At 40.8% G+C, this 71,631-nt stretch overlaps 5 protein-coding genes across 9 annotated transcripts in view; 3 read left to right on the top strand and 2 right to left on the bottom strand.

Moving 5' to 3' along the window:
- bnc1 (basonuclin zinc finger protein 1) overlaps positions 1 to 3,619 on the top strand; it is a 20,624-nt gene extending 17,005 nt beyond the window's left edge. For both annotated transcript variants that reach the window (XM_061026955.1, XM_061027604.1), the window contains exon 5: positions 1,278 to 3,619. In XM_061026955.1, coding sequence (XP_060882938.1) covers positions 1,278 to 2,082 — 805 coding nt within the window. In that variant the 3' untranslated portion in view covers positions 2,083 to 3,619. The remainder of the gene's footprint in view (positions 1 to 1,277) is intronic.
- A 10,888-nt stretch (positions 3,620 to 14,507) lies between these two features.
- sh3gl3a (SH3-domain GRB2-like 3a) lies at positions 14,508 to 48,043 on the top strand. Of its 2 annotated transcripts, XM_061035026.1 has the most exons (11): positions 14,508 to 14,707; positions 37,976 to 38,044; positions 38,457 to 38,529; positions 38,618 to 38,761; positions 39,014 to 39,147; positions 39,510 to 39,668; positions 40,080 to 40,183; positions 40,781 to 40,905; positions 41,000 to 41,032; positions 42,063 to 42,128; positions 43,211 to 48,043. In XM_061035026.1, exons 1-11 carry the CDS (start codon positions 14,663 to 14,665, stop codon positions 43,411 to 43,413), a joined length of 1,155 nt encoding a protein of 384 aa, XP_060891009.1. In that variant the 5' UTR covers positions 14,508 to 14,662; the 3' UTR covers positions 43,414 to 48,043. The 2 variants fall into 2 exon arrangements, with proteins under 2 accessions (XP_060891009.1, XP_060891077.1); XM_061035094.1 differs by lacking the exon at positions 42,063 to 42,128.
- A 2,367-nt stretch (positions 48,044 to 50,410) lies between these two features.
- LOC132980161 (gap junction delta-2 protein-like) lies at positions 50,411 to 51,945 on the bottom strand. The gene has a single exon (XM_061046116.1). It carries the CDS (start codon positions 51,643 to 51,645, stop codon positions 50,440 to 50,442), a length of 1,206 nt encoding a protein of 401 aa, XP_060902099.1. The 5' UTR covers positions 51,646 to 51,945; the 3' UTR covers positions 50,411 to 50,439.
- Positions 51,946 to 57,061: 5,116 nt separating this feature from the next.
- Positions 57,062 to 67,451, top strand: zgc:158785 (uncharacterized protein LOC791214 homolog). The gene is made up of 5 exons (XM_061046104.1): positions 57,062 to 57,195; positions 60,174 to 60,374; positions 61,858 to 62,053; positions 65,586 to 65,792; positions 67,199 to 67,451. Exons 2-5 carry the CDS (start codon positions 60,193 to 60,195, stop codon positions 67,355 to 67,357), a joined length of 744 nt encoding a protein of 247 aa, XP_060902087.1. The 5' UTR covers positions 57,062 to 57,195; positions 60,174 to 60,192; the 3' UTR covers positions 67,358 to 67,451.
- Positions 67,452 to 68,520: 1,069 nt separating this feature from the next.
- lmnl3 (lamin L3) overlaps positions 68,521 to 71,631 on the bottom strand; it is a 12,896-nt gene continuing 9,785 nt past the window's right edge. The window contains exons 10-12 of one of the 3 annotated variants that reach the window (XM_061065569.1): positions 71,184 to 71,294; positions 70,795 to 70,858; positions 68,521 to 68,730 (exon numbers count right to left, since the gene is read on the bottom strand). In XM_061065569.1, the coding sequence (XP_060921552.1) occupies positions 70,823 to 70,858; positions 71,184 to 71,294 (147 nt within the window). In that variant the 3' untranslated portion in view covers positions 68,521 to 68,730; positions 70,795 to 70,822. The remainder of the gene's footprint in view (positions 68,731 to 70,794; positions 70,859 to 71,183; positions 71,295 to 71,631) is intronic. The other 2 variants (XM_061065170.1, XM_061064429.1) reach the window with 2 other exon arrangements.

Genomic DNA, 71,631 nt, shown 5'->3' with positions numbered 1-71,631 from the left:
AGTTTTAAATTCACACTTGTGACTTGTTGATCTATTCTTTTCTTTTAGCTGGTTGTGTTAACGATAAATAATGTGGAAAAGGTGTGATGCAGTTTTTAGAGATGGAAAAAAAATCAATTTCTTTCAAAAAAAAGAGATGAATTTAAAATTACATTTGCTGAGCGGAGGCCTGACTGTGTATCCACATAGTCTGTTCCTTTTGTGAAGATGAATTCAATACCCCTGATTTTGTTTTTAGAACATTTACCAAACGACCGTTGTTTTGTACTCTTCAATCTTTCAGCCGAAGATTTTCCATGAAATCACTGCAAGCTAAAAACAAAATTGTCTGTATAGAATTATAAATTATAGGGGCGCCGTATAGCCTACTGGTTATGATGTGCGCCCCATGTGTAGAGGCAATAGTCCTCGTCGCAGCCTCCGTGGGTTCAAATCCAGCCTCGGCCCTTTGTTGCATGTCATCCCAACTCTGTCTCCACCTAACATTTCCTGACTCTCTTCAGCTGTTATTTTCAATAAAGGCAAAAATTACCCAAAAATATATATATATAAAAAAAACATGCTCACTATTATGCAGATTTTGTTCTGTGGTAGAGGAAGACCAGATGCCTTTGTTTTTCTACCGTCCATATGTTGCAAGTTTGAGGGCTAATATCCTAAATTGGCTAAAGCCGCTTAATATTTATCTTTTTCCTTTTAACATTTTCTGAGTTGTTTGGTCGAGAACGTTGCTTGAACACTAAATACAGTCATTCTGCTGCTGAAGTATTTATTTTTAAAGCACCAACAAAAACTAAATGCAACTTTAAAATAATAGTTTGCAAAGTCATATCCTTAAATTAAAATGGAAAGAAAAGGCTATGGTAAACAGTGAGATCATAAACAACCATAGTTTTACTTTACTTATTATATAGTTTACTTTTTAGAACATTTTACTAAAAAAACTGACGATCCTTTGAATCGTATTATTATTCATTTATTTTGTTTTTTATGTCTTGTACCCATCCTTGTCTATTTAAAATATATTCACTGCATCAGTTCAACTGTTTTCTGATTATTGTATTGTCATCTTACTTTTAGTCTTGTTGGGTTATTTGTTGTCTGTGCTTCATTGAGAAATGCTCAAACATTATAAGTATGACTTAAAGGAGACAATTATGCATTTGGCTATGTCATTTATCTCCTTAAAATCCTTTAACGGTTTGTCTGACTAGAGACTTTCACGTTGTTAAGGTTTAACTGATTACTGATGCAGATTTTCTTTTTTCTTTCAACAGACACAGTGCAAATTTGAATCTGCACCACAAACTGCTCACCAAAGATTCCTTCAGTCCAACAAACACGCTTTACTCACCCTCATCCCAGTGTCGAGATAGAGACTCTGTGGGCCTGGACTACTGCCAAGACCAGCAGGACAGAGATCTGACCCATCGAGACCCTACCAGCCAGACCTCTGTCATCTTCCGGGGCCACAACCGCATGGGCCTGGTCTTCCCTATGAGCAAAATGTCTACAGCAACATACAGCGCCGAGGCATCTCCTTTACGTGAGATGGAGGGATTAGGAGAAGGTGGTGGAAGTGGGGAGGATGGGGCGGTCCTGGATCTGAGTACCTCCTCCTCCGCTCCACCTCGTGGGAGCGGCAGCGCCCGCTCTTCCTGGGACTCTGACGGGGCCGGCAGCGAAGAAGGGGACGGGATAGAAGAGGACGAGGAGGTCCTCGCGAAAGAGGACAGCGATGAAAGCTACGATGGGATTAGTGTGGGGAGGCCTGGGGGGGAGGAGTTGGCACTCGGGGGAGAAAGGACCCTGGGCACCATGGGGGGAGGACAAGGTGGGCTTCACGGAGGTGGTGGTGGAGGATCCCCGATAACCTGCCATGTGTGTAAAAAGGTGTACAGCAACAAGGGCACGTTCAGAGCCCATTACAAGACTGTCCACCTCCGACTGCTCCACAAGTGTAAAGTCCCCGGCTGTGATACGTCCTTCTCCTCTGTGCGGAGCAGAAACAGGCACAGCCAGAACCCGAACCTTCATCGAAACCTGACTGTTAGCTCAGGTGCAGCAATGGACCAGGAGTAGAAACTGGAACTCCAATGCCAATATTTCCTTTGTTACAATGTTCATTTTATTGTTTTCGGGGACCTTAAGGCTCACCAATCAGCACTTTTTGAATACATACTGTACCATAGTCCATCCATTTTTTATGGAATATGAAAAGAAGATAAAAGTGTCTGTGTTCTGAGAAAGCAACTTTCTTTAGGAACATGAGGCAAAATTCATAAAAAGCATAACATATGCATCATTAAATAGAAAACACTCCAAACACTCAAAGTTTTCAGTGGATTATTTTTTCCAACATTGAGAAATGCAAGCTTAACACATCTCAATCTTTCGTTGTTATCCCGTTCTGATTTCTTCTTATTGGTTTGCCTGCCAGCCCCGTTTAAATCAAAAGAAATAATTATGTGTGAACTGATTTTTTTTCCACGTTTTGTCCTAGTGAGAGTTGAGCCATGAAACAGTATCATGTGAGAGATTTTCCAAGTGTTTTTTGTCGTCGGATGTCTTCATCTTTCCTATGAAGCTGTGCATATTGTCTTGATCAAAAAGCAGTAGTGAAGTAAAACCATACTTGTGTCATTTCATTCATTTGGACAACGGTGTTCAAAAAGCGTCTTTGTTGAAAAAGCTATCGTGTCGTGAACTTGAACAATAAGTTACTGTATGGTGTTTTATGACTTGTCTCTACTGTTATGGTTGTTGCATACTGCTAAAGTTGACCAAAGATTTTTTTCCAGTCCACAGAAACCCCTTCGTGCTGTATGTGGGGTATGCAGTATTAAAAAGGGCCCGCCCAGTCTAATCTACTTTGTGTGTATGAGCAGTATTCAGCCGGGGGCTCTTGTAAAATATGATCAAGTCACTGAACAAAATAAAAAAAATACTTCCGGCTGATCGGGGGTGAAAAGAAATATTTTTGGATTTTGGTGGTGCTTCTGTAAAGAAATCTGCTCATGGGATGAGACTTGATGAACGCATTGCTCCTGTATTGTTTGTGTGGTTGCTTGCAGGATCGGAACGACTAGACCAACAGCTTAAAATATGCTGTGTCTGGAGGCTGGAAGCATGTACTGTGAATGAGTCAAACACTGAGAAAAATAACTTTGAAAATGTAATTTACGACAATGGCCCCCACACATGAGCACATCCTAAAACAGAACTGGTAAACACAATGATTACTGAACTGTATATTCTGTGAATAGTGTTATTTGTTATCTTAAAGAAACCAAAAAATATACTGTACAACAAATTTAACCACTAACATGTTACATGTTTTTCTTTTTTTTTTTTCCAAAATAAATGAACAAGAAAATTGTGTTGTACACGTCTGATAATTTCACCATTGTTCGCTTTTTTCCGTTTTGCTCTGTATTTTGCATATTGTTTTCCGTCTATATTTAAATACAATGGACCAGATCCCACATTGTTTGTTGTTTGGATTTGTTTACAAAAAAAAGAAACAAAAACGAACATATGTTGATAGTTGATCATGTTTCCTTTGATTTGTTGTCACAATATCCATTCAAATTAAATAAAAAGCCATATGTTTACAAGACTCGGCCCATTCGATTTCATACCCAATGACACAGGACACACACACACACACACACACACACCCACACACACACACACACACAGGTGCATGTACAGTATGTATGCATAAATATCACATCAGTTGGAAGAGTTGATTGTCTCTTTAGTGGGTTCGATCCCCAGCTCCTGCAGTCACATATCCGATGTGTCCTTGGGCAAGACACTTAACCCCAGAGGCGCTGCTTCTTAACAGGCAAGGCAGCTAACTGCTTTGGGCCCCAGGCCACATAGGGGCTCCCAGGGGTAGGAAACCTCCCTAATGGGGCCCCATCTGACAGCACTCACTCTCATTGAAACTGATTAGCATCTCATCTCTCATTACTACAGTGAAAACCAAAGTGGTGTCAATGAAACTCACCGAAGGAAAATGAAGAGGAGTGAAAAAAGAAAGAGGAAGAGCGTCAGGACGCTGGTAGATGTGATAGTGGGCAGGGGGCCCTCAATAGATTTTCACCTATAGGGCCCCAACCAAACTTTAGAAACGTCAACCCCATGTTGCTCCCACTGCTTTGTTGGTGGTGTATGAATGTGTACGAATAGGTTAGACACTTTTGATGGTTACTGTACATAGAATCCTCTACCATCAGTGTGTGAATGTGTAGGTGTGACCTGCGGTGTAAAAGCGCTTTGTGTAGTCAGAAGACAAGAAAAGAACTATACAAGCTCACATCCATTTATATACTGTATAGATATATATCTATAAATAATCACACTGCACACTGCATACTGATTACATACATTTTGTTCCTGTATTCCGCACTATTAAAATGCAATCTTTTATGAAACAACGTTCATAAAGAGGAGGATTTAAGAGTTTGCTTGTTGCCTCTCCGCAGCAGCAGTATCATCTGATCCAGGCAAACCCCCTCTAGGCCTCGTAACGCTCAGCACGAGGAGGAGCAACACTGATAAACCTGTAAACAGACACAAAGCAAAAGACTGTCTTCAACGCAGAGCAGATTCCTCTTCACAAATGTTGTTTCTCCTAATTCACTTCACACATTTATTGCCCAGATATTTGCCTCTAAAATTTCTACAATGGTTTTTATTTATTTTTTATTTATTTATTTTTTGATGTCCTTATTTAGAGACAGGACAGTAAACAGAGCTGGAACTCGGGGGGGGGGGGGGGGGGGGAGTGGGGACAGACATGCACGAAAGGAGCCACAGGTCGGATTCGAACCCGGGCTGCCTGCTTGAATGGGCTTCATCCTCCATACATGGGGCACAAACACCAACCACTAGGCTACCAGCACCCCCGTAATTCATGTTTTAAAAAGAAAAAAACACAACACATATTTTATTTTTCTGGAAACAGCGTCCTGAGTCTCATGACAGGCCTTCTGAGTAAATCATCATTTGAACTCTCTGTGACTAAAAAAACACTGAATCTGAACGCTCAGCTGAAGGGTCGGCGTCGGTAGGTAAGAACTGGTGTTTTTTTGGTTGTTTAGTTAAACTCTTTACAGTTAATGCCGAAATCTATCTAAAGAGTTGGTTAGCGTTAATTAGTTATTTTTGAGAATCGATCAAAGGCCTCCTCTTCAGGTATCACTATGTCAGTAATATGTCATTAAGCCAGACATATGTCATTGTAGTTTGATAAATTGTGTTTTGACTACATCTTCATTTTCTGATCCTTTATTTGGACATGATAAAATGAAAGTACGTCAGATAAGGTAGTGATTACAAACTGCACCCCCCCCCCCCTCTTCTTTATTGAAGAGCTGAATAAATCGCTGTCATACTGCTATGGAAAGTTAAAGGGCAGGGATGGAAATGGACCGGGGACAGTGGAAGTATCGTTGGGCCCACATTGAAAAAAGCGAGGAGGACAAATCTGTTACACAACATGCCAAAGTATTGCACTATTACAGAGGGCTGAAAGCCTTGCATAACTCAACAATTCAACCCACCCATCACATTTACTGTACATTAGCGAGCCTGCAGAGCGGTTCCTCATCACTTAGGAGCTGAAAAACCCAGTTCTGACAAGTGGCCCCCATCCTTTTTCTCTGGCACGTTGCAGAAATCTAGTACCACTCAGAGAGGGCACAATGGGTTATTTCAGTCCCTCCTGTGTGCTGCATGTAGGCGACACATTCAGCAGAGAACCTGGTTGATCTGTAGAGGTGGAGCACTTGCTCAGCTTCCTCCACAGAGCTGTATCTGTTTCTGGAACAACGTGTATCTATTGGGCTATTTTTAAGAAACAGTGAACCACTTTTCAAAAAATGGTTAAGTGGTAAATATGGAACAGATTCGGGAAAAGAAGGAGCCTCTCCTGCAGGAGATTGTTGAAACACACTGATAGCTTTGAGGACACGTTCAATACTGCAAAAAGGAAATGAACAAAATAATTAGATTTCTTTGAAATCTACGGTCACAAACTGTCTCAAAGTCAGAGAAAAAGAGATGAATTTATCGTACCATGAATAAGTTAGAGACATCAAGTATGGAGGAGTGTAGTGATTGACAAATACAATGAAAACCCAGAAGCATAACCAAAGCAGCTGGTGGAGGCCTCGCAGGGAGAAAGGAGAGAGAGCTGTTAAAATGGATGTCACTTAAATAAGCTGAAGCCTGATTAACTCAAGTGTAGACAGTTTCCTGATGTCCCTCAAAAATCTGCCTGCTTGTCCTGATCCGGGAAGATTGGCCCCAATCCCAATGTCCTCCCTAAAGCCTCAGCATTGAACCCTCGCAGACTTTAATGGCACCAGGCGTGCGATGTTTGAGTGCACGAGGGCTTGATATGTCTAAGAGATGTGTGACACTGTTATGGCATCACATGCAACATTAAATAAGGGGAAAAGCCCAGCTTAATTATGTGTTTGCATTTATTTCATTACAGTGTTTATCTATTTAAGAAAACTATCAAAAGTTTAAAAAAAACTGAAAAAAAAAACATATTTTAGTTTCACATCCATACTGGCTATGATTACATTTATGTTTTTTAAGCATATTTAATGGCTACTGCTTCAATTTTCGAGCATTTGTTAATATTTAGTGGGGGGGGCTGGATGATCCAGTCCTACACACTATCACCAAGTATGCAAAGAAATCTGGGCAAGTCCCACAGGAAAGTCTGCGGATATGACTATTCATGGAAAGTGCGTAATTTCTCACTGAAGATTCTGCATCAGAGCCCTGAAGCAGTGGATGATGTTGCCTCAAAGTCCGTGAGTCCATGAGTGTAGAGTTTGAGATTCAGCCAAAAAAAAAAAAAAAAAAAAAACACCCAAACCAAACGCAGGCAGAGAGGGCAGGATGTCACATGCTACCATCATCCCGGAGGTGTGTTCAAAGACAATCTGCAGATATGTGCACTCACAGAAAAGTGAGTAATTTGGCATCCTAAAGTCCTCATCAGAGCGCTCACACACTTGATGATGTGAGAGTGGGACAGCCCTCACACTGACATACTTAAAGGGTACATGCCTCAAAGCGAGTCCATGGCTGTGTACCATTTAAGGGGATGCATCCTTTGGAGGCCGGTAACGGTAAAGGCTGTCCCATTTGGAATGCTCCTTCTATTGCAGCTCACGAATGCATCCTTATTTCCACCAGCCAACATGCATCGTCCATCAAATCCAAAGATTCACTGCGCACCAAGTACAATCAAAGTCTGGCATCACAGTTATGAATTTGACTTCAGAACACAATAAATGACCAAGGATGATTTAATAAAACAAACAAAGCGCAACAAAGTGGATGTAAAGAAAGAGATTAAGTAGAAAGAAAAAAAATAAGGAATAAAAATATGCATGGCTATTTAAAGAATGTGATTGGGCCTACATTACTGTTAGGAGATCAGATGTAAAATAGGTGAAAGACACAAGTGGACATGAATTAGGCTCAGCAGACTTTTGACTTTAATGTGAATAACAACAATTTCAAAAAAAATATTCATAAAGAGAAACCAAAATGAACTGTAAAGTACTACCAACATTATATTAGAAATACATTTTTTTATTTTTTTTATTTAACCAGGAAAAAGTCTCATTGAGATTAAAAATCTATTTTACAAGAGCGTCCTGGCCAAGACAGGCAGCAGCACAGTTACAGGGTTTCAGACATAAAGACACTTAACAACAATGAACATAAATACAGGAATCACAAAAAGAAGCATTCATCAGAATCTGTCATAAGTCATCAGCAACAAAGCGATCCAAAAGGGGCAATACGAGTTAGCTGAAAACATCTACAGTCAGATATTTCTGCCTCCAGGTCATTAAGACGACCTTTAAAAACATTCAAGGAAACCAGCTCCCGAAGACTTAAAGGATCTTGCAACCGATTCCAAGAAGAGGGAGCAGCATAGTTAAACGCCCTTTTTCTTAATTCAGTACCTCACACCTGAGAGTCTGACTTCTGCCACTGCAGAGGTTCAATCAAAAAATATAATCAAGAATCAAAATGCAGGCCGATGGTTTTCTTTTTGGACCTGTTCTTTTCTTTTCTTTTTTTTTGGCAAATTATAGTTCAAAAATCAATTTTGAACAAATGCCTTAAAGCTTCATTTATGATATTTTGTCGCCCTGGCGGTAGTCCAGCAAGATGTCTATCTCATTTATTCTCCAGAACAATAAGTGCAGGAACAGGTTGGTGGTCCGTCATGAGAACGAGTCTTACAGAAGCCTCTTTCATTTCCTTTGTTTAGTCAGGTTCACACAGCAAAAAAAAAATCACATTGTGAAAGGGCTTTTGACTTTCCAGGATACAGCCAAGTTTAGATAAAGCAAAACACATCACAGCACCATCCCTCAGGCACAGAGGGCCGGCATTCCAGACGAGCCCCAGTTGCAACAATTGGACAGCTTCGGACATGCTGAACGTAACGTTTAAACCAACAACTGCATTCTGCTTTACGTGAGATCACATCATCTGATAGTGATCCTGAAAGTGAGTGTTGCTGCGAGCCAGCACCTGGGAAAGTCAGGGATACCCACACTCTGCTGTGAGAAACCCCAAACAGTGAAACTGAGCCCTCCGAACAACACTGCTGCTGATCCCCCACATGTTCCAGAGAGAGGGGTCTTTCTGGGGCACTGACACCGGATCCCACCCCTCTGTCCTGGGACAGGGGATCAGGGTCGGCAGGGGGGTTGTTGGGGGGGTTGGGGGGGGGGAGTGGAACTGGAGGGTAAGGCAGTGCAGGGTGGGGAGAATGGATTGTCCACGGGTTCTTGGGAAGCTGAGGAATATGAGGGGGAATTACCGCCCAGAACAGTGGCCAGATGGACAGCAGATGACTTTTGTGTTCCAAAAACTCTGAAGGAGGATGAGGAGGCGGAGAGGAAGGGGAGAGGAGGAAGGCTGAAAGTGAAAGTTTTAGTTTTTATGAGGCAGTTTTTTTTTTTCCTTCTTGGGATGGCAACATCCCCAAAGTCATTTAAGTGCCATCGACAACAACATACTTTATCCTCTACATAGTTTGACCCTCACCATCGAGCAGCTTAGAAACACGAGTTCCATGTTTAAAGTAAGAATCCCAAAAGCAGTGTAACATCCTTCAACCTTTATCCCACAGTGAAAACAAATTAAAATCTTATGGTGGCCAACTCTCACCACAGCAGGCATGCAAAGACATGAGGGAGAACTGATGCTATGCTGCCCCCTGCTGGTGTTCATCACATCCCTACTCCCTTTTGATTGAAGCTCCTCTACATGCCTGTACTGCCCCCTAGTGCTTTACAAAAGCAGTTACAGACTTTTTCTGAGATTTCCAATTCAATGATCTCTCCATCACACCTCAAAAGAAGCTCTTGGTATATCAGCATATTGAAACATCTAAAAAAAACTGTGCAAATGTCTTCAAACCTTTAGTTACATGCTTTCATTGTTGTCTTAATAAGGAATTTTTTTCACTAAAATCATTTTGTAAAATCCTTTATTTGTGTTTAATCCATATAAAACCAAAGTGTGAAAAGTCATGATTTTATTATGCGTTAAACTTTGTGACTATTTGACTTATACTCTACTTATAGTATGTGTACACACATAAATTAATTTAATTTATTTACACTTTCTATATCCACTGATCAAACCTTCTTTGATGTAATACAACAGAGTGGCATAATACAAATCTTTGAGCTTAATTCTTTGAGAAAAAAAAAAAAGTAGATGAATGTCCAAAGTCACAATTTAAAGTACTTCAAAAATTGCAATCAAACTCCTGCACTAACATGCAAAAATATGTTTATTGAAAATGTGTGAGTACCAACACATTGCTAGTCAGTTCGTGGCAAGAAGGAGTTTGCTTGCCAATTTTCATGGCCTCATTCCTTTCCTTGGTTGTCATATTTAATAAATTTGCCAAGTATTTATCAACAATGTAAGGCAGTAATAGGAGAAAAGAAAATATTCAACCAGGACATGAAAAGAAAACACTTGCAGCATGTTGCAACACAGCTTAAGCCTCACCTCTGACAAGTTAAACAGCCAAATCATAGTTTATGTTTATCGGGTTGGACCTGGGGTGACCAAAGCCACCCCTGTATTTATTTTTCAACTAGCCCCTAAACCCTAAAGTCCAAGTACTCTGTCCTTTTAGTAGATTTTGAAATAAATCAAAACTACGTGGCACACTGAAAATAAAATACTTTCACAATCAAATACAGTAAAGTTATTTTCAGTGTGCCAAGGAGTTTTGATTTATTTTTCATGTTATGTTCCTGTAACCGTGCGCTCCTGAGAACGTGTACGTAGGCTGTGCGCGGGGTAACCTGTTGGCCATTTAGATCATACTCTTTACTTTTACTTGAGTATTTTTATATACCTCATACTCATCATGTAATTTGTTTCTAAAGTGACTGTAGAAACTCTTTGCTCTTTGCTTTGATCAATCATGTTTCTGCTGTCGGAAAAAAGAGATTTGTTGTTTTAATTTTATCATGTCATTCCTTTTGGAAAGCGTCTGATCGGGAACATTATTATTTTTTCAGCATGGCAACAATCCCAGGCGGACTGTTAATGCAGTGAAAACATGTTTGGAGAGAAGCAGCTGATAAGACACTGACAGTCATGGACTAGTCTCCACAAAGTCCAGAACCGACTATTAGAGAGGCCGTGTGGGATCACCTGGACAGTGAAGGAAATACAATACAGCCTTAATGTTTAAGAGGGTCATGTGTGTTTGTAACACGCAAAGCGAGAATCAACATAAAATACAGATGCGCCTCAGTTTGAGGAGTGAAATGATGGAACTGCCTGAGTGATGAGTTTAAATTGTGTAGTTAATGATAATGCTAATTAATTAATGATTACAACATGAAATGATCAATACTTAAAAAATGCTTTAGAGTTGATCTACTTTTTGTTTGTGTTTTATTTTTGTTGGATTGCTTATGTTCTGACTTATATGAAGGATCTTACAGGATGGGCAGATAATAAGCTTTGTGCTTCAGCCTGTTTTTGGTCATTGATTGTTTGAATGTTATTCTGTGAAATGGACAAGTGTAAACATGGGAAGTTTTTTTGTTTCTATTTCTGTAAGTGGACTATTTGCACAAATATTTTTGACTCTTGTTATTCTTTAATGAATGACCAAAATAAAAAAAACATTCATTCATTCATTCAAATGTGATATAGACTTGAGCTTTTACAGAGCTTTTCTGCGCTCAACTACGTTCAGGAACAACCTTTAGCTGTAGAGACCGGCAGGTTTAATGCAATTCCAGAGGAAGACCGAGTTTGTTTGTTGTGTGAGTTAGGAGAAACTGAAAACGAGATTCACTTTTTGTTTTACTGCCCGATGTACGCTGACATCAGGGATGTTCTTTTTAAAAGAATGTCTTCAAATTATGTTGAGTTCTTTTGGCTAGACGACTATGAAAACCTTGAGTTGTGTTTTAAAAAAAGGAACCTTTGTTATAGCAGATTTTGTTTGTAAAGCCTGGGGGAGAAAAAGACAGAACACATTGTTTAAGACTGAACTGTGACAGGAGCTGGCAACTTTGTAATGTTATGATTTTTAAATGTGAACCACTGCAACTGAATTCTTTGGTGTCTTATAAGCCCATGAGGGTTGAGCACTTTGTGTGCATGACACGGAAATAAATAAATCAATCAATCAATCAATCAATCAATCAATCAATCAATCAATCAATCAATCAATCAATCTAGTCCTCTGACAACTCAAAGAGCTTTCCACACCAACAATTCAAACCCCGTCACACACTGATGGTAGACGCTGCTGTGTAAAGGGTGCATCACTATTAACTAATCCATTCATACACTGAACACACATCTGACACACTGATGTAGCAGCAGGAGTGTCTTTCCCAAGGACACATCAACATGTTGCTCGATTGCTGGGGATCGAACCCCTGAACCTTCCAGTGGAGAGACGATCAACTCTACCACCGGACCACAGCCGCTCCAAAGAAGAACACTGGGAAGTGCTTAAAGAAGCCTGGTAAAAAATACTAGAAGAAAACTTTATAAAACTAAGAGACAGTCTCCCTGGAAGAGTTCAAGATGAGTCTACTGAAAACTGACTTTTTACTGTAGAAGTCATTTTGTTCTTAAGTTTGTATTTTATAAAGTAATGAACATATTTCCTGTAGTTTCTGGTTGTATCCTAATAAAGACACTGAGTAATAAATACTGATGATCATGAGTAAGGTTATATTGGCTCATCTGAATCTGTTGACTTGCACATTAATACTGCACCACAAGGGGGCGGAAGAGTAGTGCTGTAAGATCTGCCCCATCCAGCACTGACTCATATTTACTGTTTATGTTTGTTGTTTCATCTTGTGTAATGCATTATAATTATTGATCTCATGTTTGTATGAGCTGCTAATTGTTTATCTGTCGGTCTTGGCCGGGAGAGTCAGAGATGTATAATCTAAAAGAAGTTCAATTATGTTTTGTTGTTTATTATAAATAATTAATAAACCGAATAAATAATGAGCATGTTTAAGCATTGATATCAGCCTCTGAGGTGTTTCCACTGTGATGTTTTGAATTGCATTTGATTCAAATTTTAAGACATAGAAAGTAGCCTAAGCTTTGGTCAACAATGTATCAGACTTTTCTTTTTTTTTTTCTGATTTCCTGGTTAGGTGTCCTTTTCGACAAATTAAGAGTTTACTTAACATTTTGATACATTCACTGTAAAACTTTCTTGAACCTTATTTTTCACTGAAACTTCTGTTTAGTCTGTTAACGACATTTGCAGTAAAACAAACAGAGGTTGGCTTAATCTTTGTTTTTGTTTTTTTCCATTCCTGTTACCGTCAGTCGATTGCAGAGACACTTCCGATCTCTCTTTAGTCATCCTCGCTCTACGTGGTTTCCTTTCGCACGAGCAGCTGTCAGCCAATGAGCTTTCAGAAGTGGCGACATCTCTGCTATTCAGGAAACCCTCTCCTCCTCTGCCATTCACAAGGTAAAGCCGGAATGTGCAACTTCATGTTCCGGTTTTGATTTTCAAAATAAGATATGTAGTTACAAACCAATACACCTGAACTACATTGGACAGCAAAGTAAAAAAAATAAAATAATAATAGTCTGTCAGTATAAGAGACAGTATAAAGGTGTCCCCCTTACACTTTATAAATGAAACAATATAGTCTTTAATAAGATCACAATTAAGATAGGGGGAGATTTAAAGTGTTAGACAGCAAGTGTTAAGAAACTGTTTGAGTTGGGAGTTCTTTAGGATTCATCATCACAGTGTCTCTACATTCAGGATTTCCTTTAGATGTGTCAGAGACAATGAACACAGTGAAAGTCCTGTTTGCCGGTAAGACTTTGCCTAAGCTTTCAATTATAGGATGCTGACCAAGTTTTGTAAATTAAACTTTCTGACAGGCCTAGCATTCAGATTTTTAAAAAAAACAGCCGTGTCACAAAACATAGGCCTATGTGTGAAGCACACACGCCTCCGACTTTGACCAATGACACAACTGTAGCGGTTCTGACTGTAGAGATGATAAGAGACTAAGTTAGCATCTCTTACCTTAAGAAACAATCACTTTATATGACATTGATTGTTCCTTTGAAACGGGATGATGATTCTGTAAGCCTGTTACAGAACTCCATTCACTCTGCAGAGTCCCTCTGCACCTTTAAGAAAAAGCTAAAGACCCAGCTCTTTCATGAATACCTACTAACTTAATGATGATGGTCTCCATATTATTGATGATGATGATGGTAATGACGATGGTTTTTGTTTGATAGCGACGACTTATAAGATGGTTTCTATACTGATTAGAGCTCTCAAGAACTGCCCTCAATGTTGTGCTTTGCCTCTGGTCACTTCCTGTCAGCACCTGTGTGTCCAATCAGACTCAAAGCTGATCGTTTGCTCTTCCTGACATTGTTCCCTTTTTTCTAGATCCTTGCTTGTGTTGTACTTACTCTCTGATGTACGTCGCTTTGGATAAAAGCGTCTGCTAAGTGAATTGTAGAATTGTTAATGTCAGATTTTATTATGTGTAAGCATCAAGCTTATGAACTAAGATATAACCTATATGCTACATCGCTGTGCATCTATAAGACATTAAATGATGCAACATCCACCACTGGATACCATACGATAGGCCTACTTTACAATACATTGTATTGTTGGGAAAAATTTTCTTGGACTCCAGTGCTGCAAAACATTAGCTTTAAGTAGAATGAGTGGATAAATGAATGAATAAAAACATGCCGTCAGACTCGAGGTAGACTATTTGTCAGAACATTCATCCTTCACAAAAACGTTTCATGTTACTTTCCCGTTTAATCATTGATAACAAAACAAGTTTCTAGTGTCTAAATTCAAACTTTTATTTCTAAGAGATAACCCTATTTCCGGTTCTGTCGGGCTGCGCCGTGTGAGCTTGACTCCCCTCAGACCGAGCTACAGTGTTGAACAGTGTTGACTGATGAGTGCAGTGTGGTGGAGTCCGTCAGGCTTTTCTATAACATTCATATATTTGTAACTTTTCTTCTTCGGGGGTTTTTTGTGGAACATATTCACAGGAGAGGAAGCGTGACGCGCGGGGTGAAGATGTCTGTGGCCGGGCTGAAGAAACAGTTCCACAAAGCCAGTCAGGTATGGAGACGCCTGTTATTGCTCCTTCATAACAACAATTGTTTGGATGTGGACCAGGTTTGCAGCTTACGCTTCACAGAACCAGAAAAGGAGGCATGAAAAGTAAACAAATGTGAATTCTTACATCTAACCGGTGGGGGGTCTGTGGAGGCTTGTTGACACTATTTCAGCTTTACGTTTCTTCATCCATAACTTAGTTTGGTACGTTAACAACGTTGCACCAGACACTGTTGAGAAATCAGAAACCAATTGTAATCCTATTGTTGTTTTACCTTATTATTAAAGATTGTTTATGAAACTGTGAAAAAAAAACATGAATGTTCTGGTATTGTTATTATTATATTGTAGTTACTAACCTCACAAAAGACCACTTTAATGTCATTTAAAACGTTAAGATAGACCTAATATTGACCCCCAAGCTATAATCAGGTTAGGTGAAACTGGTTAAAGTTACACAATGAATGGAAACATTGATTTATTTTATTTAAAAAACAAATGTATAGGTCTATCTTCTTAGGGGTTTCTTATTCACACATTGGCATGAATTCAACAGCAGGGATAACTCCAGTTAGAGTCAATCAGTCAATCTTTATTTGTATATTACCAATTCATAACAAATATATGTTTGTTTATATCAGACGCTAAACAGAAAAAGTAGCTCTGGACTAGACTATAGGCATTATGTTAGCCTACTTACACAGACCCAACATTAATCCACCGTGAGTAAAGCACATGGCAACATTTAGAAAAAAGAATAGTGACACGGATAAACTTCTTTTTAAGAGGCAGAACCCTCGAGCAGAACCAGACTCATGTTGATCAGATATCTGCTGCAACTGTGTTAGGCTTGGAATGTGTGATAGAGGGAGAAGGATAGAGACAAACAAACAACAACAACAACAACAACAGCATCAATGAGATCACACAGAGCCATCAGAAACATTCATCCCCCGGGCCTCGGTTTAATAACAGACATACAGTAGACTACAAAGGTACATCTTTTTAAATGTGGACATGCACATCGCTGTAAATGAAGCTTCATGTGGAGGACACGGTATAGTCATACTGTAATCAGCTGACTGTCTGCTGATTGAATCATTGTTTCTAATCACGCACAAACCAATCACAGCCCTTTCTCATTACTAAGCGCTCCGTTCAAATATAACTTCCTTCTTACTGATCCCTGCAACACTTAACTGCTGCTCACAGTGCGCTGCTGCTGGCAAAGCTTTACCTCCACCATCCCAGCCTCCTCCTTTCAGCCTAAAGCTTTGCTGATGTTATGATATGATTGCACTCCCTGGAAAAGCTGTGGCATGTTGCTCAGCTAACCCACAGAGCCTCTTTATAGCAGAGCCATCAGTGCCAAGTTGAACTGTGTTTCCATTTTCCCCAAAAAATTGTCAAATCTATGGCGAGAATCTTCCTGACTGAACTGATAAAATTCCATTTAAGTTTAAGTGTACTGGTTTATTCTCTCAGCCGCTAGCCACCAAAATACAGCATGGTGGGCGGCCGTGAGTAACTGTGAACCTATTCTAAGATTTGGATTGCATGGGATCATGTTGGAACAATGCTCATCTGTTTGTCTAAATGAGATGTGGATGTTTAGTCAGACATGCCGGAGCTTTGTTTAAACCTTTGCTGATAAAGAAAGCACCTGAACTCCAGGGGGAAATGTGCTTGGATGAAGGGAGGCTGGCAGCTCGACGTTTTTTCCAAAAGGCTATTTATCTAACTGTAAGGTGTTCTGTTACAGAATACTGTTACATGCAGTTCCCTGAGAGTCCACTTGAGGCTGGCTGCAAAATCCCCTGAGGTCACATTCCACCGCTTATACCAAAATGATCATTTTGAGAGCAGAAATAAACATGTTTACAGCCTGGTCCAAAAAACTATTTGGGTCTGAATAGATGATTATAAATTCACACACTGTATGGCAGCTGATACAATTAAAACTCCCCTTCACTAACCAATGGGTGACATCACTAAGACTGAGGGCGCGGTCACACTGGCGGAACTTAAGCATTGGCCTGCACGTCCTGCGGTCACACTGCTCCAGGACAAACCGGGCCCGAGCACGATTACCTCTTACTTATATGACTTGATAATACAGCACATGATTGGCTTTATGTAATTATAAAGCGTGCAAAAGGGATGCACAGTCGAGTCTGCGTCTGCACATCGGAGAATAACACAGAGAACATGACAGCTACTTTATGACTTTAATCAGATACAGCCGTAAATAAATGTAAAAAATAAAAGAGACGCGCGGTCGAGATCTCACATCAGAGAACATGACTGCTGCTTTGTGTCTTTACTTTGAGTCATGTTAGATACAGACAGAACACTCCGGGTTTCTTCATAATGAAGTCTGTCAACGTTGTTTACCCGTGTGCTTGTGTTCGTGCCTGAACTGTACCGTGCCGAAGCACACCTCTCCGAAGCGTGCCATGGCCAAGAAGGTGTATCGTGCTTGAGTACGGCACTGAGAGGTCACACTGGTCAAATGAACTGGACTTTAGGGGTGAAGCGTGCTAAGGCACGGTATGGATTGGCAGTGTGACCGCGCCCTGTATCAACTTTTTACACAGTCTATGGGTCATCCAAGCAACAGGCCTCTTAAGCTTCTTGGCTAACAGCTACAATGCACCGGCGTGTCAGTGAGCTGAGCCACTCCCCTGATTATGCATATTCTTTAGTACAATGTGTACTATTAAAGTTATGAGCTATTCCGACCAAATGTGTTTTGAACCAAGCTGTGGAAAAAAGGTCTGCTTTCAAAATATGCACATTAATATGGGTGTTAATGGGATTTCTGAGGCTTTTGCAGCCAGCCCCAGGTGGACATTCGAGGAAGAGTTTGCACTGGCACATTGGCCTCACCCGCTTGGTTAGTGCACAAAGTAACCATTAGAGCTGCTGGAGTTCTTTTAATGTGGAACATCTTTGAAAAAAGTGAGGAGTTTTATTGATGGAAATCTGCAATAAAAGTATCATCATTTTGGAAAATGGACAGATTAGGCCAATTATATCCAGCGACAGGAGAGTATTACCGTTGTGTTGTGAAAGCAGAGAGGATTCTATCAAAATGTGAGTGAATCGTAAGCCCTTTACAGATTGTGAATCCACAACAAATCTCTGCTGCCATTACATCTTTGTACTTTCAAGTTGATGCTGCAGCGGTGTAACATTAGTGTACTAGTCTGTGATTTCACAGTGGGGGCTCCACATACGGGGTGGCTGTGGCTCAGTTGGTAGAGTCGGTTATCTCCCATCCGGAAGGGTGGGGGTTCGATCCTCAGTTCCTGCAGCAACATGTCCGATGTGTCCATGAGCAAGATATTTAACCCCGAATTGCTCCAGCTGCTTCGTCTGCGGCGTATGAATGTCTCTGAAAGGGATTACTCACTTATGATGGACACTTCACATAGCAACGTCTACCATCAGTGTGTGAACGTGTAGGTGTGACCTGCGGTGTAAAAGAGCTTTGAGTAGTCAAAAGACGAGAAAAGTGCCACACAAGCTCAAGTCCATTTACCATTTCCACACACTTCGACGTGCACACACACAAAGCACTCCCAACGCTGCAATGCCTGTTACAATCTCTGATGCCAGATCTCTCTCTGACATTCATATGGACATAAAAAACGATGGTGTTGGAAATAACCATCTGCTGGCTACTCTTTTGTCACCTCAATCTGGGAGTGTGCAGAGCAATATTATTTGTCAAGTTATTTCTCATGAAGATATTCCAGTCTGACCCCACTAAATGTCAACTGTCAACCACTTCCTGTTTGTATGTCTGTGTGATTCCCTCCTGAATTGGAAGTTCAGTTTCTCTTTCACATCCTATTCTTATGAGATAACGGCAGCTGAATTAGTGATGTGATCCACTCACTTCTTTTTTAAGTTGATGCAAACGTGAATGAAGAATCATCGAGGGGTCATTTCACACCTCCATGCAGAGTATTGTTTTTATTCATGGTACCTTTTTGTTCCCACCGTCGACGTTGTTTCTGTGAGTCATGCTCTGGTGAGCAGTCAAAGCAGAGGCTTTAAAAACAAGTCAGAAACTTTTCTAACATTTACATTAGCCTCAGTGGTTTCCTGCTTCTGCAAACACAGTGAGGAAACATCTGAAAAAAACAACCAGGCTGCATCAATCAGACTTATCACCCCTGCAGATAAGCAAACAGAAGATTGTTTTTCAGAGCAATCGGTATGTGTCAAAATGTCAAAAAATATTGTTTGGTATTACATCTGCTTCCTGGAGTGGAAATGGGACACTAACCAGGGACGGGTGCAGTCGATAAATCTCGACCAGCAGCAGGGGAAATATTCTCACTTCCTGTTCATTTCAACCGTATCTGAGTGTTTTCCACTATTATTGGAATAGGGGAAAGTAGTGGAATATTATCTTTTTGCTGTTTGGATAGTGCATAGTAGATTAAATCAATATTGGAGTTTATGAAGCATAAACCTGCTGCACTGTTTTCTGATAGTCGAAGTTTCAGTGAGGGCCGTCACTCACCATCATTTTAACTTGCGAAACACTTAAGTTACAATATATTTTCTAAAGACTGAATTGTCTTCATATTTGTACAGCGGACCTGCATAGCGCAGACACACACTTGTTAAACACTTTATTCTTTTCACTGACACTGCGCAGGGATTTAGAAGCAGTACATCTGTTTTACACCGTGATGATACTTTTCTATACACGGACCACATGAGGACCGAGTCGTGGGGGGGGGGTGATCCGGACTGATCACGGATCAGCTGTGATCTGTTTCTCCACTAGCTGCCACACAAACCATGGCAGGGGACATCTTCTATGGTAGTAGAATAGCCTCTGTAATGATGGCTGCTGCTCTGCGACTTGATGTAGCCTCGTGGTTACTCATGCAGACGACCGGTTTATCAGCTAAGGGCGGAATGTGTCTTTTATCTATCTATGACTTCTTATTGACCGCTCAGTTTACTGTGCAAAGTCCAGAGTCCAGGGGCCGTGGAGCTGTATGACTCCTGATATGTTCTCATACGCACTATTGGGAGGAAATGCCATGAAAACCCATAATGACCTCATGCCTCTGTCTTAGTGAACATTACACTTCACTCTGCATTAGTGATAGGTGTGTTCTTGTGTGTGTGTCTGTTTGTGTGTGTGTCTGTCTGTGTGTGTGTGTGTGTGTCTCTGTGTGTGTGTGTGTCTGTCTGTGTGTGTGTGTCTGTCTGTGTGTGTGTGTGTGTGTGTGTGTTCTTGTGTGTGTGTCTGTTTGTGTGTGTGTCTGTCTGTGTGTGTGTGTGTGTGTGTGTTGTGTGTGTCTGTGCGTCTGTGTGTGTGTTGTGTGTGTGTGTGTGTGTTGTGTGTGTCTCTGTGTTTGTGTGTGTGTGTGTGTGTTTGGTGTGTGTGTGTGTGTGTGTGTGTGTGTGTGTGTGTGTGTGTGTTGTGCCTGTGTGTGTGTGTGTTCTGTGTGTCTGTGTGTGTGTGTGTGTGTGTGTGTGTTGTGTGTGTGTTGTGTTTGTGTGTGTGTGTGTGTGTGTGTGTGTGTCTGCTTGTGTTGTGTTTGTGTGTGTGTTCTGTGTGTCTCTGTTTGTGTGTGTGAGTGTCTCTGTGTGTGTGTTGTGTGTGTGTTGTGTGTGTCTCTGTGCATGTGTGTTTCTGTGTTTGTTTGTGTGTGTGTGTGTGTGTGTGTTGTAGAGCATGTGAGGCGACTAAACAGTTAAACAACGTCACACTCGCTAGTTGGCACAAAAATAAAAAGAAGGTTTAAACTAATCAGTCATGTATATATTTTGATGTTGGCCCACAATGCCAGTCAAATGATGTGCTCAAACTGTAACGCAGTGACCCCACTAGCTGGGACTGTAGACCGGCTGTAGCCCCCTTATTCTCTGGCTCTACTGCCCTGATGTAAACCAGCCGAGTGAACGGATCCCATCTCGCAGGGATAGTTCATCTGGCAGTGTTTAGATCGAAACAACTGGGATGAAAATGTGGCTGAAGCAATGTGTAACCACTTTAAGCACAGGCTTTTGGACTTCAACCATCAAGGAGGACTGAGAGCTGGTGCTGCTAGCACCGCTAACAAACAAATTACATACATACCTTTACAAAATGTTTAATACATTGTGCTCAATGTTGACGGTTTTCTTTGAGTATTATCTTAGCCTACCTTTTGACTAGTCAGTCAGTCTGAATTTTAATGTCTGTTTAACTGCCTATAGGCAATTAGCTGGAACATCCCTATTGGACTAGATCATCATTACACTGTGGCGCAGAAAAGGCACAAATTGGTAATTAATAATAATAACCGTAAATTAACTTCATTTCTTAAACTAGATTAGATTGATTAATGTCTGGCAGCCAGACTCAAACAGTCCTGTACACATTCATTACTGTGGACTGTCAGCAGGCAGTGGAGATTGTTCAAAGATTGCTGCAAAGACCCCGCTAAGAGCTTCCATCATTTTCTATATATTACACCGAAGGGCAACTTGAAATGGACAAACAAACCGTTGCTTTTCACATCCAGTAGGGATATCTGGCTTTCAGTTCAACAGAATTATAAAAACTCAATAAAGGAGAAAGCATGCTGAGGCTTAACTGCAGCATCAATAAACTTGTTTCTGCAGTAGCAACATGTTAACACACAACCTTAACACGTCTGCAGCATTTCGACGGAAACAAGATAGCGACGTGACACCTCTGAAAACAATCATCCATCTTTAATGACGGAGCGATGCAGGGCCTGCGCCACAGACGCCTGTCGGACGGGCTAGCAGCCTTTCAGCTCATTAACATTTCAGAAGCTCATCATCATTTCGGCAGCTTCATTATGAGAAGATCATTCGACAGATGTTGAGGTAAAGTGAGAGCCTTCCGTCTGACCAGCAGCTTTCAGATGATATACTGTTGGAGGGGTCCAAAGTGTGAAATATGATACCAGTAGTTTATCACTGAGGAAACACCTTGAGCCTTTATGTTTTAGGTGTTTTTAACAGTTTCTAAAATTACATTTGAGAATAAAGCACCAACTAGACATTGATAAAGAAACGCATCGTCTGTGTTCAGCTAATGTCAGTGCAGCAGCTAAACCGGGGAGCTGCACATTTAGTCATTATCAGTGCTCATTACCATATCATCAACTGGAGTATGAAAAACATACAGCTTTTGGTCGTCTACATTTGAAGTAATAAATGTTACTGTCAAATGCTGAGATGATCATCCTTAAGTTGAAAAATAGAGAAAGTTAGATCAGTTAGGTTTCCCTTGACGCATCTTATGGAGCACAACACATTTTGGCTTCAACATAGATGAGCAGTGAGCTGTTTGGGGTCTTTTAGCCGTCTTCTCCTCTTCTCTCTTACTATAACATGTACAACTCATCTTCAGCTGTAACTAATGCTGAACAGAAAGCCTGCGCGAAAATGATGAAAGGAGTCCCTGAAGGCCTCTAAAGAATAAAATAATAAAGTCGTTATTTCAGAAGAGCAGCAGCAGCAGCCTGTTCTCAAATGACAAACATGCAGCATCTTGTCCTAAAGGTTTCACTAATAAGGAAATAGGATACTTCCTTGTGTAGTCGGTAAAATACAATTAGTTCAAGAGAAGTTTTCACTACAACTTGCGAGACCTTGTTTATCTGTGAAATGATGAACAGGACACAAACTGGCTCTGCACATGAGACACTTTAACAAGGCAGACCGATAACAGACACAAATAGTTGTGTTGGGGCTTTACTCATGCAGATATGAAACTACACACGCTTTTGATACATCATCATCTTCACATTGTATTTACAATATCTGGACCCTGATAAGAAACTGAAAGAAACTGAAGAAAGAAAAACACTGACTTGGAGGAAGTTGTCTGCAGAGGACAAGACTTTAAGAGTTCTACTTTCATCATTTTCGCGCAGGCTTGTCTCAAACTCGGTAATTTACGACTTTATTCTTTAATCGTTTAATCTCGAAATTTTAAATGTATTTATTTTTTTAACTTGGCCCTAATCCTCCGTCGTAGTATAGCATCAGTATAGCACATACAGTATTTTTTACACGTAAACATTAAATCAATAAATATCCAACTCCATTGATCAAATGTGTGTGTGGTGTGTGTGGAGTTCATAAAGCATCAATTAAAGAAGTATTGCATTATTTTTCAACACATTCTTGGGTGTCATAAATCAAATGTAAAAGCAAATGTTTTTTTTTTCAGTGTGTCCTGTTAACTATTGCTCCGACCATTTAAAATGATCCATTCTGAATCTCTTCCCTCATAGTAAAGACAGATGACTGATCTCTTTTAAATATGAATATTACTGTCATGATTTGGTCTTTTTTTAGTTTTGTTTTTCAGTGTTTGGTGTTTCTTGTTCTGGTGTGTTTTGTTCGTTCTTGAGTTCTGTGTGTGTTTAGTGTTTCATGATTTGGTTTGTAGTTGTTCTCTGCGTTTCTTGTATTCCTGCCTGTGTGATTGCCCTGATTGTCCTCACCTGTGTCTTGTTAGTCTCACCTGTGTTTGATTACCCCTGTGTCTATTTAGTCTCTGTGTTTCTTCCCTCCTGTGTCAGTTCATTGTATGTGGTTTGTCAGTTAGTCGTCAGTTTGCTAGTGTCTCTTGTGCTTCCTCGTGGCTCCTTGTTTTTTGGTGTTTTGGAATTTTGATCTTTATTTTAAATAAATAGTTTTTTGTTAATTCTGCACTTGGGTCCACCTCTACCTGTTTTCCAACCGTTGTGACAATTACTTATTAATAGGTTTTTTTTTTTTTTTTTTATGTTTTCAAGGTATTCCAATGATGGTTGTGTCAAACAGAAGCCCTTACTGCAGAATCTGGACCCTCAATTATATTTACTCTTAAAAAATACCTGAAAGTAAATCAATTAGGCCAATTTGCTCTAAACAGTCGTTTGGATTTTTTTGTATATTTTGACTCATAAAGAAAAAGCAGTGTCACTGTGGACAGTCTTAATATGTGGATGACTACTTATCTGACTTTACAGGATAAAGTTGGGGCATCCACACACAACATTACCTTTGGGGCGGCTGTGACTCAGCTGGTAGAGTCGTTTGTCTCTCATCCGGAAGGTTAGGCGTTCAATCCTCAGCTCCTGCAGCTACATGTCCAATGTGTCCTTGGGCAAGACACTTAACCCTGAAATGTCGTATGAATTGGATTAGTTTCTTCTGATGGACTATTTACATAGCCATCAGTGTGTGAATGTGTAGGTGTGACCTGCAGTGTAAAAGCGCTTTAAGTAGAAAAGTGCTACACAAGCTCAAGTCCATTCACCATTTACCTTTGTCTTATAGGCTTCAGTATATAACCTGTGTTCAACCAGCTGTCAGTACGATTTGTTTTTGCTACTACGTTGTCTGACTGAAAGCTTAATAATTGCATTCCTGTGGTCTGTGTTGGCTAACATCTCTACTAATGATAACAGACGAGCGTGTCACTGCTGTGGACCTCTAATGAGGTAATGGATGCCCTCCTGTTGTGTGTTCTTCTCTGTGACAAGAGCTTCATTTTTTTTGTAAATCTTCTGAATGTTTTTTCTTCCAGTCAGTTACCTTGTTAACACACCAACAGTTTCTCAGAGGATTACGTTTCTAAGCCCTAACCCAGTTCAGAATAAAGTTCAGACCCAACTAACCACTGCAACGACTGATAGTGACGTTGATTCTCTCAATCAGAGCAGTGGTGTTTTGCCTTGTAGGCTGAGGTTTGACACATCTGCATGAATGGTTAAATGGAACAAAAAAACAATAACATGTCTGCCAGACTGTCATCTGCCTCTTCCTGCCCCCACACATTGAAACTTGTATATGAAGAAGGTTCAACCCACAGCTCAACAACCACACACACAGCAGCCTGTTGAAGCTGGTGTTCCATACAAACTCAGTGCAACACACACACACACACACACACACCTACATACTGCAGAAACACACAGTGACAGTGTTGTCAAGTAGATAACTGTGTGTGTGGAGGCTAAGCTCAATGAAAGGCCTTTTCAGTGTTATCTAGCCAAGGACAGCTCAAGCTCTTCAGCTCACATATTACTCAGAAGGACAGACCCCACATGCTTTGTACCAAAGAGACACACAAGATAAAGTTTTTCTTTTGTTTAGGTTATATTGAAAAGTAGGATTGTACTCATATCAGTGGCAGCTGGACGTTAGAGAGCATTAGGGCGCCGCCCACCCACACCCCACTGTGACAGACCTCCACAGAATTAGATTTTTAAACCTTAGTTTTAAATAAAGGCTATACACACATGTATCATTTGAATTGCCCCTTGAGATGAACCATCTCGTTTTCGAGGGGGTCCAAACACAAAAACAAAAAAACACAACAGTACAGTGTGATACAGACAGTCAAGCACAAAATACACACATAAACATAAAGGCTCTCAAACACGCATCCAGCCCACGTATCCCTCCCGCAAAGCCACAGCACCCACACAAAGTCATCAGAGGTAGATGCACATAGCGACATATGCAATCAAGATATTAGAGGGGTGAGAAGACATTACCATTAGAAGCAGCAGCATGGTTTTGTGAGAAAAGGTAGCAGTGATTTCTTAAAAATGTGTAGTGGATTTATTGTTCTGATGTTTATCAGTAGATTGTTCCAGACAGAGGGAGCTTTGTAGTTGAATGCTCGTCTGCCGATTTCTTTATTGGTTTTGGGAACAAGAAAAAAAGGCTGCTGAGTATGTCTTAAAGAATATGAGGAATTGTGTGTAAAGTAAATAGTATGCAGTTATTGAATACGATGTATAGACTGAGGGCGAGGGTTCGATCCCCAGCTCCTGCAGCAACATGTCCGATGTGTCCTTTGGCACTTCTGATGGTCTCAATAGCAACCTCTGCCATCAGTGTGTGAATCTGTGTGATTGGGGAGGTGGGACATGGGGTGTAAGAAAGCGCTTTGAGTAGTCAGAAGACTACTCAACAAGTCTTTTTTTAATCATTTACCATTTAGACCAATCTGCAATAAAAATGTACAAATCTGAAGTTACTGATAAGTGACATGTTTAGCGCTCTGGGCCTCCATTGACTTGCGTCATAAGTTTCACATGCTCAACAGATGGGAGCTTTGTGGGCACTGGAGAATGCGCTCATGAACTCATTACTTACCACCACCAAATATGCAGCCGAGGGAAACGTCCCATGTTCTGAGAAATAAAGAGCAAGTATCACTTTGAAGCGTCGGCTGTTTATAAGAGCAGCGGACCAGACGAGCGTCAGTCAGCAGATATTTAAGTTTGTCTCCACATGCCTGGAAGTACGAGTGCATATGGTGTTTGTTGAGTATGTTAAATAAAGTAGATCGTTTCCCGAAGTTAAAATGATTGTGATGAATATTCTGTTTGTTACTTTGTTACTTAACGAGCCCTCGCGGTTGTGTCTCTGCTATAAATTAAAGTGAATGGAAGTTAATTGGCCAAATAAGTTGACAGTGGGAAGAAGAAGGAGAGTAAAGGGTGGAAACAAAACCTTAAATCAATCAAGTAAACTTCTAATGCCTCTAGGCTTCGTTTGAATCCAGACTACAAAACAGCGCTCTGTCAAAAGGCACCAAATACTTTATAATTGGAATTTATGTAGGCTTATTTATGTGTGCTCGTTTCATTTCTGTGCTTTGCTCTTGTGTAACTACGGAGAGCGAGTTTTCTTTGATACAATCACAGACGCAAGACACAAATCTTCTTTATGGTTTGACACAGCGCCAGGATATGAATTTTGACTCTTTCCTTTTCTTATACCATACTGTATTGGATACTATTAAAGATATTTATCTGAATGTTTACAATACCGAGACAGCTTTCATTCCCCCTGCTGACTTTTTAAATTTTATTTGACAGAAAGTCCCCTCTGTTTCATATGGATTATTTTAGGTTTAAATTATAACCAGGAAGCTAGATCGTCGGTGGGCGAGCTAACGAGAGAGAGAGAGAGAAAGAGAGCGAGAGAGGCGCACTGCACCCTCTGTTAATGAGCATGTCTTAACAGAAAGTTTGTTTGTGCTTTCAGTACAATACAATAGGTGATCAGAGTAGGCTGAAACTTTAAGCACCATCTTCCCCTTTTCAGTGTTTTTGAGGATTTATGAGTCCAATTAGTCACATTTTTTATAGCTGTGAAATCAGACGTGACTCAGCAGAAGCAGCAACAGTCTCTGTGGAGGAGTTCGATGAAGGAAAGACTCTAATTCTTGAAAGGTTGTCTAAAGTTGTGTTCTCTGTCCTCCTGCTTCTGGACAAGGTAACATGACATGCTCGGACGTTCAACAAGCAGGGGTGAATCCAGACTTTGAGGACAGGGGGGGCCCAGCTTGGTCCCCTAAGACTCATCAATTATTTAACTTCATTAACAAATGTGGTTCACAGAAAATAAAAGTAAAAATGTTATTTCTCTTAATCGCTGCTTGTGCTATTTTAAATTTTATTCAGTGAGAAGGGTCTGCAGTATGGGGCATCCCTTCAACACACATACAACACGTACACACTGCAGTGACTGTGTGCTTCTCGGGTGAATGAGGTCAGAAGTAAGGGCCCAATAAAGGAATCGGTATTGTTACAGTTGTTAAAGCAAAAATACAGCAAAGGTTGAGATACTTGAGTAACCACCTCTGCTGTTTGGTGGCAGAGGAGGAGGACTGTCCTGCAGCAGTCTCACTTCAGTTTTTTTTGTGTTGCATTGTCGTTTGATTCATGATGCTCATGTGGTAGCACTATTGGCTGGCAATTATATTTCCTTCAAAATACTTCAAAAGACAATATTGTGCTCCAGTGATTTGATTCACTTGACTCCACTTGAGTTCTAACGTTGCATTGTAGGACCGATGAGACTCGAGCATCTATGAGCTCCAACGTTATTGATTTAAAGGTTTTGAAAAATACCTTTTTGGAGCAGGGTTTTATTAAGTCCTTTGAACAGAGCCTGAGCGGTCCCTGATCCCTGAGCCTATCTTTGACAACACTGTCCTTTGTTTTATTGAGCCGGGTGTACAGACAACAGGCCGCCTATCATGACCTGGATCCAATCAATGACGAGCCGCTGTCTATAATGAAGGATTGTTGCTCTGATTAGATAACAGACAGACAGACACACACACACACACACACACACACACACACACACACACAAACTGGTGAAAACTTAAATTAACTTAAAGTTAATGGAACTAGTGTAAGGGAAACTTTGTATGCATGCTCCCTGTAGAACGCCTCCAGTGTGTTATCTCCACTATGAGTGATATTTAGTTTATTTATTAACTACAGTGTATGCTCATGTCTGGACCATCAAAGAACAGAATGGTTTAAAAGGGTTTATTTTGTTAGCTTGTTTTTACTATATTTTAGATCTCGTCTTGTCCTGAAAATCTTAACACAATGTTTTGGAATTATTCAGCATTTTTGTTTGGGGATTACTTTGGTTTGCATCCAACTGAAATCTTAATTAGCTTTTGAGCAGTCGTCAGTCTTCACTGTGGATGGAGTTTATTGTTTATTGTTAAAGTTATTTATTTCCATTATTGCACATGGGCGTCTGGAGCTCAGTTGGTAGAGCCGGTCGTCTCTCTTTGAGCCCCAGCTCCTGCAGCAACATTAACACTTAACCCCAAGTTGCCCCACTGTTTTGTAGTCGGCGTGTGTATGAATGGGATTAGTTACTTCTGACTTCACACAGCAGCCTCTGTCATCAGTGTGTGAATGTGTGGGCGTGACCTGCGGTGTAAAAGCGCTTTGAGTCGTCGAGAGACTAGAAAGGCGCTATACAAGCTCACGACCATTTATACAGCTCCTCCGGGATATCTACAGAGTTTTTCAGGAGTTTTCTGCAAGTGTGAAAAGTCCTATAAAAGTCCCTTTTCACCATGCTGTGAGGCTGAGGTCGTCTTCTGGTTTTGATGGATGCTCCAATATTTATGTGTTTGTATTTTATTTTGAAACATATTTTGTTTTATTTAGGTTCTCTTAATCTCAACCTTTATCCCTACCTTTAACTCTCATCTATAGACACTGTTCTTTTATTACTGTCTTATACAATGTCTGCTCTAAAGCCCTTTGGTTCAACTCCTATGTTTTTTTTTAACGTGCAGTATAAATAGAAGTTACTGGACTTGACATTAAAATGTAACCCAATATTACTGTATATAATATTTAGAAAACTTAATTACAAATGTCTGAGTCTTTTTATCATTTCTGGAAATACTAAATCATTTTAAAAAGGTCTGTCATGCCCTCTCATATTTCTCTCTCCCCTCCTCTGCCTCTTCAGTCGAGCTCCTTCGGGAAGTCTAACAATATGGTTTCTCCTAACACACACAAACACACCACAACAGAATTCCTGTGTACGTGTGAGCAGGCCAGTGACTCAACTCCTCGAGAGATTCCACATAGTTTGTAAAGGACGTGTTGATTACTCCTCAAGGCCCCTTGTTTTGATTTCACCTCCTACCAGTAGCGTATGTAAAAGGTGTGATCTGTGTCAGAGCAGCATGACGCTCCTGTTTCACTTTTCAGTTCTTTTCCTGCAGCCGACCTGGAATGATTTATAATTTCCCTCCTGATCCGCCATGCTGTCGGGAGGGAATAGACTGTACTGAACATTATCTCTGTATTGAGTTAATTACTCTGGACCATTATCAACGCTCTAAAATTTGAGTCACTGAATTAGCCTTTCCGTCTTTAAAAAAGACCTTTTATTAATTTACCCTGTAATCTAAAGTCAAATCTCTTTACAGTGATTAAGATGATTTCACCTTTTCTGACCACTGTTAAATTACTTACACAAAAAAAAATGATAGCTTACATCATTAAAGAAGATTAAAGTTATCAAAACTTCAATTGAATATCTCTTTGTACTTTTTCCTGCATCATCTGCTCTCCTTCCTGTGTTGGGATCAAACTCCTCCAACCAAGCTGTGTTTGAGAAAGTGCAAGTTAACCTTAGTGGGTACCAAGAGAATCCTTTGTTATGATCTTAAAAGGTTTTTAAGTGGACCCAAAAGCAAGACCGGAAAACAGGGTGGTGGGTAAAAGGGGTATTTATTGAAGTGAGGCTGGTGAAGGCTTGAATGAGAGGCTGGGTGGTGAGGCGCTGGAGCGCGTTGATTGGAGGTACTTGGGGGGGAAAAAGAAGACAAGGGTAATTAGTCACAGGTAATTCCAAAGTACAAAATGTTTTACTGACTCAGAAAAGCCGATGTACCGCAGTGTAGGCGGGAAATCTGGCAGCTTGGGAGACGTAAACAAGGGTCTAAATGCTGCAGCCGGTGATTACAGATGATGATCAGGTGAGTGATGGCAGAGAGCTCCAGCAGCCAATAAGCCACGCCCAGCCTCTGAAAGAAAAAACACAAGCACCAAACCAAAAGCAGACCAGGAAGAAATACACAAAACATGTCCAATCACCTCATCATTAGTTAAATGATTCTAAAATTCTTTTAGAATAGTCACATCAGCACCTGACCAGCACGCCCTCGCTCTGCTTCCAGGCTTCACCTTAAATCATCACCTGATGCATGAAGGTGGATATGTTGCAAAGTAGGAGAGCTTGTAGAATGTGATGTGAGCTTGTATGTGAACATGTTTACTTGTATAAAATATTCACACATGCGTGATCTGAATGTGAAGTCACAGAAAAAATATTCACAAATGTGTAGACTGATATTTACACAAATAAAATGACAGCTGCAAACTTGTAATCCAACATTTACTCACATGTTTTTTTTTTATTACTTGTGCCTATTATCCTTTACAACCACAACTCTGTGGTTACAACTTCTCGAATCTGCCGCTGCAACTGCACAAACTACTTTTCTCGCGGGTTCACATTTTCCCCCCATGTGTGGATAAACATTTTTACATACACGTTCACTTTTTTTTTCCTTTAAGTTCTCACATCACATTCTACAAGCCTCCTATTTTGCAACATATCTACCTTCATACTGATGTCCTGTCTATGCCGGACAGACTGTAGGAAAGCACACGTCACAGCAAATGAAAATGCGACTAGCTCAGCTACTCAGCTGCTGGGGACGGAGCGGTTCTCAAACAATGTACACTTTAATAAGTTGTTCGTTTTAGGGTTCATGTATTTACATTAATGTGGTGTGCAGGGCATAGTTTTGCCATTCAGTGTGGTACTTAGGACCCATCTTGTGCAATAGTTTTAAGTGAAATATGATCATTTTAAAGCGGCAGTACCATATTGCTGTATTTTCCATCAGTCAACTTAAACCACAAAAGCCTCAGTGAAGTTTGGAAACTGAATTATTCTTCACCATGTGTTCTTGCTACAAAGGCTTTTATTTGGCTGCTGGGTCATCATTGTGTTTGTTTGGACAGAGAAGTGGGAGAATATAGACGAAGATAATGTTTATGTGTGTGTGTGTGCTTGTATATGTGTGCCTTCCACAAAGGAAGGAACAGGCAGAGTGTGTGTGTGTGTGCATCCCCTCAGCTCGCTCCGGCTCGTCTGTTTTCAGAGCACAGGGAGGTGCAGGAACACCGACCTCTCAACAGTCTCACAATCAAAGAAAATGACAGAGAGTGAATGTGGCTTTTTTCATCTGTCAAAAACATCTTGATGGTGAAGATGTTGCTGGAGAGTCGCCTACAGAAAAAAGCCACCGAAGTGACCGCACTGCCTCGTGTATTTTTTAATTTAAAAGCTAATTTTTGCTCCTGAGTGAAAGTTGAAGAAACCAGATTGTTAATTGTGGCCTAATAAATCTTTATTGTCAGAACATGACAAACTATAATTAAACAGAGGAACATTTCACCATCATAAGCTCAGTGCTGGAAAACGCTGATATGACAGTTTGCTGCTGTGGAGTAACACTCACTGGGCCGCATGCTTACTGAGGGTCAATACCATCGACTGTTTATATTATTCAGTGTTTCCCCTACCATTATATTACCCCGCCGCCCCCCCCCCCCCCCCCGCCGCCCCCCCTTGAAGGTCAAGTTATTAATTTTATTTTATTTTTGGGCTAATTTTGGGGCTTTTTGTGCCTTTTTTGTAGAAATAGGATAGTGGATAGAGTTGGAAATCAGGGAAAGAAGTCATTAAAGGATACCTTTCCGATAGAACAGGACAGCTGTCATTAAAAGTAACGCATGAACACCAAGATTCCTTCAAGTGTTTGTGCCGGCGTCCGTCTGCCCGCGCGTTCTAACAGGTGATATTGTTTCAAATAGTGGGAGAGGTTTGTGGTGTTGCCTGTTTAAGCCTCGAATGTCGTTTGGTGTAATTATAGGCTTCAGTCTTTCAAACATTTTGTTATATTTATATCGAGAAAAATGACATCATGTTAATTAATTATATTTATCGTTTGATTGCACAGGGCGAGCGTCATACATGACACAAGCAGACACAGTTTTCACCTCAACTTTACCAGGAAGTTTAACGTTTCAATGTGAAGTCAGGTTGAGATGATGTGTGAACACAGAGCGAGGGCGAGCAGGAGGGAGTGACAACAGTCGTTTAAAACATCCAAGGCGACCATCGATCATGCCTGCAATGGACCAGCTTCATCCTCCTCTCTGTTCACCAGTATGTTCTTTTACACCGGATCATTGATGCTGTGAATACGTCCACACAGCACTGCTATAAAAAAACTTTCATAGTGTCAGACTTTTCTTCGCCCACCATCAGTAATATTTACAAACAGCAGCATCCTTTCACATCCTGAGAATACCACTGAGGAACAAGAGTGAAATACAACTTTGGAAAATTGTAGATGTAGTCCTAAAATGTTCTCAAACTTTCCATCGGTGCAAATGTAAAAACCAGCTGATAACTTGCTTTACCAGTAAGTGTGTGAAGCCTGTTCTTTTCACTCAAAAAAAAACTGATCCCCACCCCCCCTCACTGTCCCAGAAAGAAAGGCTCTGGCAGCCAAATTGGGCTCATTTCTCCACTCTGAGTCTGCTAATTTTACCCAGGCTCTGACCCACTTGGTGCCTACAACCTTTTCTTCTGTTGCAAGTACTTTGAGCCTTGGACACAAATACACACACACACACCCACACATTCACAGTATCAGTCCAGGGAGAGCAGTGATGGGGCTGATAGTGAATTTGTTTTTGAAATGCTGAATTAAGAAATTAAAGTTGGGTTTGATTAACGATAGCTTTGTTGATGTTGTGTCAAAGTGGAACATTTACTGTCAAACTAAACATCAGTTACATTGAGGTTATTATGCACATCTTAAAGGTACAGAAACGTCACTCCCGTTTGATGAAGTGTGCAACCTCTGATTCTTGTTCTGATGAAAGATGAAAGGTGCAATCTCCCTTTAAGTGGCACAGGAGGTCCTGGATGGTCCTCCAGTTGCATTAAGTGCAACAGAAGGTGCAACCACTATCCGGGTTCCTGTACACCGGGACATCGTGATAATGCTTGAGCACAGTACTGTTTAATACTTGAAGCCAGGGTTCACTAATGCTGCACACATGGTGCAGCCGTTGAAATATATACAACTACACCCTCTCTGCTTATACATCGGTTTAACAACATTATGGCATATTGCTGATGTGTTGGTTAATGTGCATTGTCCTAATTCAATAAATAAAGAAATGTACTTAACATTGTTTAGAGCAGGCAGTTTAATTTAAATCAGTGGTGTCCAAACTTTTTTTCTTGCGGGCCAAAATTGTCGTGTTAGAATCGCTCGCGTGCCACAGGTTTTGTTTTTTAAAATATAGTTTTAAAAATAGTCAGGCTTTGTAGATCAGAATCAAAAGGCTCGCTAAAGAAACCCGATAATAAAAGGAAATCAAATATTTTGATTTCTTTGTTCTACTTTGTTTTTTTCTCAGAATCAAGCCTGTAACGTGGTTCATTCAGCTCAGGTCATTAAATGGTTAAACAACAGTCCGCTTGTTTGCAAAAACTTTGCATATGTTTTTTTTCATAGTTTCCAAAAAAATGTGGAAAATAGTAAAAGCTGTAGATTTAAAAAAACAACAACAACATACATGTTACTGAACATTTTCTATTTTAGGAATATTGTTCAGCCCTTGTTAACATGAAAAAGAAAAATAAGATAATGTGCCGATCTTAATCGAGGCCTCGGGCCAAAATCTTTTGATTCTTCATTTGAAGTCACGGGCCGCAAAAAATCCCCTCAAGGGCCGCAAATGGCCCTCAGGCCGCACTTTGGACACCCCTGATCTAAATGGTCAACTGGGTACCCCGTGCACCACCTACACGTTCTCAGGTGAGAACAGGAATGTTGCAGGAACATACCATGAAAATAAATCAATAATCTGCGGCACACTGAAAATAGCTTTACTGTGTTTCACTGTGAGAGAACAACGTGTTCACCTGTGGCGTCCTCAGGTTGGCCCAGCACCATCACAGCAGGGCGCACACAGGTGTGTTAAATACAATAATACAGAAGAGATAGTTTGTGAAGAGGAATTTCCTGTTAATGGCAATTTAAAATGTGTTCGCGTCCAAGCTAACAAACCAGTAAGTCTTTGTTTATCTGTGAGAAAAAAAGAGTCCCTGTCGAACGATTTCCAGCGACACAAAGTGATGAAGACAAGAAAGACTTCACAGTGAAAGTCACTCCACTTGTGCTGTTTTCTTGAGAACTGCTTTGTCACTCTGCTCCGTTGTTCTTTATGACTTTCCAAAGCTCATTAGTTGCTGTTGTTTCCTTTGTTTTTTTTGTTTTTTTAGTAAACCTGTGCTTGTGCAACAGCTCATTAGACTGTGACCTACTAAAACACATAACAGTATCAGCGCGTCCCTCTCCCTCCCCTCACCACATGCTTCCCCGCAGCCTCAGTAGTACAGTACATTGTTTTCTGATCCGGTCGGGGCTGCTTACATAAGGCCTGGCAGCAGCGACACTCATCATTTACTGATATTAGACAATGCTGCATGCGGAAGGAAATAACTGAAACTTCCCATCCTGCTCGACTCTCAGTCACTCGCCAGGATTAGCATCACCACCAGTGAGAGTGATTTAGTGAATAGGGAAATGTTGTAGTATTTATATTTGTCTCAGGCCTGCACACTTTGTTTTCACATGAATGAAGAAAGGTGAAGAATTTTAAATGTTGCTAAATAGTTTTCAAGTTGTCATTTGGTGCATAAACAAATGGACTGCTTTTGTCAAATCCAGTGTTTCCCCTACCATTATATTGGGAGGGCGGCCCGCTCCCCCCAACGGCTCCCCCCGCCCCCCCTAAAGGTCAAGTAAATTATTATTATTTTTTTTAAGATTTATTTTTGGGGCTTTTGTGCCTTTATTGTAGAAATAGGATAGTAGATAGAGTCGGAAATCAGGGAAAGAAGTCATTTAAGGATACCTTTCTGATAGAAAACAGCTGTCATTAAAACTAATGCATGCACACCAAGATTCAAGTCGTCGTGTCGCCATGTCGGCTTGTCCCCACCCCCCCAACACTGTAAACCTAGGGGAAACACTGAAATCAATTATATTTGGACTGTTGGTTACATAAACGGCCTGGTCAGATGTAAATCCCTTTTAAAGACACAATAATTAATGTGCATTTTTTAAATGAAGAGGACGAATTAGTATTTAAAGATCTAAGATCTAATTTTTAGAATATGTACAATAATGTATAATCTAAAAGGAAGAAGTCTGCAGAGTCAGCTTTGTTGCACTGCCTTGTTTCTACAGTATACAGCACGGCGGCTGTGGCTCAGTGGTAGAAGTTGAAGTAGATTGAAGTAGATGCATGTGTGCCTGAATCACACACACATGCACAAACAGGACCAGTGGAGAGATGTCAGAGTGGGGCTGCTACACAGGGAGCGCACCACAGCAGTTGGGGGTTGTTTGGGAAGTGCTCTGGCATCTCTCCAGCTACCAGACCAACTTCCAGATTTTGGTCCGCACCCGGACTTGAATTGGCGACCCTCCGGTTCCCAATCCAAGTCCCTACAGACTGAGCTACTGCCTCCCCCAAAGAAAGTCTGTGAGCTCCTTGTGCTATTCAAGTCCCGTTACCATTAACAGTTATCAGTCCATTGCTAAGTGTGTTTTCGGCTAATCAGAATTATTAGACTTACTATAGAAGAAGAAAACATACTTTATTTATCCCAACTGAGTTATTCAGTGTTTATAGCTTAGCTGAGCCTGCACCAGAGGACCCATCATAGCTGTCGGCTCTAGTTTACCTGCCTCTAGTTTACATAACGTTCTCCTTAGGGAAGACGCTGAAGTTCTGTTTATTGACTGAGTGAGCCTGAATGTATTGTTGCATGTATTTCCCTCCTCTCACAAGCATCAGAAATGTTTGTAAGATTTCTCAATTCAGGTGAACTCATCATTAAAAGGTAGATTTCCAGAACATTGATGATGTCATTAGCTGAAATATTTATTTTATGTTTGGCTATAAAGAGAATTTACATAAGCAAAATGGTTCTCTGCATGAAGTCACATCAGCTGTGAAGATTCTCCTCTCAATGATTTAACTCAGTCTTCATTTTACTTTTTACAGAGCCAATTCATAACAACTGTTCTCTCAAGACACGACACCTTCCTCATTGTTTTACTATCTAAAGACCCGACATGTATCCACCAGGAGCCCTAAGCAGCATTTAGCTGTACAGAGGGGGCTGTAGTGTTGTGCAGCTCTCTGCCCTTGGCTTCACTTCTTAGTCTAACGGCTCTAGTGAGGACAGTTTAGACAAAACAGCAGAAAGCGGTCCAACATGACCCAGCAAAAATGGGGAAAAGATTCAGAAGGTTCAGTGCTTCCTAAAAATGACTTACTAACTCAGAATCCATTTTATTTGCCAAGAATGTGGGCACATACAAAGCACTAAAACTACTCGAAAAACAACCTAAAACTACAATATACAGGATGCAGATATATCAAAAATACTCATATATAAAACATAACAACACTTAGAGACTATATGCAATGGGCAGTGCTGAGATGATTAATGTTACTGATCAGGTTGGTGTACAGTATTTACTGAGGATATGGATCAACCTTCAATGTAGTAATACATTTAAAAACAAGAAAAAAAAAAGTAGGGTGGATTTAAACTATAATCAGGGCAGAAAGAAAGTGTAAATAGGTGAGGAAGTGAATTCCAGTTGTAGAACATAAACTCATTGACTGAAAGGTAATCGGAGGTTTTCTTCCCAACTGGCCGACTGCCCTCAATCTTTCAGTTCCAGTCCACTGTCGGTGTACACAGAATTGTAATCCTCTTTAGGACCTGCCAGGGAATGGTGTTAGAGGCCCATTCCTCCTTGTGACACACTTAAAAAAAAAACGTACAGGCTAGTTGTGGATGTCTTCATATTCTGTAGTAAAGGCTAACAGCTCAGGATAACCAATAACAGTTTTTAAAAAAAAGGGTCAGTCGTGATTTTCTTCCTTCTGCAAAAGTTGATCGGTTCATGTGGATCACAGAAAACGTGCAGGTCACACCTGAGTCGATCTGATGTCATTTGAACCTGCATTAAACAAAGAAGTGCAATTAGATACTACAGTACTAACTATGAACCTTTGAACTAGAGTTAAAAAAAATATGTTTCAAATAGAAACACAACAGAATACTGCAGATGCATGCCGTTTCAGTTCACACTCAGTCTATTCTGATAGTGCACAGCGCAGCTTAACCTTACTGAACCTGTGTATTCAGACTGTGAGGAGGGTGTCGTCTTGAGAAGAAAGGAGGCGGTGAACAATGAGGCATGTGCTTGGCTGTTGTCATAGTTTCACTGAGGAATGGGCTTTGTCAAATAGGATCTCTACGAGCCCACAGAGACACACTCACTGACTCAGTATCAGTGCACACACGTAACAGAAGTTTCCTCCCAAGACATTGTGCATTCAAGTGAAAGGAGACGTAGAAGATGATATAAAAACACACAGTTGGAGTACAAAGCATCGCATTCAAAGGATGACAAATGGTGGCATTCTGAAAAAAAAAAGGGTTTGGTTGGATAAATTGATCCGGGTCCTTTTCTTCCTGTTGACACATTGTTGAGGTTTTCGCACAAAGCTCCTGAAAAGTCCCCAAATTTGTTCAGATTGGAGTGTTGTACTTACTCTCTGCTGTACGTCGCTTTGGATTAAAGCGTCTGCTAAATGAGTTGTAGTATTTCAGAATTGTAGAGAAAAAACAACTTGCCATGAAGAGTAGCCTTTATGTAATGTTGTGTTCGTCTCCTGCCTTCCTCTGGTCCCTTCTTTCTCAGCCCTGAAATAAAATCCCTCTTTGCTCTTTCTGTGTTTTTAGCTCCTCAGTGAAAAGATCAGCGGGGCCGAGGGCACGAAGCTGGATGAAGACTTCATGGAGATGGAGAGGGTGAGTTCAGTGTTCTTCCATGATGCCCGTGTGGACTCATTATTTGTAGTTAGCTTTCTGAAGATTTGTATAACGACTTTCTTATCTAATCTAATCTTTCTTAGATCATGACTTGTGATGTAAACCAGTGCATACTGCATGGAGGTTTCACTCATTCATTTTTCATTTTATTTTTTTTTAAATCAACTAAACTTGATATATTCTTGTTGATTTATTTTTCTCTGAAAGCCGATGCTAGTCATCACTCTTTAATGACTGAGAGCTAATCTTACAGCACTCTCAGTTTTTCATCTTTTTGGGATGAAATCAACAAATGTATCTTAATTGACACTCAGGGTGTTGAATAGTTTAAGTTCATTACAACATTGTATTTTCACATCAGATCTCTGAATTTCTTTCTTCTTCCTATCAGAAAATCGAGGTCACCAACAAGTCCGTGTTTGATCTCTTGTCCAAAACAACAGAATACCTCCAGCCCAACCCAGGTACAAAAAAAACAAGAATACCACTCCAACACAACACAGACTGAAAATCAAATGCAGTATGTGATACCTTCATTGTTGTCCTCTACAGCCTCCCGGGCCAAACTGAACATGCTGAACACCGTATCTAAGATCCGCGGGCAGGTGAAGACCACGGGCTACCCTCAAACAGAAGGCCTGCTGGGAGACTGCATGCTGCGCTACGGTCATGAACTGGGACAGGAGTCCGTCTTTGGTACAAAAAAAAGTCTTACTCCAGAAAATAGCACCTTTTATTTTATGCTTTTTAAAGGTGAATTTGTACATTTCAATCATCCTGACTTCCTAAAAAAAATAAGCAAGTTGTGCTGTAACCCAACTCACAGAAATGTGTCTGTCCAATCATATACCAGAACCAGGTTATGTTTATGATCATGATAATTATTAGTTCAGTGCAACAGGTCGACTGCTCGCTGAATTAAACAATGTGTCCGTGTCTGTCCTGTAGGCGGCTCTCTGGTGGACATGGGTGAGGCCATGAGGCAGATGGCAGATGTGAAGGACTCCCTGGACATAAACGTCAAACAGAACTTCATCGACCCCTTGCAGCATTTACAGGACAAGGACCTCAAAGAGATCACGGTACTCATCAGCAGCACCTGTAACTTCTTCAGGGTTAGAAAACGAGTGAACAGGAAAATAAAACAACTGCAGTATCTGTGACTGTGGTTTAGTGTCAGCAGTCAAAACCTCTCCCTCCAGTTCTTATAATCAGAATCAGAAATACTTTATTAATCCCTTAAAAACATGACAATACTCTCATAGTTAGGATATTTATACAATGAGAATATGAAGAAAAAAATAAATTTCTCTGCATATCCAGGATGTGTGAGTTTGCATTGTAACTACAATTATTACATCGGTCTTTAAGTATATGACATTAAAGGTTAGGAATGTGTTTTGAAATAAAAATAAACATCATATCTTCTGGTTTGTTTTCACAGCATCATCTTAAGAAGTTGGAGGGCCGCAGGTTAGACTTTGACTATAAGAAAAAGCGTCAGGGGAAGATCCCAGACGAGGAGATCCAACAGGCCGTGGAGAAGTTTGAGGAGAGCAAAGAGCTGGCAGAGCGGAGCATGTTCAACTTCCTGGAGAATGATGTAAGTCATGGAAGAACTTCAGAGTTAAAACTGTAACACTGCATTTACATTTTTAAATGTGCAGGTTTAGAAGAATGAAGAATTTAAAATCTGACCTCGTATCCAACATTGTCACATGTCAGGTGTTTTTTAAGGCTTCTTTTTGTGTTTTTTATTGCACTGATTAGTAGACGGGAGACATTTTTACACAGTTTGAAAATAATTAAATTACTATTAACTTATTAAATGTGTCATCTTAAGTATGTAGAACATTTTTGACACATTTTATTCAATCTGGTTTTTCACTAATAAGTCCATACCTGGCCATTATCCTAAAACAGTACATCACAAAATAAAATAGTCCAGAGCTTTGTTAAGAATTGCATTGAGCTGGGGATAAGTTAATGTGTGTGTTTGCCCTGTGGCCAACAGGTGGAGCAGGTGAGCCAGCTGTCAGCATTGATTGAGGCAGCAGTAGATTATCACCGGCAGTCGTGTGAAATCCTGGAGGAGCTCAGTGGAAAGCTGCACAAGAGGTGAGGACTGTGCTCTGTTGTACTTCACCTCCGCTCTGCTGTCTGTAATTACTCTGCAGCCACTCTCTCCTGCGGGATGATGACATCACGTCCTGCAGCACAGAGTGTTTGGTTCATGTGGAGCATGAATCCAGGTGGACACAGCAGATCTTTGAAGAGTTTATTTAAAAACTAGGTAGACTGAGTTCTTGATTTAAAGAGGACATATTATAAAGATGACTTTCTTAGACGTAAATCATAATCATGAATGTTCCCTGCATGCTCTTAAATAGGCTCCAATTTTTGTTTTGGTTACAAATGCAATATTTCATAGCAATATTAGTTGGAGTGGTCGACGATTCGATTTAAGATTTTAGATTAAAGGATGATAAGGCGAACATTTCATGATTATTTAATACATTTAGCTTATGCATTGAGCATTAGTTAATTCGCTCAGCTGGGATTGATAGATTAAATAAAATGTTGGAAAATAAAGGCCACATTTGTTCTTTGTCATTGAGCTAAATCAGTGACTTGACCTCTTTTCTTCTTTTTTTGTCATAAAAGAAGAAGTCAGTTTTTTTTGTTTTTTTTCACTGTGCCATCTTCTCGTCCCAGGATGTCCACAGCCAGCAGCCGGCCCAAGCGAGAGTTCAAATCAAAATCCATCAGGAGCAGGATCGAGACCTTGGACAACAGTCAGCACAACGGCCTGTCCTACAGCTCCTCGCTTAAATCCACCGGTACAGCTGCCATACGTCTGTCTGTTTGTTGGCTGAAGCTTCATTGTTTGCTTTGAGTTCTAGTGTCCATTCTTTTTTCTTGTTATCCCGACAGATATCCAGATCAACAACACAGTCAACGGAAAAAGTAGGTATTCTTGTATACAGGGTTTAGGTTTCAACCTTCATCCCTGCTCCCCCTATCAGCATTATGCTTTTTCTTTGTATGTGCCCTGCCACTCAGTCAGTGAAGTTCAAACTAACAGCAAACATTAGCTGTAATGTAAGCTCAGAGCGCAGACAGCCGAAGCTTACAGAGTTGTCAATAGGATCAATTTAGGTGATTTCTGATATCTTAAGCTGAAATTGCGGGATTTCACATAGGTACCAGCAATTACTCATGATGATCCAAAACTAGTTAAATGGTTTAACTTGTGCTTGTAGGTCAGGATGAGGTGAATCTGACAGCGATCAGAGAGTCCCAAAGCTGCACGGCTAACAGAGCCGAATGAGTCCTTCAAAACTGTGACTAGCAGTGATCCGGTGTGTTAGCATCCATGGAGGGATATTGTATATAGTGTCTGTATTTTGGCAGTTTGGCAGGTGAGATTTGATCCGTTAAACTCCCCAGAATGATGAGCAGGGAGTCTGGATGTTTCTCCTCCACGTCTTTAATCTGGTCGGCCAGGGTGCTGCAACGCCTCTGTAACACAGGCCCGAGGTGGGATGTAAAACACAGAGCAACACAAACGAGGAGAACTCCTGCGGTGAAAAAATAATTAGTCAGCTCTGCCGAGGTTCACTTCTCCCAACTGAGTGAATCAAGTCAATATTCTGCTAAAGTGACCGCTGAGGCAAACCAAATAAGCGGGGGCTCTTTTAAGCCCTTCCCAGACAATCCTGGTCGTCATGAAGGCATCATGTAGGATAACACTTAAGACGTTATTGCAAGCGAGAGACTATTTTAAAGAGAGAAATTCCCCAGCACGCATGTTGATACAGCCTTACAAAGCAATGCTGCCCTCTACAGGCAAAACTCAGACACGACTAGCATATGAAAAGTACACTGAGGAATCAAGTTACACATTCAGGACAGCTTCATCACATTGTGTGTTTGCATTGTTCTGTTTTGTCTTTGTACTCAGAAACATCCTCATTTGTCTTTCCATTTCACCCAGCTGATCATATAACCTCTGCTTCACTGTCATGGCCTGAGAGCCCCTCCACCAATGGCAATATTCACCGTGAGTAACGCATACCGACTCTGCACTCCATCAATTGACACCAGATCTGAAAAGTGTCAAAAGTCAAAAACGGCTACATAGCTGATTAGTATACTTCACACACAGAAAAACATTTTAACTTTAAAGTCAGGATGCAAGCTTTTGGCTCAGTTGGTAGAGTTGGTCGTCTCTCGACCAGACGGTTAGGGGTTCGATGTGTCCTTGGGCGGGACACTTGCTCCCGCTGCTTCGTCGGCGGCGTCAATTAGAGGTGTGACATGCGGTGTAAAAGCGTTTTGAGTAGTCAGAAGACTAGAAAAGCGCTGAACAAGCTCAAGGCCATTTATTTGTGAGCGCATTCACATGAATGTTAGCAGCATATGACCAATCACAGACAGGAATAAGTCAACACAGCTCTAAATGTAGCAGCGGAGAGGAAGCCTCAGGAGCACATGGAGTTTGAAAGTTCAATGAGATGGTTCAGGATACTGACCACTGATTAAAGTCTTTATATGTGATTTTTCACACTTCAATATAATATAAATCAAGTATATCCTCTGAAAATAACTCTGTGAGTCATGACTGTCTACAATGGGTGTAACACCCGAGTCCCACTGTCTGTGATGTTTTCAGAGTTTTCAGAGATCTTCAGTTTGTTTACATCGCCCGGACAGCCGGCTGACTCCTCCCCTCACGTATAAAAGTTGTTTAATTGAGGGACTAGAGAAAAGAAGAATAACATACTGTACTCACTGCTTAACTGTGTTTCTAGATCACGCTCATTTCAGGTAAATTTACATGCAGTGTGAAGATACGAGCATAATAAAGATCGCTAGCATTAGCATGCTAACACAACAATGCAGCGCGAGTTGTTTCGGTTTCATGCTGGTGCTCGAGGGCGACATCTGCTGGATCAAAAAATCGCATATAAAGCCTTTAAAACTCATCCCATCTCAAATCTTCATCAGCATTTGTAATGTGTCTCTCCCATTTTTATCCCCAAATAATTAAAGGACCGTATATGAAGCAAGACAGTGAAGAATCACTTTCTCATGATAAATGTGCAGGAGTGAATTATTCATGTATCTCTTCCTGTGGTGCAGAGTCTGATGTGCTGGACCAGCCATGCTGTCGCTCCCTCTACGACTTTGAACCCCAGAACGAGGGCGAGCTGGGCTTCAAGGAGGGTGACATCATAATCCTCACCAACCGAATAGACGAGAACTGGTATGAAGGAATGATCAACGGCGAGTCCGGCTTTTTCCCCGTCAACTACGTGGAGGTTATAGTTCCGCTGCCACAGTGAAGATGGACCCGGAGTCCTCTGCAGACTCCCTCCTGCCCTGTCACACCCAGCCTCCGTCCTCAGCTCTACTCGGGCCAGCACAGGGGGGCCAGCACAGGGGGGCCAGCACAGCCCGAGCTGATGATGTTCAAACTGAGCTAGAGAAGTACAGTAGTGGTTTTGTCTCAAGCTGACTTAAGATCAATTATCGTTGATTAGATTGTTTTCGTTTTGTTTTTGTTCATATTTACGAGCCTAAAGCCAATTGAAACCCAAGCCATTAAGTGGGACAGAACTCCCGATTGGTCTGACTGAAAAAGTCTAGCCTTATCAAACCTTGTAATCCATCCTTCCAGTCCCTCAGGTGACCCTGCTCGATGTTGATGCTGATCCAAGTTTATCCTTTTTGAGCGTTCTGTCAGTTTCTGCCCCCGTTACCACAAGTGAAGGCTCCTCAGCTCAGCTCTCAGTAAACTGGTGGATATCAGGACTGCTTTAATTACAACAAAATGATAATGTCACATTTCATACAATCCATGCAGTTTGAAATCCCATTGCATTCTACCATAGATACCCCCAAAGAGTGATTCTCGTGTCATCACAACTGCAAAGGGGTTAGCCTGAAGTGCTAAGAGTAACCCCAGGTATCACGCCATGCAGATCCTTTAAAGGCTTTATATGTGATTTTTCACACTTAAATATAATATAAATCAAGTATATCCTCTGAAAATAACTCTGTGAGTCATGACTGTCTACAATGGGTGTAACACCCGAGTCCCACTGTCTGTGATGTTTTCAGAGTTTTCAGAGTCCTATCTTCAGTTTGTTTACATCGCCCGGACGGCCGGCTGACTCCTCCCCTCGTGTATAAAAGTTGTTTAATTGAGGGACTAGAGAAAAGAAGAATAACATACTGTACTCACTGCTTAACTGTGTTTCTAGATCACGCTCATTTCAGGTAAATTTACATGCAGTGTGAAGATACGAGCATAATAAAGATCGCTAGCATTAGCATGCTAACACAACAATGCAGCGCCAGTTGTTTTGTTTTCATGCTGGTGCTCAAGGGCGACATCTGCTGGATCAAAAAATTGCATATAAAGCCTTTAAGTTTTATATGGCCGAGTTTGAGATGTTGTAAAAAACAGACGATGCCTTGAGAAGGTCTTAGATCTGCTTCAGTCCACTGAATCTGAAAGCCTTTTTTATGTTCTCTTGTTTTATTCACAAACAAGCCTCGTTGTTTGTTTATGATGCTCTCTGATTCCTGCAGGTGGAGTCTAGCCAAAGTCAAAGGGTCACTCAAGTTTACTATAGCTGTGTACTTGGCTTCCTAGTTTTGGCCTTCAGTTCTTTTTAGAATTATAATGCACTGACACAGTGTCCAGAAACACCCAAACAACAACAGAACGGGTCACAAAGCTGCAAACCTGCAATTTTTATATCAACAATTTATGACAAATGACTGCTGGTCAGCCTGATAATTTATTGTTTTGATTCTTTTCTTTCTTGATTTGCCGTGAAAAAAACCTCAGACTCCATGTGCACTGCCTGCTCAGCACAACAGAGGAGACAGACTCCCCGAGAGACACGAGCATTGTAACATCACTTAACCTTTTTAAGGATAAGGAGGGCAGACAGTACACTGCTCCCTTTCTATGACGCAAATGTTAGCTAACATTTCATATGCCTTGTGTTTTTCCCCTCATGAATTCTGAGTGGAAACACAAAAACTGATGAACGCTGCTCTGATACGAAAGCAGCCAAACGATTTGGAATAGAAATCGGCGGCAAACGTAAGACCTTTTCAGATTGTGATTTCGCGACACTGCCATCCGCCGTCTTTCCGTCTTTGTACTTTCTTATCGATTCTGCAACAGAGTAATGTTGGTGTCTTAGTCTGTGATTTCATGTTGAAATCTTGCAGAAAACAGGACGAGCTCTAAATCTTTTGGCGTCACTCCAGGCGAGGTATTCCACTGCTCAAGTGAAATGACCGCTGATATCAATCAATCATTGTTTGTAGGGCGCCAAATCAAAATCAAGACGCTTCGCAAAAGAGCACATGGGATAAGATGCAGGCAGGATTTCTCCTTTGTGTTCCTCACGTTCCTGTTGTCCACACGTCCTCGCCGCTGAGGTGGAGGTCGGAGCAGGCCGTGCATGAATGAGGACGGTGTGGTTGTATTTCCTGTCTTAAAAAACTGTTCATAGTCAAGATTTTAACTGTCATGTGCAGATCTTCTTCACAGTTTTCTTGTGAAGTCAAAGATGTTTAGCAACCATTACTTCAGCTTTCCCTTCAAAATGACTTCATTAGGGAATATGGCGATGTTGTAGTCCGCCTTTTTTTCTGACTGCTTAGTTTCTTGCCCTGTTGGAATCATGTCGCCGTGTTCCTATAACTCACTCATTTCTCTGGGGAGCACAATGTTGTCTTAAAAGATAAGAATGAAAATAACACCCGCTTTGTTATGAACCAGAATCATCTTTCTTAAATGTGAAATCAAACTTTGAATCAGCGCTCCTACCTTCATTCCATGCTCATTTATATGGCACATCCTTTTTTTTTATGTGAATGTTTAAAGCAGTAGCTCCTGGGCAGTGATTACACCCAACTCAGAGTCACAGTCACTGATGTGTGGAAGACAGCAGTGAAAGAAGTCTGCCTCTTGTGTCGTCATTTTCTTTCTCCTTCCTAAACCTACGTTTGCCTGTTTGCCTGCTGTGCCCAGAACACATGTTGTCATAACTGTGATCTCCGTCTCTGTGAATGTCCTCTTATCTCGCTGTTGTTTACAAGCTCTGAATGTGACACACTGTATGAAATCGCTTTTTGAAATGTTTGTCTGTACTGCACTGAATCTTTTAGAAAACTACCTACCACACACATTTATCGACACGCACCTTTTCTGTCGAATGTTTTTTGTTTTCCTGACTTTTCTTCAGAGTTGCACTTTTTTTATTCACAGTGGGGTTGGAATCACTACCGTGTCAGATGTATACATGAAGTCAAAATGGTAGTAGATAAGATATATATAACCTCTGGTGTTTTGAATTCTGAATTAATTTGAAATGTATTTTGTTTTTATAAGAGTCGGTTCGTCACATAAATTCAGACATGAGCTTGGTGAAAAAGATGATTGTATTGATTGATAAGTATCAGTGTCTTCTTTTCTAATTAAGAAGCTCCATCACACACAGAGTTTATAAAACATCCCAGTAGCCCTCACTGGTCAGTTCTCCTGATGGTTGATGGAGGATATTTACTGAAATGACACCAGACAAGAAGCCTTTGTTTACCTCAAAATGCATCTCCTGTTTTATACTTTTATTTAATCCTATTTTAACAAAAGCCCGTCCGGATTTCTGATTCCTCCTCTTTTAATTTTCTGTTAAAGAAATGACACGTTTTACATTTTTCCTGTTTTGTGGGTTAATCCAGCGTAATCTGCTTTTCCACAGCACTAGATCTGTCTGTATTCACCAGAGATTGTACAGTGACGTTTTCCTGCTGCTCAAAAAAAGGGCAAAATGTTTCAAAACGGGAAGAGGTAGAACAATATTGTTGTATTTTTTTAGAACTGAAAGAAAGAAAAAATTTGAAACAATTCAAACTGGCTCATACCGTTCTTAAATTAATTTCAGAGGTTCCACTGATTCTGTATTAATTTGGATAATTCTAAGAATTGTTTTGTGAGAATTCAGATTCAACAAAAAAAATCTTGATACTCAAAAAAGGGAAAAGCAGAAAACAGGGGTTAATTGGTTAAACATTGATGGAGGTTCTGCTGTGGAAATGTACATTATACTGACTTTGCAATGTTAGCTATCAGTGTAGAAGTCTTTCTATCCAAAATCTGATAAATAAGTGATTATCGTTTGTGTTGTTTACTCGAACTGACTTCATATTTGAGAAATGACAGAAACAACAACTCCAAAAAAAAGAAGATTACTGTGTCCGCTTGATGTAATCCAGGACCTGGGCGTCCGTGCAGATATGTACTTCATAGATCACAGTAGTTTAATCTTATATGGATGTGTGGACCAATTTTACTATCTATACTGTACAATAGACAGAAAAAAACAGATATTGGTAACTTACTGTTAGCTTGCAAATGCCTTGACTTTCAAGATGCTGCATGGTGATTTTTTTTTTCTGTAAAGATTGTTATAATGGTTTTTTGATACTGGGGAGCTGTTAGTGCAGGGTGCTATCTTCAACACAATCACAAAAAAAAATGTTTATCAGCCTGCATCCAACCTCCAGGGCGCAGCTGGGACTCTATAAATACAATTATCATGAACCAATAGGAACAAGATGTACCAAACCATAGCATTTGAGCACAAACAAATTGAATTGATGGCAAAATTAGCCTTTCAGCTTTTTTATTTTGGTAGCGGTCAGCTCCACACTATAAACGACTTCCTCTTTGAAACACTAAATGAAGATCTCTGTCGACACTGGTCCTCTGTTTGTCTCTCTGTTGAATTCAGTTTCAAACAATTTTAGGCTGTGAAGAAACTGGCTTCACATTTATCTGTTTTTATTTCAGTAGCATTATTTATGCAAACAGTGTATTTAAGATGTTGTAAATGATTATATGAATAAATATATTGCATAAATAAAAGAGACAATGTTGAGCCTTTAGTGACTGTTGTTGTGTCTGTGTCTATCTTCTCTTTGTTTTGTGTCCATTAAAGGAAGAATGTGCGGCTTTTTGATCCAGTAGATGTCGCCCTTGAGCACCAAAACAGACTTCTGTTTGGCGACACCTCCACTATTCTGAATCCTCTGCTCTCCTCCAGTGACACACATCCAACCCGCCTCTCCTACAGCATTCGCAAGAAGGAGTTTGCAATTAGAACGCACCATTTTTTAAGCACCATTCAAGACAAGCAGTGGAAAAATTGTCCTTTTCTCGAGCTGCAATCACCTGTGACCTGCATTGTTGTGTTAGCACACTTTGGTTAGCTCGTAGCTTCATGTTGCACATAAATTGACACAGAATGACTGTGATCTAAACAATACAGCTCCGACAACAACACAGCTGGAGGGACTCACGCTTCTCACTCATTGTAGACAGTCATGACTCTTGATTGTAACTTGTGCCTATTTTGAAACGGTCTCTACTTGTGTGGAACTTATAATGTTAGTTGTTTGTAAACTCTGTCTTTAATTAGAAATTACATTCAATGCTAGGCTTGCAAAGCTGCATGTTTAACTTACACATACTGTAGGTGGTGCAACCCAGTGCTGAACTCCAGAGGTGCTGCTTGGCAAAGCAGGCAACTGCTTAGGGCCCCAGACCAGTAGGGGGCCCCCAACGGCTGACAAACTTTAAACCAAAGCATTGCCTCAAAATGTGCACATTTGTAGGAAACCTGCCTAAGGGGGCCCCACCTGACAGCCCTCAGTCTCAATGCCCTGCTAAGTGTTGCAGCATTATTCCAGTGAAAACCAAAATTTGTCAATGAAGGAAAATGAAAAGGAGTTATCCTTCTGGGGGTGAAAAAAAGGAAAATAATAATAAACGCTGGTTGTTGGGGCCCCCAATTAATTTTTTCTTAGGGCCCCAACAGACCCTGGACTCGTCACTGCTGAATTCAACCCCACTGAAACGCCCATTAATTAATTATATGGCTTTTACAGCAGCACATTAGTGTCTTGTTGTTGAGCGCGGGCATCTTAACATAATAACAGCTTCATATTGTCTAGAGATTACAACTAGGGCAATTTCACAATCCCCAATTTCATCATGATACGATATTATATCATTATTTGGACAACAACGAATGATATTTGCCGATGTCATTAAGTCTATTTTGATTCAATTGAGGGGCATGAAATAATTTCAGATGTTATCGTTTAACACAATCTGATTTAGACAAAAAAATCAATGTTGACAATTTAATTGCTGAAACATTTAGCATATAGCAAAACAATCTTCTTCTTTTTTTAAATAACAGACTTGTGCTTACTGTAAAGTTACAAAAACATTCTCATTTGAAATTAAGGGACAATGATAAACCTTTTACCTTTTAAATTAAGAACATTATGATGCATGTTTGAGTTTCACCATGTTGAATTTAAAGCACCAAAATGTATTTTCCTGCATTGTGATTAATTTGTACATTTTCTGACCATGCTGATCATGATCCATACGCTGTCCTCTTGTACTTGTTTTGGAATGTGAATACATTTAAACATATGTGGACTTCAACAACTACTTTCTGCACTAGCCCTTTGTACTTCATGTAGCTTTATAAAAGTATGTATGCACAGTTAATGTATGACATTATGGGCTTTACTTTAGTTTTGTTTTGCACTTGCAACAATATTAAATAATATGCAAATTAAAACCAAATCAAGAATTTGATAAAAATCTGTGACACATGATGATGCAGTGAAGAATTCACTTATTTGGTTTAACTGGAATCTTGCTTTTGATTAATGAAGCGGTCCGTACAATGTTCTGACAGACACATAGTGGCCTCATAACACGAAAGAGAGAGAGCTGCTCTCCTGCTGAATTTCACTAAGAGTAGAACACACGTTCAATAATTGCCTCCATACTGATTATCCATAAATAAAGATGATTTTTTAAAATAATAATAACCGAGGTCTGGTCCTTGATTACCTCCCCCAATCCCCCAATTTCATTCTACCTACATGGTGTGCTTACTTTTTGATATTCGTCATAAACAATTCGTTTAATAAAATTGCTACATCACCAAAAACTACACAGCTTCTGTTTTGAAAAGTGTCACTTGTGATTCTGCACTCACAGCGGGTGATCATCATAACGGCATCGGCAGTCTGCTTGCCAGTAGCATTGTCAGGAGAAAGAAAAAACTTCCCCATTATTATATTCCCAATACTTAAAAATTGTTCATCTCCTCTTAAAGTTTCTCAAAATGAAACAGCTGTGACCTATGATGATGATGATGATGATGATGATGATGATGATGATGATGAATTCCAAACTTCAACGATGATCAATGGATCTACACAGAAGTGACTATATGCTTCCTCATTGTCGGCGGCTATATCCAAACCTCAGCACTCCTCGGCTTGGATCCTCTGACCTCCCTCTTACTCTTCAGAGGCTGCTTCTCTCCTTTACGGGGGTCCTGTCTCTTTGGTGGCTCTAGTCTGCTCTCTCTCACCTCTCCAGGTCCACCGATTCTGCCGCAGTTCCCAGCGCAGGTCCAGTCGGTCTGGTGACCAACCACCAGGTCCAAAGTTGGCAGAGAGGTGGTGCTGGTCACTTCTCTAAAGCCTAACGAGGAAGTAAGAGAGGGACTCTCTGGAGGGAAGGTTTCATAACCCCCCCTTACACGTGGGCACCCTCTTAAGGACGCCCTCTCCCTCAGCCTCACGACCTGTTTGATCTTCTTCCAGCCCAGGTGATTGAGCTCCAGCAAATTGAGCAGGATGCAGAAAACACCCACGCAAAACATGAAGAGCAGGAAGATGGTCTTCTCCGTGGGCCTGGAGACGTAGCAGTCCACCGGCTGGCTGCAAGGGGCCGAGGTGCACAAGAAATGGACAGGCACCTGGAAGCCAAACAGCTTCCACTGGGCCAGGACGAAGCCCAGCTCCAGAACAGCCCGTAAACACACATGGAAGATGTAACATTTAGACAGAACCCCTCCAGAGGCCGTTTGAGTCTCAGCACTGCTCTCTCTTAAGGTGCAAATTCTGGCTTTATTCAAGGACATCGTGTTGTTTGTTTCTCCCCTCTGGAGGCTCTGGGTAGGGATGCCTTCCAGCACATCTGCCAGGCTGTGACCGAGGTGCTTATGGGAGCGGATGGAGCAGCTGTCCGAGTCGCAGCTGCGGTCGTAAACCTCCCGCCCGCCATCCCGCCCGACATCCCTACCTCCCATCACCGGAACATCCCCCGGTCCCTGCACCTGCCTCTGGGTGGTGTTCTGGGGCAGCTTGGACAGGTTGTGCCAGGTGTAGATGATGAAACAAAGGGACGGCGTGGAGACGCTGATAATGTGGAAGACCCAGAAGCGAGGTTGGGAGATGGGTGCGAACGCGTCATAGCAGACGGTGGAGCATCCCGGCTGCAGGGTGTTGCACACAAACATTTCCTGCTCGTCGGTGTACACGTCCTCAGTTGCGACGGCGACGACGAGCAGCCGGAAGATGACCATGACGGTGAGCCACAGGCGGCCGATCATGGTGGAGTGCTGGTGGACGGCGTCCAGGAGTCGCTTGAGCAGAGTCCACTCCGTCATGGTGGCCTGTGGCTGCCGGCTGCCTCGAGGAGGGACGAGCTGCCTGGAGAAGAGCAGTCTGCTCTGGCTTGATCCACCTCCAAGAAAAACTATCCCTTTGGACTTGCTGACATCTAAACCGCCCTGCAGACGACCTGATCTGTGCTACACTATCCCATGTAATCCACGTTAGCTTCTGTACCCGATTTCACTTTCCGTGGCCAAAAGTTTCTACCAAAAATCTGAGCGCCATCCCTCCCTGACGGTCGGCCTCGGCTCTGCTTGAAAGTTTTCCAGCTCCGCCTGGCTGCCTTGAGAGCATTGGAGCCACCGCAATAGAGAGCCAACCCATCTTTCAAAGATAAGGACGTCCACTTGACATGAGTCACTTGGCGAGCTCCGTTCTCTCTTGTCTTTAGGATCCATTTTAAAACTGAGAGACATCATCCTTCCTCTTCTGGAGCAGCTGCTGATAGTGCCAGCTGATAGAGCATTCTTCACAGATTAGTCCTCTGGAAGCTAATGGCTTCTTCCATTAACGGAGAGGCATATTTAACATTATGAACATGCTTACCGCCAAATTCTCAACGCATAATTGATGCTACAAACAGAGCATCAGAAAGTCTATGTAAGGAGAAATGACTGAGCAAAATAAATAAGAAATAATGTTGCTGAAGTCAGGTTTCCTTAAGTTCAGTCTGCTGTCTGGACTTGTTTTGACTGCTCTTCTCCAGCCAGCCACTTGCTAATCCTCTTATCTGTGTTTTAAAAAAAGACCCTTGAAAGGTCCGCTTGCATCAAATCATTTGTCCACAAGATAAAACGCTCAGCGACCCCTTTCCTTACATCAAACAGTTCTGGCAAGCCCCGTCTGAGTGTCTGCTCAGAGCTCGCTGAGACTTTGAATTCACCAAATGAACACAAACGACTAGTGTTGCATAGTAGCATTTGGCACAGCGAGTAACAGAATCTGTATTTCTATTTATTTATCTCATGTTTGTTTGTATGCGGACAAGTGTTAATCAAGTACCCAATGCAACACAATACAGTGTTAATATGTGTGATGCCTGTCCCTAGAGGTGCCTTTAAATACATAAAAGTCAGATACACAAAAAAGACAAGACAGGATACAAAATATATTACACTTTAAAACAAGATATGTGAGTAGGAAGAAACTGATGTACTGTGATTTTTTGATGCCACCTCCCCCCCTCAACTTATTTTGCACAATCAATCTGATATAGGGGAGTTGTTCTTGTCATTGTGAGAGGACTGTATGATGAATTTAAGATGGATCTGCGCTTGCAGAGTTGTATTCTTAGAGAGGAATGTGTGGGCCAGGAACTCTCTGCTGCACAGCGTTCATTTTGAATGGGATGTACAGTCAGTACTTCATTTTCATGGCATTTGGTTGATATTCTTTTATTTGTTTTGTATTATATTAAGTGCAAATCAGAGTGCAGCTGACAGTGCAGACAATTTATCTCAAGGCCAAATATCTTCCAGCTTTGAGTGTGCAGTCAATGAACACTTTTGATTTTAGGCATGGTTCGACAGCACGGTTCTATTTAGTGTGTTGCTTATCTCCCCTGGAGTGTAAAGGGAGTAACTTTTCAATACTTTTTACAGATATTCTTTTATCAGACAACACAAACATAAGCTTTTATGGAAAGGTACAAATATGCATACTGCACCATTGAGGTCGCTGTGGATCAGTTGGTAGAGACGGTCTTCTCTTAACCAGAAGGTCGAGGTTTCCATCCCAAGCTCCTTCCACCACATGTCGGATGTGTCCTTGGGCGAGACACTTTACCCCAAGTGTCTCCCTCTGTCTCAGTTAATACTGATTGACACTTTACATAGCAGCCTTTACCATCAGTGTGTTAATGTGTAGGTGTGACTTGTGATGTTTAAGCACTTTGAGTAGTCAGAGTAATATTCCATTTACCATTTTACCATTCAATGCCAGAAATACAGGCTGGAGTTATTTGTTTAAATACATTTAACTCATTTGTGATATAAATCTATGTATTTATTTGATTTGGGATTTGTTTTTATTATTATTTAATATTATTTATTATTATTATTTCAACCTTATTGTTAGAGAATTAAAGTCAAGAATCATTAATTTATGAATTGAAATCAAGTGTCTTATTTTTCTTTAAAGTATTACAACCAAATAGTGAACCCAGTATTGTGAAATAAACGGGATCGTTAGTTGAGCGTATCCAGGGGCGTGTTCAGACTTTTTTTTGCCGGGGTGGCCCAATAGGGCACGGACATGACTGATGTTAAAATTAAATATAATTAATGTACGGTTTCCGTCTCCACTACTGATATATTCTTTAACTACATTAAATAATTATTCAGATGTTATATTTCTGTGTTGAATATGTTAACTTTTAAAACTAACAGAATGGCAACATGTCTGTTTTCTAGGTTTAATTCTTTAAGGACTCAAAAAGAAGATGTACATCTAAAGTCACAATTTCAAGTACTTTAAAAAAGTGACATAATTCTTGGTTCCAAAACTTGACCAATATTGTTTTTGTCATAACGGTTGAAAAACAAACAGCTGGACCCACATGCAGAAAGCAAAATCATTTATTCAAACAAAAAATGACTTAATCAAATGTCCAAAAACTCCAACGAAATCCAAAAAGGGGGAAACCAAGGAGGAACGACAAGGAGCCATGAGGAAGAAAAACATGGTAGACATCTGACAATGAACTAAAAACAAGAGGGAAGGAACTCTGAGGCTAAATAGACAGGGGTAATCAAACACAGGTGAGACTAACAACACAGGAGAGGACAATGAGGGAACTCAAGCCTGGAGGGAAACACACACAGGCAGGAAGAAACTCTATAGACATGATCCACGAGTGTTACGAGCGAACACAACCCCGCAGCTAAATGCTATCCTAGCGTCTACGCTAAGGCCGGTGAGCCCATAACTTAACGCCTCTCCTTACGTGTTGCGTAAACGTGAAGGTGTATCCTGCCTTACCTGAATGTGTGTGCAACTGTCCTGTCTGTTTCGGTGCGTGTGGTTGAATCACCGACAAAATCCTCGTACGTGGCGCGACCAGCTCACTCGGACAACTCGATCCACGGAGTCACTTGTGGGTACGATCTCCTCCGCCAGCCCTCTCTTACCCGTGAAGTGTTGAAACAAAAACAAACGTTACTTCAGGTTCAGTCTCTCAGGTGTCTTGCGTCCTCGCGTCTTCCTCGTGGCGTCTCTTCGACTCAAAACCAATTTCCACCGGCTCCTCCGCAGGTGCTGCTAATGAAGGTTACAGAGACAGAGCCACCACACCCCCCCCCCCCCCCCCCTCAGGTGTGTCATCAGTACTGACCCTGCTTCTCCTCCTACCAACCACGCCTACCGCTAAAGACCCTGAAGTGAATCCTCCTAACGCATTATCATAACAACGAGGGTAAAAACTACATCATAAAATCAGGAAACACTAAAGACACGCAGAGAACCCGAGAATGTAACATTAACAATACACACTAGAACAGAGAAACACTAAAGACTAAACCTTAAAGAAACCTTAAGAAACACACAGGGAAGAAAGAGAAAAACTAAAACAAGAACATCTACACTCTGAAAATACAAAACTAAACCAGACATTTTTTCTACATTCAAAGTACAAACAAGAGAAAAATGCACTTCATTGAAATGCAAAGAAAGCGTATTTGTAACACAGCACAAGTCCCTCCGCTGACAAGGTAAATAACCAGTCAACGTTTAGGATTTTGGGTTGGCCAATCAGATTTAAAGGGAGGCCAAAGTCACCCCTGGTCACAGCTCTGAAAACGCCCAAGAGTGTGGTTTTCACCTCTAGTTAATGACGTAAAAAATTAATAATAGTCTGTCAATTTTTAAACTTTATAACTTCTCAAGCCTGAAAAAAAGTGTTATGTTTAACCTCCTTCATAATGATGATAATGGCATACATCAGTGAGTTAATATCCAGACAGCCACCTACAGAGCTTTTGTCTACTATAAATCGAGACCGGATTAACATCGTTTTCTTGGCTGTTATGGTACCTGATGAAGCGAGCGATCGATAGTCTGGAGAGAGCCGCCCCGAGCAGGATTAAGAGAGGGCCCCAGCCGCATCTAACAAAAGCAAATGGAAGGGGGAGGAGGGGGGGGGTTGAAGGTTTCACAGATCACTGATGTCTGAGCTTGAGTCAAGGCTCAGACACATCAGTGCTGCCAGACCTAAAGTTAGAGACAGCGTGCAACAGGCTAGTCCCCCAAGAACAAGTCAGGGAGAAGGAGCGGCGCATGTCTGGGGCTCTTGGTGCTGCTGTCTGTGTCAAAGAAATTGTCCAGCCTCTCAGTCTGATCGCGGAGGAAATCTCAATGGTGTGCGTTCCCTCTGGGCTGTGTCAGGAGCAGCCCTGGAATGAATAACAGACAGGATTAGAGGAAAGAGAGAGAGTCAGATAAAGTCCTTCTCCCCTATGTTTAGGAGTTATTTACAGCAACACTTTCATCTGAGTTTATGTGTGGAGAGAAAGAATGGACTATTCATTTGAATAGCTGGGCTTCCTTCAGAGAAAGGGCACTCTAAAACTTATTGTAATCAGCCTGTTTGTCAGTTCCCAAACTCAAGAATTTCAAAATATGCATAGATGTACCCTCACATGATGCAGTGTTTTACTTCATAATCACATGAAAGACATCCAGCCACACTCACATACGGGCAATTTAGTGTAATTTACCGGATGAGCATGTCTTTGGACCGTGGGAGGAAGCCGGAGTACCCGGCGTGAACCAATGCATGCACAGGGAGGACATGCAAACTCCATACAGAGAGGCTCCTGACTGCACAGTGGTGCAGTGGTGCAAATATAAAAACATGAGAAACATCATTTATACATGCAAATTATTAAATAGAAGCATAAAGAACATTTCTTAAAGATATCAGAAAGTAAATGCAAAGCGGTATTTTAAATCAATTAAAGATAATAGACTTGTTGAAGGCTAACTTTCCAGATGAAGATGCAGCTTTGCCGTAGAAGTCCCTGAAGTTTTCCCCACCGGTGTGTGGTACTGATTCCTGTGAAGGTGAAATAGGTAACGAGCTAAAATTGAACTTTTAATCAATTATCATGTTAATTTAAATGAGGAAGTTCCTTTACATAGTTTTCCTGTCTTATAACCAACACAACAACAGCACACAAGTCTCTTGTCCTTCTTCCACTGCAGTGGACATTCTCATAGGAGCAGGAGGCCGGTGAAAGGCTTGCTCTGCTGTCAGCCTGGTATCCCCCAAACAGGATTAAGGGAGGGTATGGTGCTCCCGCTTGGTGTAATTCACCCTGATGTGATTTCCATTTGTCTGGCCTGCCTCCTACTTTCCCCTCCTTCTAATCCTTCACTATTCTCACCACCGACGGTGAGCCGGGCTAATCTGCTGGCAGAAGGAGCAGAGGCGTCCATGCGTAGACTCTCTCCGATAAAACTCACAGGACTCGCTGGTTAGTTTGGGCTGGTTTACACTCTATGGGAGCACACACCTTCTCTGAGTGTTTGTGGACATGAAACTTGTGGTAAGATTGCTGTTAGAAATGTGCAGTCACTGTAGGAGCTGTTTGAGGCTGCAGGATTAGCTGTCATTAGCTCTGTTGTATGTGTGATTGGCTCTGCAGATCAATGTGGTATGTAACCTGTCAGTCCTTCTCTGTGACTAACGTGAGTTTCCATGAAGAGTTTTATAATATTCAATTTCTTTTTTACAATTGAGGTAATCAGAGCAACTCAGTATTTTATTGTGACAGGGTTAAAGTTGTTCATTTGGAGGAGAGACATTTAAGCCAGTTAAGAACACTTTCTTTCGAGTGTATGTCACGTCTTTGTTGAAAGAGTCGGAAAATAATTCATTTCATTGATTGATTATTTTTCAATCTAATTTTGAAAAACATTATTCTTTCCCAAAATGTGTTTAAACCAATAAAGTAAAAAATAAATAAATAAACTCTCTATTAAGTGGACAGGATAATACAACCCTGACTAGAATTGTATCAAATGATGCTATGACTATATTTTCATTGGAAATAGGTTCACAATTTCTTACTGGACTGACATAGTTTCACTGTGTTTTTTAGACTCGTAACTGTGATTATTGTTTTCATTATTTTTTTTGTCGTTAGAGGTCAGCACAATGACCCAAACACATAATGCAGACATACACTCCAGTCCTTTTTTTTTTTTACATTTAAATATCCTTTTTTAATCCCCGAGGGTAAATTTGGTGGTTACATGGTTACTGTGTTAGCAAGCAGCTGCCTATTTAAACATCTTTTTTTTTACACAGAAATACACAAGGTTAACATTCATTTAAATTAGGCTGCTGTTCACTCTTCTTTTAGCTCTGGTTTGGTCTCCACCACTTTGTCTGTCTACACGTACGGGAACAGAGAAGAGCTTTTTAATGAATTAGAACACGTAAACAGGATTTAAACTGTTTGAAGCTGCGCGTCAAAACACTACAGCTCTGTAACACTTTACAGGGTTTTTAATGCTCTGTGGGTTCACCAGCACAGCAAACAGCATTCAGAGTTAAAGTTAGTCCATTGGTAACTGAGCTCGTTCAACAACACGTCTATTAACACAGACAATCTGCTGGCTGCTTTCAATGAAGCAAATATTTAAAAAAAAAAAGACTCAGGTAAACTTTGAGTTTTAAAAAGTGTTGCAGTGAGGTACCACTGAGTCTTCACAGAGGCCTGGACCAAAACCTGTAGCCCAGAGCGCTCGTTTAGGACACTGACAAAATGCCGTTTGTGTTGAAGTTCTTACCCTCCTCAAAACCACAAATTGTTATATCTGCACATCTGTTCAATCAATCAATCAATATATTTTAATTTGTATATTGCCAATTTATAACGACTGTTTTCTGAAGACACTTGAGAAGGTCTAGCACAGAGACTGTAAATATTAATGGAGGAAGCCTGAGTGACGTCAGCCATCTGTTCCTGCAGGGGGCTCATCAGCAGCAGCCGCCATGCTGGAAATCCTGTCTCAGCGTAACTTTCAGTCAACCTAATGATCGCGCCCACCTGTCAATCATGTCACGCGCCTAACTATGGATAACACATATCATTTTCAGAATCAAAACGGAGTCGTTTTAAAAATCTTCACCTCTGTACAGTGTGTGCCCATGATGACAATAACTAATCAGACCTATTTGACCTATGTCAGCACATACGGCACATACTGTAGTTTTCTGCCACTAAAACCCGTCAGATAAAGGAGCTTGTAATTCCTCTGCACTGCAGGAGATGAGAGAGACCAGAGCCAGCTGGCCCTGAACCTCGCCATGGTTGTTGCTTACCTTTGACCTGTAAAGTTTGATCACATCTCGTGAGAACGGTTTGATTAGCCGAGGCTCGCGTCTCAGCCAAAAACATTCTGTCGATGGTTACTGTTTAGTAGGCATCAAACGAGGACACGAGTGACACAGACGACCTGAGCAAGCTCTCCCCAGCACTCTCTAAATCTAAAGTCAGCAGGGGTTTGACTTGATTAAAGATTTATCCTGAGAGGAGGCCAGCAGGAGTTCTGGGCAACACCTGTAACTGTTTCGTCCTCTTTACACGTCCTCTTTAAATAACTTGAATTACTGCCACAGCAGTGAGGTCTGAAACCATGAGATGGACTTAGGAGAAAGCTTCACAGTACTTATTCTGTGATGTACAGTGTTGAGGTTTCTTTTGCATGTCCAAAGTGACTCACTGACGGTGTTAATGCATCAGTATTTATACTTTTCAGGAGCTCCAGTTTACTCGCTTTCCATGTTTAATACAGGTCCTGTATATGTGGAACTACTGTTGACATATAACTGGCCACAACATGCCAACCTGAGGACGTCTCTTAGACCTGAGTCTTCCACAAAAAACACCAATTTAGCAAGAGCTGCTGTTATTCTGTTTAGTTTCCTCCATATCTCTGCTGACCTTGGTGATGTGGTAGCTCACTGACATCAGTCTGATTAGCTCGTAGGTGGAAGCTCAACCTCAAAGTCAATCAGTGCTATTTTAACACTGTTTGAAGATAAAATGCTGCAGACGTTAAGGTGGAGGGCATGATCAGTGAAACCGTAACTCTCCTGGTAGATTTTTTAACTCCAGTGTTAGAGGGACCCATTTTTTCCTTTGAATGACGTTTGTGTATTTAGTTCAGAAATTTAAATCATAGAATTGTTTCACTTCTCCAACTTTCACATTTCACCACCAAATCTACATAGTGCACCTTTAAGACAGATCAAATGTATTCTGAAGAGCACTTCAAATCTAAAAATATATTTTTTTGGTTTGTGGTTTGGTTTGAGATAATGTCAAACATAAAATGTTGAAACATGGAGAACTGTTATAATCTTCATGAAACCACAAAACATGATTGAAAATGCAAGCGTTTTTATAATAATGTTAGAGAAAACATTAACGTGATGGTTTTGCTGCTACATTAATGGACTGATAATGAATTTGTTCATATTTGTTGCCGTCTGTCTCTTTGTGTCTGATAACAGATTCTCCTGACATGAGTAAATGGCCCCTGATATAGCAGAGATGACAGCAGAGGAAACACTGGACCAATGGGTGTCCAGCCCTGTGGGGGAGCTAAAATTAACCGCTGACCAAGAGCTCGAGGAGGAACTCCACAGATTCGACCAAGTGACCGACTATCACACGGACACGCCCAGTGAGGAGTGTACAGCAATCAGTGAGAGGTAACACACAAGTTTTATTAAAAAAAACTTGTTCTAAGGCGTTAGTGGACAAAAAGCATCACAATAATTAAGATCATTTTTAACAGATGCTGTCTCAAGTCAAACTTGGTTTGTCTCAGTTATATGTATGTTTTTAAATGCTAGGGATGACCTGGAAGAGCTGTTATTCTTTTCTCTTCTTTAAATATAGAACAATAAAATATACATCATAAAGGAAAATGCAACAGATTTAGAGAATCATCAAAAGCAATTAAAGATACTGCTGAGTGACTGCAGGGGCAGGTATGGCTTACTCTCTGCTTTGCATGTGAACATAACCAGAACATATTAATGACAGTAATCCTGCCCTATATCTGAAACTATTTCTTGAGCTCTAGATACTTAAAATTTAAGTGAATTTAAACCCTCTTCAGTAAATCTTAGGTTTTTATTTCTAGGATTCTAAATCAGAAAGTTATAGGTGTAAAAAAAAGAATTCCTCCAAGTATAATGTAACACTATACTAAACTATTGCACAGAGAAATGACTGAATTACATCAGTAAAGTTTTTATACATGAGGTCAAGATTCAACTGATGTGTCGCATAAAGAACTAGGAAGTGGTGACTTGAGGGAAACTGTATGGATACTTTGTCTTAACCATTGATTCCCAACCCAGAGTCCGAGCCCCCCTAAGGGGGTGCCAAATGTGTCAAGGAGGGTGCGAGGCTTTTGCTCATATGAGGTTGTCACATTGGAATTGCATCTATTGTAGGCCTAATCTGTTGGGATATCTTTTCTAATGAAGACAATTCAAATTGATATTGATTTTTGACAGCAATGAATCCCTTTTTGTCGTGCTGGTTGTGGGAGTCTCAGCAGTGTGTGTGTTTATGTGTGTGTGCGTTTACCTTTCTCACATTGTTTGACAGTATTCACTTCAGCCAACATCCCAAAGTGTATCGATGCAGAAGATGATCAAATGAGATGGTCGGCTCTAAAATAAGATTAAATACATGTCCTGTCATTCATGGTTTGAATGTTATGTATGTTTTCTTTGTCTTTTTTTAAGATATCTTTTTTGGCTTTTTGTGCCTTTATTGGAGAGATAGGACAGTGGATGGAGTCAGAAATCAGGGAGACAGAGAGTAGGGGATAACATCCTGAAAGGGAGCCACAGAACGGATTCTAACCCGGGTCACCCGCTTAAAGGACTACAGCCTCCATACATGAGGCGCGCGCACTGACCACTGCGTCACCGGTGCACTAAAGACTATTTTTCTGAAGGAGAATCAGAATCAGAATGAGAATCAGAATTGCACTAAGGGTTGAATAAGTGAGCCTTGTAGACTTGTGGCTTTAGTCTTTCTGCTTTAGTTGAATGACAGATAAAGAGTAAGAAGCCTCGTCATAAATCTACAGTCAGGTCAATGTTAGCATCCAGCTCACATACACACACTCTGCTCGCCCTCTGACATGACAGTTGTCTGTGCTGGTCTGTGCAGTGAGGAGGTGATCTGCAGGATCTGCCATGAAGGCGGAGCCTCGGGGGAGCTGTTGTCCCCGTGCGAGTGCTCTGGAAGCCTGGCCATGGTGCATCAGGCCTGCCTGGAGCATTGGCTGACCGCCTCCAACAGCAGCCATTGTGAACTCTGCCACCACCAGTTTGCATTGGAGCGCCTGTCAAAACCTCTGACTGAGGTAGGCTTTTCATTACACAGCATTGTCATTGTTCCTCAACACAATGCTTCTCTGCATACAATTCCTAAAATGTTTTATTTTTTATTAAAATATATATGATGGCAATTAAAAAGAAATATGCACCATGGCTGTGCAGTGGTTAGCACTGCAGGAAGTTTCCTAGTTTGAATCTGAAAGACAGCAGCAGCCTTTCTGTGAGGAGTTTGGATGTTCTCTGTGAGCTTGTGTAGGTTCTCTGCAGGTTCTCAGGCTTCCTCCCTCGGTGCACAGACATGCTCCTTAGGTTAATTGGTCACTCTTAATTGCCTACATGTATGAGCATAAATATCTGTCCATCTCTCTGGATGTCAGTGTTTTGGTAATTTCTGATTCCAGATTGTGGTGGTACATTCTGTAACACAGATAAGAAACCAATGGACACACAACAACAGATAAAAGGAGATTGATGTCTTGTGGGTTAAATACCATTTGCAACATATTACATATGAAATTCTAAAGTTTTGAATCATAATAAATCTGTGCTAACAGGATATCTAAACCTCTTCCTGTTGTAAGCCTGTAAGTATTGTCACAAAAACATGCATCGCATTTCATCCGACAGTCAGTGTAGAGACTGAATATGTTAAATATGATCCTGTGTTGCATGACATGTATACTTCCTGGTAGTCAAAGATCAGAGTGGATATAGTTAAACATCTTAAAGTGTTTGTTAAAGAAAAAATGACACATAATATTGTCAACAGCAAACAGAAAGTTATCAGCATTCTGAAAGGCAACACACAAAATGTATTTCTATTTCTGCACGCTCCATTCAAGCTTCTCCTGCAGCCCTGCTGAATGACCGACTGCATTGAGGTAGAGCAAGAAAAAAGTTCAAGCTCAAAGCTCAAACATTCCAATAGAAAATAATGCTAGTTTAGTTTGCAACACTTTTGCTTAACTAGTTATCCCTCTTTTTAAAATAAACATTTGTTAGACCAATAAGCAAAAGGGAAATGGTTTGGTCAGGATTATTATTTGTCGACCAGTATCAGTTGTGTATGTTTGCCTTTAGATTCGAGTAAAGGTCTAAGTGTAGTTTAGTTTGGCAAAACTTCTGGAAGAAGAGCAAAAGAGCTGGCTTGGAGCTGGTTGGAGTGTATTCCAAATTATTGCACGATTCATTTGAATGATTATACACCCCAATAAAATACTAATTTACTTTTAAAGTAAAATAAAAGTGTTTTTCTTTTGATATCCAATGACCTGTTTTTTTTTTTAATGAATAATGAGACAGCACATGTCACAGTCAGAAGACATGTAAACTCATGCAGCCTTCATGTTGGACAACCCGCTGCTGCCCACTGGACTGCTGGAACCTATAAAGCCACTTAGTCTGAGAGCCAGATTAGATGGCGTTTTCTCCCCTTGCTGCTCTGTAGAGGACAGAACAGTTGAGTGTATTAGTGGCCTCTTCCACTTCCTCCTCATTGTGCTGCATGTGTGGTCACGGCCTCTAATCTGCTAATTAAGCACCACGTGCTCTGTGTGGGTAAGCTACAGTGAACAGCAGAAGCCTTCTGGCAGCCAGTGACGGACACATGCACAGATACACATGCATACTTTACATTGGTGAAGAAGTGCAGCTGTCCTGGAGACGTGGAGGTGTGTCAGTCATCTCTGACTCAACAACACACTCACACAGAAATTCCCCTGTTAAAAAACGAGTTACTGTAAAATTAACGATATATTGCTGTTGCTGAAATTTACAGTTTTCTACCGTTTTTGTAAATACAGCAAAAAGCTGTTATTTTAAACAAAGAAAATACCCTTTAAGAACATGAAGGTTAAATAGGCAAAGAATCTTGCACAAATATTTACATTAAGGCATTTAGCAAAGGCCATTTCAAATGTATATAAAGTGCATAAAAGAGTTTTAGTAGTTACATTTTAAACAGAGAAGTCTCAACTTCTTTTTCCCAAAATGCATTGCAAAAATTACGGTAAATTACCGTTTTGTTTCCTTCAAGCAATAATACAGTAAAATATTGTTATAAACCGTTATAATACAGTAATGTCCTCTATTTAAACATAACAGGATCATACTGTTGAAATTTCCTTGTTAATTTACAGCAGGCTCTGCACACATTAAACACTAGCAATGACGATATGCATTTATCATTTATTCCCGGGTGCAGACTCAGTTTGTAATACAATTCTGAAATGTTGTGATAAAAAAACAATATTGTGGTTGGTTAGTATTGCTTATTGCCATTTTCTTTTCTTTTCTAAACCCAAACAAAACTTAAATCATACCTCAGGAGTTTGAGTAGAAAATAATATTTCCAAAAACAATGCACATCACGTCAGTGAGCAGCAACATACTGTTTCCCCAGATCTCTGTGATCATTATAGAATATAGAATAGAATATATCTTTATTGTCATTCCTATAAAAAAAACAAAAAAAACAGTTTAGCAGCTCTTGTCAGTGGCAGTCACACACACACAGACAGACGGTAAAAATGTTAACGTAAAGACAAACATTAGAATTCAAATTCAAATTCAAATTCAAAAAACTTTATTTGTCCCCGGGGGGCAATTCAAAGGCACACAGAGCAGTAAATTAACAACAGTGCAAGAAGACGAAACATTACACAAATATAAAGTGTCAATTTAAATACAGCTTAAACTTAACTTAAAATACAAAATATAAAAAGAGTAGATATATCACATTATAAAAACAAGAAGAAAGCTCTGGGAAAGAAAGTGCAAAAAGTGCAAAGCAGCTGTCAGGTTCAGTACTCTGTTTCTATCACTTTATAATCATCTGACAAGCATCTTTTTTCTTTTGTTGCCTGGGCGACAAGTCCAACCCACTCTAAGATATGACTGTGGGTGACAGTAGCTCCGACTGAAGGGACCTGGGTTGGAAACTGGAGGGTCACTGTTCAAGTCTTAGTTCTGACGAGGTCAGGAAATAAAATTATTATTATACGAGTTACTGATTCCTGGCTGTGATGTGTACTGGGAAAAGAAAAGTCATATTGCATTGGATCTAAATAAGAAAATCACAGGTCTATAAACATATTCAAAACCTTTTAAATGCATCAATAAACTTAGTACATAACCGACTATAATAGTCCCTGTAATGACCACCATATACTACCAAACAGTTGTTCTAATATACTGTGGCCCCTGTTGGTCTCACGACCCGGATTTATAAAATGGGATGGAGCCGTTTGATGTTTATTTACTTGTAATTTGACTATGTTGATATGAAGATGTCTAATCATATAATCGGTATGTATATTTATATGTATTATAGTTTAAGGTAATGTGATGTTTATAATACTTCTACTGTCCTCTGTGATTCTCACTACTGCACAGATCAGTTCTGGCTTTGATCGCCCCCTGCTGGCCAGATGCTGTATTGTCCGTAAATGTCAGTTCTTGAGTTTTAAAGCCCCGTCCACGTGATAATGTCATGATACTGGGGTGAAGTCGTCTTCAATGATTCTTCTGTTAACTTGTCTTCTTTCTGTCTCTGCACAGTGGCTGGGTTCTCCCTCTGTGCAGCAGCAGAGAAGGACGTTGTGCGGTGACGCAGTGTGTTTCCTGTTCATCACGCCACTGGCCAGCCTCTCAGGATGGCTGTGTGTTCAGGGAGCCAGAGACCTCTACAACACCAACGGCATGGAGGCTCTGGGGCTGCTGGTCCTCACGCTGGCCCTCTTTACCATATATGTCTTTTGGACTGTGGTGCGTTCAGGGTCTAAAAAATGTATCATTCAACAGCCTAATCCAGCTGTGTTTACACATACTGTAGAGCTTGTAGAGTTGGTTTATTCTGTGAGCTGCCTCATAGGAACTTAAGAGAGACAGCTCTTATTTTAAGTGGGATGGTATGAAAGAACTGTCAAATGACAGTCTATCACCTTCACTAAATGGTGGACAGCAAGGCCCCTGTTTGCAGAAGCTAATAAACAATAATAAACTGCTGTGGAAGGGGTCACAGCACAGCATATTTACCACCTAAAAAACCTTCAAAGGCTTTATATGCGATTTTTTGATCCAGCAGATGTCGCCCTTGAGCACCAGCATGAAACCAAAACAACTTGTGCTGCATTGTTGTGTTAGCATGCTAATGCTAGTGATCTTTATTATGCTCGTATCTTCACACTGCATGTACATTTACCTGAAATGAGCGTGATCTAGAAACACAGTTAAGCAGTGAGTACAGTATGTTATTCTTCTTTTCTCTAGTCCCTCAATTAAACAACTTTTATACTCGAGGGGAGGAGTCAGCCGGCCGTCCGGGCGATGTAAACAAAGTGAAGATAGGACTCTGAAAACTCTGAAAACATCACAGACAGTGGGACTCGGGTGTTACACCCATTGTAGACAGTCATGACTCACAGAGTTATTTTCAGAGGATATACTTGATTTATATTATATTTAAGTGTGAAAAATCGCATATAAAACCTTTAAAACAATCAAATTTAAATGATGTTTTGATACTTTTGTCGGCTCAGTTTTCATCACCAGAGGCGCTGCTTGTCAACCCAAGGCCAGTAGTAGCCCCCCCCAACAGCTGACAAACTTTAAACCAAAGCATTGCCTCAAAATGTGAACGTTTTTGCAACAACAGTAAGAAACCTGCCTAAGGGGGCCCCACCTGACAGCACTCAATCTCAATGCCCTGCTAAGCGTTGCAGCATTATTCCTGTGAAAAACCAACACTTTCAGGGGCGCTAGTGGCACAGTGGTTAGAGCGCGCGCCCATGGAGGCAGCAGCCCAGTGGGCAACCCAGGTTCAAACCCAACCTGTGGCTCCTTTCCCACATGTCATTCCCCACTCTCTCTCTCCCTGATTTCCAACTCTATCCACTGTCCTATCACTCTAATAAAGGCACAAAATGGCCAAAAATAAATCTTAAAAAAAAAAAAATGTACTTATTGGTCTAGGGGTGAAAAAAAGGAAAATAATGATAAACACTGGTTGGAGGGGCCCCCAATTAATTTTTGCCCAGGGCCCCAACAACCACTGGTCATCACATTTTAACCATACAACTCTCATTCTTGTGCATGCAGAGAACTGACACTAACAAGTAGATACAATAAACTATGAAAAAAGATTTACTGGAATATGCTTTTCTGTTTCACAGGTGTCTGTGCGCTACCACATGCATCTGTTCAAGACGTGGAAGAAGACCGACCAGAGAGTGCGACTGCAAGTTCCCCTGCAAGCCCACAACACACTAAACCAACAGACGCTGTCCGTAAACATCCCCGGCAAAGCCCCCAACAAGGAGACTATGGTGTAGACCCGAGTCTACGATTCTAAACAACGCTTAAATGTAAGGACGGAGGGGAACAAAGAGCACATCGTAAATGAGCAGCAGATTTAATGAAAGGGTTGGAGGACAATTGGACTAATCTGCCTTCTGTTAAACTGTTCAATAACAGAGGAACTGCTGACACAGCCTGGGAGGAAGGATTGCTTCCAAGGAGCAAAAGCTCAGACTTTTCACAACCTTTGTGTCTTACAGCGATGAAAACTAATTCAGAAGAGTCGTTCTGGTTGTTTGTGGTTTTCAATGATCTTCTGATCCACAGTGACGGTCACTATCAAGATTTCTTGAAACAAAGAAGTCTTGGATTAATCTCATCTGGTTATTCATTCACAACTGATGACAATCTGTACAAACTTTACAAATGTGGTATCTTAAACTATTTTTTTGAAGAAGTAAAGAAAAGCTGCCCTGATGCCACTCACTGTTTCACACACACTCTGTGAACATGCTGATCAGAGAGTCCGGTGGTAAATGTTCATTCAGGCGGTTTGGAGGGATTTACAGATTTCTTTGAAGCAAGGAATGATAAATGGTAAATGGACTTAAGCTTGTGTAGCGCTTTCTAGTCTTCTGACTACTCTGCAGGTCACACCTACACATTCACACACTGATGGTAGAGGCTGCTGTGTAGTGAGATCATCAGAAGTCATTTACCTCATTCATACGTCGCCGATGAAGCAGTGGGAGCATTTGGGGGTTAAGTGTCTTACCCAGGGACACCTCATATGTCGCTGCAGGAGCTGGGGATCGAACCCTCGACCTTCCGGTTGAGAGAGACGACGGTCCTGCCCACTGAGTCACAGCCTCTGTTACTGTAACTTTTACAGTTTTCTTATTTTCAAATTAGAAATTAATCTAGTCGCCCAAACTCGTTTTTGAAAAACTTGAATTGAGATTTTCTTTTACAACTTTTTGTGTGACTGATCAGAAAAGTTAGAGAGCAGAGTACAGCAACACATCAATGTGTTTCTGTGTTTTTAGCAGTAACTATCTGGATGATTAGTAACCACTCAAGGAAAAAGAGAGAAGTTCAAACTTTTCAGATATTTTTTGTGTGAATCAAAACTCAGCTGAAAATCCGGTCCAGCCACCAGATACTGAAATTAAACATTCAATAAAACACAAAGCCAGTGTTGTGACTAAACAGTACTTGAGACTTTATTATTCCAACAGTTTTATTTCTCTCTCACACACACACACACACACACACACAAATAAAACAAAATGTTATCAAGGCACAGTTCATAGCTTGTCTTGTGCAATTGGAGCAAATGAACAATCGCGGACAGCAGGAGACGGAGAAGCGCTCACATAACGGCACAGCTCACTTCCTTAGACAGATCCTGAAGAGAACAAAGCTTTAGTTAGCACATGTTATCAGTTTCAAGCATTCAGACACATGCTGGGGTCATATTAAACTTAAGATGTAACATGCAGTTAGGGAAGGGAAAGAGAAATACTAGGGGCCACTTCGCACACACTGACATTTGTGAAACATCAGGAAGTCCACACCATCTGATCAGTACGTTTCATTTTCACTGACGGACTGCTGTTTGAGACATGAAACTTTTTTAACCAAAAACCTTCCCTAAACTGAAAAAGTGCATCTTTATCATCTCCTTTGCCAGTTTTCATATGGAATAATATTCTAAGCTTATCACCTTTGAGTAAGATATTTTATTCTGGCATCATTTTATTATCTGAAAGAAAATAAATCCAAAGCTATGTATGCAGTGTTGCTCTGATTTAAGACATGAACATTATTCAATCTAAACTTTATTTATATAGCACCTTTCAGACAAATTAAATTGCAGTTCAAAGTGCTTAAAGAGTGCAGAAAAGTTATTGACAAAAAAGTAGTTTATAAAATCAATGATAAAATCATTAAGAGACTAATGCACACCAATAAGACTTTAAAAACTACATGTATAAAAGAAAGTAATAGGTATTCTGATTTGCCTCACTTTAGGATCTTAGCTTAAAAATGTAAAAAATAATTATGCCATCAAGTAGTTTGTCCGACAGAGCACTCTTTTAGTCTCAAGACCACAGGTCTCGTATCGGAATCGAAAAAGCATTTTTACTCTGTCTTGTCCCGGTCTCGGACTGGGCGGATTTAGGATTTTAAATCAAGACCGGTCAAGATTCATCAGTTACTGAGCGTATGACCCCTACCCGCCACCGTATTAAAGACATTTACCAGTCTATATTATAAATCATGCCCAAAGCAATTTGTCATTGTATGATCTGCAAAGTCAGATTTAAAGGTCACATATTCTTCTTTTCAACAAGTTTCAATAAGTCTCAGAGCTCCACCAAACATGTCTGGGAAGTGTCTTGATCAATAGAGGATCAGAGTGGATTTAGAACATGAATAAACCCCTCTTCAGCCCTGCTCAGCACAGGCTGTTTCTGTGTCTGTACCTTTAAATGCTAATGAGCTGTGTCTGACCACACCGAGCTTTCTCGCTCCATGTCCTATTGTTTACGGTGAGAAGGCAGGCTGAGAGGGCAGAACAAACACCTAGCTGTGGGAGGGGTTACTGCCCTTTGTGATGTCATGAAGGGAAAATCTCCAAACAGCCTGTTTGAACACATTTTCTGAAAAGTGGAGCAGGCATAAGACAGAGGATGGACTTTTCTCATAGTTAGAAGGTTTGTAGACTGACTAGGGACACATTAGTGTTAGATGAACATGGTACAGTGTACTTTGCATAATATGTGACCTTTAAAGAACCAATATAACATGAGGGAAAAAGGGGGTAAACATGACGAGTTCAGAGATTTCTTCAGATTCTCAGGATCTTTAATGACGTAATGTTCTGTAGACAATGAAATACCCAGAGTATTTTTGTGATTGTACGTCTATAGACATTATTCAATAACTGCTGCATCATTTACCAGCATCAGAACTCTCAGACGTATCCTAACTAACCTGCTGCTGGTTAACCTTATCAAAATGGGAATATCATTTTGGAAAAATACATTTTTCTGTTTCAAAATCTGATATGTTGTCTTTTTGCTATTTTCAATCAAATATGGGGTTTCAAAGTTTTGCAACACCCCTCTTTTGAAAACAGGGGTGTATAAAATGTTTCCCCTCAGCTGAAAACTTTTGTAGAGAAAAAAATGTAAAGAAAGGACAGATTGAGAACTCATAATGTCACCTCCTCCTGATCAGGTTGGTTATTAAGTTACAAAAGGTGAAAGGAAACCAGCCTTGTGAAACTCAAAACTCTTGCTTTAGGCCAAACATGTCTGATTAGCTTTGTGGTAAAACTAAATTGTTTTGCATGTTACCGACTGAAACGCAAAAAGGCAGCAGCAATTAAACCATGCAATGAACAAGCCATGCACCTGTGCACGTCAGGAACAAGCAGATGAGCGGCGGGTAAAAGCCTCCTCACCTACCGTACTTTAAACTGTGCTCGGTATTCAAGAGACAGAACAACACTTCTTCTTTCTCTTGGGCTTCAATGTAGGCAGAAAAGAAAGTGATAAAAATTCATAGACAACAGTATCTGTGTTTGCATCTCCATGTCATGTAGAGGCTATGAGTGAGAGCAACCCATTCAGGTACTTCACACACTACTTTAGGCCCCTTTTTGGGTGAAAGCAGTTTATCCTTTTTGGGTAAGGCTTCTGATTTTTTTAAATCACCTGCCAACACAAACGCAGGGCATGTTTTCACCCAAAAGGGGGCGTGGTTGCTTTGGTAACTACGAAGTGATGCTTGACTGCTCGCATCACTTGCACCTGTGCTGTAATTGCTTGTTGTGTGAATCAGTGTGGTTACCTGTCTGCGATAATGCTGGATGTCACTGCCCGCGACAAATTCTTCATCAAACTCCAGTTCAGTTTCCTCTTCACCTCTGCCCTGCAGACACACCCGGCGCTCGGCTATTTTCTGAAAAGGTATCACATGAGTCCTACTGTGAGTTACATCCCTTATTATTTGATGTGAACTAAACTACTGTATATGTAGAGAAGAAACTCTGCAGCTTCACAAAGCTAAAACCATGTGTGATCCAGTCATTTTCTCCCCCTAATCAGAGTTAAGGCAGCTGTTGTTAGAGTGCAGAGCTCTGGCTAATGCAAAAATAAATTACCTACACACTACAGGTTCTTCAGAGAGTAGGTGTTGTGTACTGTACGGGTGCTTACATGCTGTTCTGTGCTGTCAACATTTTAAAGAAGTATAAGAGATCCTTTAAAGGAGGTCATAACCAATCAAGAAGATCATT

The sequence above is a fragment of the Labrus mixtus genome, chromosome 1 (genome assembly GCF_963584025.1).
Source record: "Labrus mixtus chromosome 1, fLabMix1.1, whole genome shotgun sequence".
NCBI lineage: Eukaryota > Metazoa > Chordata > Actinopteri > Labriformes > Labridae > Labrus > Labrus mixtus.
The sequence above is the reverse complement of the archived record's forward strand: the minus strand, read 5'-3'. Positions and strand labels throughout refer to the sequence as shown.

Excerpts from the sequence above, each read along its gene's own strand:
- sh3gl3a (XM_061035026.1), top strand. The coding sequence starts at position 14,663 with ATGTCTGTGGCCGGGCTGAAGAAACAGTTCCACAAAGCCAGTCAG. Across the intron at positions 38,045-38,456 it reads ACTTCATGGAGATGGAGAGG|AAAATCGAGGTCACCAACAA; the intron begins GTGAGTTCAGTG and ends TCTTCCTATCAG. Across the intron at positions 38,762-39,013 it reads GGGACAGGAGTCCGTCTTTG|GCGGCTCTCTGGTGGACATG; the intron begins GTACAAAAAAAA and ends TCTGTCCTGTAG.
- LOC132980161 (XM_061046116.1), bottom strand. The coding sequence starts at position 51,645 with ATGACGGAGTGGACTCTGCTCAAGCGACTCCTGGACGCCGTCCACCAG.
- zgc:158785 (XM_061046104.1), top strand. The coding sequence starts at position 60,193 with ATGGCCCCTGATATAGCAGAGATGACAGCAGAGGAAACACTGGACCAA. Across the intron at positions 62,054-65,585 it reads TGTCAAAACCTCTGACTGAG|TGGCTGGGTTCTCCCTCTGT; the intron begins GTAGGCTTTTCA and ends GTCTCTGCACAG. Across the intron at positions 65,793-67,198 it reads TATATGTCTTTTGGACTGTG|GTGTCTGTGCGCTACCACAT; the intron begins GTGCGTTCAGGG and ends TCTGTTTCACAG.